The sequence below is a fragment of the Trichosurus vulpecula genome, chromosome 4 (genome assembly GCF_011100635.1).
Source record: "Trichosurus vulpecula isolate mTriVul1 chromosome 4, mTriVul1.pri, whole genome shotgun sequence".
Classification (NCBI taxonomy): Eukaryota; Metazoa; Chordata; class Mammalia; order Diprotodontia; family Phalangeridae; genus Trichosurus; species Trichosurus vulpecula.
The window spans coordinates 157,294,398-157,366,486 of NC_050576.1; the positions used below are offsets into that span (position 1 = coordinate 157,294,398).

The 72,089-nt window shown below is 38.0% G+C and overlaps 1 protein-coding gene and 1 pseudogene across 1 annotated transcript; both read left to right on the top strand.

Annotated features, from left to right (window-relative positions):
* Positions 1–7,373: 7,373 nt before the first annotated feature.
* Positions 7,374–25,287, top strand: LOC118848007 (olfactory receptor 10J4-like). The gene is made up of 2 exons (XM_036756718.1): positions 7,374–7,875; positions 24,344–25,287. Exons 1-2 carry the CDS (start codon positions 7,374–7,376, stop codon positions 25,285–25,287), a joined length of 1,446 nt encoding a protein of 481 aa, XP_036612613.1.
* Positions 25,288–43,397: 18,110 nt separating this feature from the next.
* LOC118846871 lies at positions 43,398–50,323 on the top strand (annotated as a pseudogene).
* Positions 50,324–72,089: the final 21,766 nt, after the last annotated feature.

Consider the following 72,089-nt stretch of genomic DNA (forward strand, 5'->3'; position numbering starts at 1 on the left):
TACGGATCGATGCTCTGCCACTTGCGCAATTGGCCTGAAAATGAACACCATGAAAATAAAGTTCCTCAGCAGCTAGCACCACACTATTCATATGTGGAACAAATAAATGCAAATAAATCACATCCCCTCAGTTCAGGAAACAAATACCATTTAAGAAGTCTAAAGAAAAAGAATATCAAAACTCTGGACCTCTTGTCCATATATATTTTTAAAAACGATAAATAGTCACAAAATGTATTGCAGGCAAATCACCAGTTACTTCTGTCTATAAACAAGGACAACTCTGAAGAAATGAAGATAGATAGGAGAGTTTCCATTCCATGTCTTATAAACTGTTAAATGTCTAAAGGGTGAAGTCATTGAATTAGAAGTAAGGGTAATGGGGGGAAAGCAATATGATCACGGAAGACTTCATGGAGGAAATGGCATAAGAAGGATAGCTGATCTTTACATAATCTCATTAGATCCCCATAATATTCCTGTGAGGCAGGTGATAAAAGTATTATCACCCCTATTTTACAAATGAGTAAACTGAGGCTCAAAGGGTTGAATGATTTGCCATGGTATGTGAATGCCCTTCACCAACACAGATCACGAACCATCCATGACTTTGTCCATTAGTCTTAGGGAATATCCTAAGGCACATGGATATTTTATTTATAATATTAATTTTCTAAAAAAAGATTGAGTTCTAAATTTTTACTACCCCCTCTGTTCCTCCTCACCCATTTGAGAATGCAAGCAATATGACATCAATTATACATAAGGCACATAGATATTAAGTGACTTTCCCAGAATACCTCAGCTAGTAAGTACCCAAGACAGAATTTAAGCTTAAAGTCTTCCCGATCCTAAATCTAGAATAGTATCCCTTATGGCAAGTATCTACAATTTGTCTGGTAGCTACAACTACATCATGCTAATATGCGAGTATTACTAGGGAGGTACCATTATGGGTAATGTTTTTAGTCAAACATCTTTAGTCAAAAATCTTATCAGTTTCTTTTTAGAGAAGGTGTTTTTAAGGAAAGAAGAAGGAACAATGAAAGAGCACAACTGGGCATTAGAATATGGGAACTGGGATTGCTATAGTCTAGGAGTGTGGGGAAAACGGATGAAGGAAAATCTAAGAATAACAGAGTGAAAAAATGCTCATTTCACAGTTTTGCTGAGGCCCTGTACTATCTGGATGACATGAACAATGAGTTTAGTCTTGAGTTGCAATTCTTATGTTTTTCATAAAATCAAATTAGGTTGCCAATCTCTGTGTTAATAGAAACTTACATTTCCTTATAGAGCAGGTATGTAAAGTAAGTATTACTAGCCCTATAAAATTATCTCTATCTACCCCGCAATAAAGGGCACATGCATGGCTCTGTGGCTCTATGGACAGAGTGCTAGGCCTGGAGTCAAGAAGACTTGAGTTCAGATTTAACCTTAGACACTTACTAGCTGTGGGACCCTGGGTAAATCACTTAACCTCTGTTTGCCTTAATACATAGGAGAAAGAAATGGTGAACCACTCCAGTATCTTTGCCAATAAAACCACAAGGACACTATGGACCATGGATCACAAAGAGTCAGACATGACTAAACAACATTTTCATTAAGTATTGTTAGTAGAAAAGCAGGCAGCACCACGGCTAGGGTTTACAACTGGTTTAGTCATTCCAAATGTTGGCGAAATCAGCAGAGGCCAGGCAACTGGACTGCTTTGGCAGCACACAGGGGCGTTAAGCCAGAGATTTAAGGAGAAATGTGAGGGTGCTTTTAATAAGTAATTAGAACATTTAACTTGTCTGACTGACTTGTGCCTTCAGATGGTTTGGGTTGTTCCGAACAACCCAGGATCCAGTGAGGCTTTAGGGCTTAGGAATAAGCCCAGCTGCATTATCTGTCTTTTTCAAGGAGGAATTTCCCTGGTGTATTCTTTATATCTCTTCTTTAGGGTGCTAACTGGTAGATAAGCAGCAAGGAAAGAAATTGTCTCTCTCTGGTCTGTTCCCTACTTGAGTGCCTGGTGTCTTGTGACAGCACTTGCTATTTTCCCTGTGAGACAAAAGTTCAATGTCCTGCTAAGAGCAGAGTCTGTGAAGTAAAGGCCTTTAAGAGGTTCCTGAATAGATTTCTAAGACTGCTCATCCTGAGACTCCTTTCTGTCACGCTAAAGGGATGTTTCAAGAGTCAGGATGCAACACTTTGCCTCATTAGATGTCAGTCTCCCTTTTTTGTCAGACATGTATATGAATATCATTTTTCACTTGGAAAATGGACATGACTTAAGGTTGTAAACAGACTGGACTGTCAAATGGAGGAAAAGATCATGTGGCTTTTTCCATAAACATCTGGGAACAAAAGGTGACAATGGTTTTGAAAACAACAAACAAGAAACAGCATCAACCACAACACAGAATCCCTCAAAATAAGGTGTATCAGCCCCATCCCAGAGCAGAAACATCATATTGAACTTTTAAATAGCTTTGTTAATGAATCCCTACTACACACTTTCCCAGGATGATTCATACTGCCTAGGCTCAAGAAAGGGAAGATATAGGCAATTTATATCTCTGCGTGTAAAAGAGGGGACAATTCCATATTCCTAGAACACTCACTGGGGCATAGAGACAAAATATGATAGCAAATGCCTGACCATTATGGAATTGAATGAACCTAATGCCCCCCTTCTCATTGGGTAAGGCACATTGTTTTCACATGGGGTAGGGAGGAGAAAGACATTCCTTATTCTCACTTCAGGAGAGGAGAGACAATTAATTGAATAGGTCAAGACATGTTCCCTTCACTAGAGTTTCCTGAGTGTAGAAAATAGGTCACTCAGAAGCTTATAGCAGGGTTGAGCACCTTGAAAAGATTTCTCAAGTAGCATATCCTTTAAGCTGCTCTCTGGATCCCACCCCATTTGAGATGTGTGAGTAGAGCAGCCATCCAGAGAACTATCTCACCTAGTCAACAATCCTTCCTTACTGTCTATTCTTTCACCAGTCACAGCTGGGGATGTTTGTACCCAAAGGAAGAACCACAAACCAGGCACTTAGGGCAAATGACATTAACAGATGTCTGAATTGGATAGAGAGAAAACCCCAAACCACGGGGAGAGAGAAACCCTAGAATATAACAAGGTTGGGGAGGTTAAGTAGCCTTCTATATTCAAAGTGACTTTGGACCTTGTTTTCAAAAGAATTAGTTGTTTCTTTACACTTGGCATCTGAGTAGCCTGAGTAATGGGAATTATGGGGAGACTGTCAGTCTGTCAGTCAACAAGCATAAATAAACACTTGTCAGGCACTGTGCTAAGTGCTGGGTATATAGAGAAAGAAAAAACAGACTAGTAAATTTTATAGCAAACAAATAGATGTTTTGGGAATAAGGCTGAAGGAAAGCTTGAAGCCAAACCCTGCGTAAACCCTCAGAGTGTCACATTAGAGATGGAAGGCACCTGTGTGATCATTTAGTCCAACTCCTTGGTTTTATAGAGGGAGAGTCTGAGGCCCCAGAGAGGGAAATGACTATGGCAAGGTGACTGGGACACAATTGGTTTATCATAAATGTATGAAAATTGTATGACATAAGAAGTATTTGAGTCTATGTAGAAACAGAAGGGCTTGATATATTGACAGAATCCCCTTCCCCTTTTCTTCTGTGCAGTCCCCCAAAAAGGAGGAGAGGGGACCATTCAAAGGAAAGGGAAAGAGTACAGAGGGCACTGGATTCTTCTGTGATGGTCCTGCACTTCTATAGTATTTCAGAAGGATCTAAGGACTTGCACATCTGTACTATTTCAGAAAGTAGGTGTGAGAACTGTGTGAAGCCCAAGAAGCAGCATATTGCCTCACATTGTGGGAATTGAACTAGTTTGCTTGGTGAAGGGAAATTCTTATTGAAATACAGGCTAATCTGAGGTAGAGTCAAATAGAGTTCAAATCTTATGCACTCAAAATGTCATCACTGGAAGGAACCTTAGAGACAAATCCCTCCACTTTTGAGAGAAGAAAATGGAAGCAGAGCAGAGCAGGAGTTCAAAGTTAGTTCTCCTATCAGCCAAGTTATTAAAATAGAATATAGAAAATGGAATTAGTTATGCCAACTCTTAACAGAATGCTCTGGGCTCTTAAAATCCACTTTTAACAGGCCATGGAAGGAGAGAGGAGTCACCAACATCTTTTCAGGTGCACTCTGGGTCCAAACATTCCTCTTTCCCAATAATCCTGGGGAAATATGATCACTTTGAGAAGGAAAAAAAAACCCCAAAACTGCAAGGGAATGAAAAAACCTGGAGATAGGGACGACAGAGACATTTGGGGAGGCTATGGTTCCCTCTCCTGTCTTGCCCTGCCTGAGTTACTCCCTAAACCACCTTTTCCAGAGTAGGTGCTAAGAGAAGCAGAGAACACCTTCAGCTGGGAAAGCATTTCCAAGCTGCCTGAAGTGTCTATCTTGTGAGAGAAAATGTCCCTACATTCTTCTACTAGGCTCTTTTCCCCTAAAGTGAAGTAACTAAGTCCCAGAGCATTTAAACATTCAAGACAAAATAGTAAAGGGTAGAGCTAGAATACAAACCTTGGTCCACTGAATCAAAATCGAACTTGCTTTCCAAAGAATCATGACATATCCCTATTTGCCATTTCATTACAGCCAAACACTATTGAAAAAATCAATTTCGATTTGATGTATCTAAAAGTGTCACCCAATCCCACCATCTGATTTTAGGAAGTAGTTATCTCTGGGTACCTTGAGGCTCTTACCTAATCTGCTGGCACTCTGTAAAGTTGAGAAGATAGAACAGAAAAAAACTTGAGCAGAAAATATTCCCTAGATTTGGAGGCAAACATTCTAAGAAGTCACAGTTTAGGTACTGCTCCACTCCCCCTCCTCAAGAAAACTCCCTCTATTCCTTAGCAGTGGCCAGGGGATATAAGGTAGATCTCGGCCTGCTTTGGACCCCTGGACTTTACCCTCTCCCTCTGGAAAGCTGCTCCTACAGAGCCACCTGATGTCTAAAGCGACGAACATTTTGGGCCAAGTTTGGACCTCTCTCTCTCATCTAAGGCCTGAGAGACAGCTCAGATCTTACCAACTTTGGACTTCCTGAGGAACCCAAGGAGACAATCGAGGTGCTTTCCCAAATAATCTAGCTGTTCTGCCACAGCCTCATCCTTCCCCTCCACCCCGGGCACCTGGACCAAGGCTCTGCCCCTTCCTTATTCTTGATAATAACTTGTATAATAACAACCCTTTGAATTTAGTAATTTCCTCTCCCTGGTGCAAAACACTGATCACTGGGCAGCTCTTAGAGTTCTAATTTTCATACCCTCCCCAATTCAATTTTAATAATTGCTTGGACTTTCATTTCATGGTCTTTTGCTAATTTCAGTACTACTGACATAGTCACGTACACTTCGTAGAGGCCACTGGCCTTGTCTTGACAACAGGAGGGAGTATTTCTTTGTTACTGAGGCACATGATTCAGACACCTAACTTTGGTGGGGATGAGAAATCTTGCTACCAAAGGGACAGCCAGAAGCCTTAGTCACATGCTTGGCAGCATTCACAGGTCTAAAGGGGAAAGGGGAGTTCCTTAATTCTGAGGAACAAGACTAAGGACCTCCTCCAATTTTATTTTCAAATCTTGTGTCATACTCATTAGGATATCGATGCTGTTACCTGGCTGAATCACCCCTGTTCTGAACAATAGTGCATGAGCCAGTGAGAGGAGGTACAGGAGTCTCTATGTCTGGAGCACATGGTTCAGTGGCCTGACTCTGGCTCTATCCAGGAAGGATGGAAGGTAGCAGTGAGGTTGCCTGTCCTTCTCTGTCTCAGGTGCAGTGGTCAGGGCATTTAGTCACAGCTCTTGTTAACATCTAATGGACTAATGGACCTCTGGCCTTGGCTTGACCTGTTGTTCATCCCTCTGGTTCATTTGTATTCTGTCAAGAAGGGATGACTCCATCACTTACTACAGGAGACTTTATTAGTGGTGCATTGACACTTTCCAGCACCACCAGTAGTTCCAGAGGCAGTCAGTGCAGCAGCAGGAGGAGGAAGAAAACTTGATTGGGGAAAAGGGAGAGTAAGAAAGGGCAGAGCCCAGGGGAATTCTATACAGCAGTTTAAGTGATCCTTGAGGCATCAGGAGGAGATCTCCAGGCATCAGCCAAGAGTGGAAAACAATCAAGAAGCCCAGGGACTGTCAGTGGTTGCTCTGCTGGCTAGGGTTTTCTGGGGAGTGTCCTCTCCTTTGTCTTGAGAGAAATTATTATTTTGTTATTGTATTAATAATCAATTATGAAACTAGGATCCAGGATTTTTTCCCTATTTCTTCATTTAGGGCTCAGCCCTTGTAGGTCAGTCAGTCAGTCAATTTCTGAAGGACATGACTAATTGATGAGATTCCCTGTTTTGGGAAACACATGCCTCAATCTTGGACCATACTCTACCCAACCAGAATGGGGGAAATGTAAACAGAATCCAGCCTGGACAAGTTCTTGCCCCAAGGAGAACAGCCATGTCCTTGAAACTCTCCATTAGAATTTAGGGTGACCCAGTTCACAAAGGAGAAAACCAACTGGAGTGGTCTGGGTGGAGATGGATTCTTCTGTCCAGATTGCTGGAGATGGCTGAATCTTATGAACAAATAATGTTCTCAGCAGGGGGAGCTGAAGACTCCTAGCCCACCTCCTCATTAAATGTCCACCAATCAGAACTGATTTTTCCTGCCAGGGGCATTCCCTTTCAAAGAAAATATTTAAGGCATTCAGAGTTTCCATTAGGGGTCTTTGGTTACTGAAAGTACTGACCATCAATTTATTGATATTAGCTAGCCTAATTAATAAAAAGATTATTAATTACCCAAATATTCTGTCTCTGGGGTTTTTCATTAATCATAGGCCACCTGCATGAAAGTGCGGTGTTCCTCTTTGCCTCAAAGTGAGGAGGTAGATGTTTCTCCTTGTCCCCAAAGAGAGGACATTTCCCCCCTGAACATCTGAGCCACTATAGGTCTTATCTCTAGATACAGGGTGATGAAGGGCCATCCAATGTCCCAGAATCGGGGCCACCTTTGCAGTTCTGTCTCTAGACTGAGGTTGGTAGCCTATCAGAAAATATAATCCAGTGAGGCTAAAGGAAGGGGAGGGACAGCCAGTAAATTTCCACAGAAAATGAAAGCTGTGTCACGAAGCAAAGTCACAAGTTAGGCTCCAAATGGTGAGATAAGGTTTGGGTGACATTAGAAAATAATTCATTTTAAGAAATATAAGAGAATCATACAGAGAAACATATTTTCACTGCACATATCTTCACCCTTACTAACTTTACCTCTTCATGTCTCTTTCAGTTTGTCAGGATTTTCCTCAATGCCAAGACCAAATTTCACAACTATAAGTGAATTCACCTTTGAAGGGTTTTCCAGCTTCAAGTGGCAGCACCGGCTCATTCTTTTTGTGGTCTTTCTGGGCCTGTATTTGTTGACTCTGGCTGGCAATGGCATAATTGTGACCATCATCCGCCTTAACCATCACCTTCACATACCTATGTATTTCTTCCTGAGCGTGTTGTCAATCTCTGAGACATGTTATACCTTGGCCATAATTCCTCGTACGTTGTTAGGCCTACTTAGACCACATCAGCCCATTGCCATCCCAGAGTGTGCTACACAACTCTTCTTTTACCTCACCTTTGGCATCAACAACTGCTTCTTGCTTACGGTCATGGGTTATGATCGCTATGTGGCTATCTGTAAGCCTTTGAGGTATACAGTCATCATGGGAAAAAATGCATGTATTCAGTTGGCATGTGGGTCATGGGGAATTGGCCTTGGAATGGCCATTATTCAGGTAACATCTGTGTTTGGTCTCCCCTTCTGTGATGCCAGTGTGATCTCCCACTTCTTCTGTGATGTCCGGCCCCTTCTGAATCTTGCCTGTGCTGACACTGCTATCAATGAGATCATTAATTTTATTGTTAGTGTGTGTGTCCTTGTATTGCCCATGGGCTTGATCTTCATTTCCTATGTCCTCAACATCTCTACTATCCTCAAGATCACCTCATCTGAGGGCAGGTGGAAGGCCTTTGCCACATGTGGCTCTCACCTTACTGTGGTCATCATCCATTATGGCTGTGCTTCCATCATCTACCTCAAACCCAAGTCCCACAGCTCTCTTGAACAAGACAGACTTATTTCGGCAGCTTACACTGTCCTTACTCCGTTGCTGAACCCTGTTGTGTACACCCTAAGGAACAAGGAAGTTAAGGATGCCCTGCGCCGAGCTCTGGGCAAGAAACCCCTCTCCTCTTAGTGATCCAGAAAAGACCACATAAGGAGAGTCTCATTCTCCCAATATCTGACAATCAGAAATATTTCATTTGATTCTCCACCCCACAGGTTGCTAAGTAATTTGATTTAACCAGTGAGGGGAACGTTGCCGGAGGTAAGGATAGGGGTAGTACTCAGTTGGTGTTACTTTCCAGGGCAGAACCCAATGCACCCTAGATGAGTATGTAGATACCAGACATATCATATGTCCAGTAGCTATTAAGGGTCAATAATTTTTCCCAGAGCCTGGACAGGCTCAAATTCTAGGGACACCTGGAGGTGAAAGAGGAGGCATTTTGGTTGTGACTGGAAACAGGGGAGATATATGAACAATGAAAAAAAGATGTAGGGAATAAGGAGACAGGTCAACCAAAAATCAAACCAAACCACTAGAATAGACTTATAAGGAAGAGGCCAGCTGGGTAAGTGAAGGGAAGGGAAAGGCTTATTTAAATGGGAAATAATTCAGAACTGAGCAAATTTCTAAGGCACACTTGTCTCCCAAGGACAAAGCTGTACTCTGAAACAACATTGATTACCTACAATATGAAAACTTGTATGTAGTGTGTAATGGAAACATCCTCATACTATCTAATAAAGTAGTTTCTTTTGCTTAAAGCAGCTTTCTCAGTGTAATATTGTTGTATGATGCCCTTTGAAAAAATATTGCTGGAGTTACATTAAGGACAAGATTATGCCCTCAAAGCTATAGATTAAAAATGAGATTCTCCCCCTCCCTCCCACCCCACTTTACACATGAGTGGCAACAGCAGATTGGGGTTCTATTGCATTTTGTCACATATCTTTCAACAAGCAGAACAGAAAAAATCCCATGATGCCAAGCAGTGACTTCAGGTAATCCTCAGTCCCATACTTTCTGGTAAAAAAAAATTTAAGTGTCCTCTATGAGTCCCTGTGGGAAAAATACATTGCCCTCTGGGGACCCTTCTTTTCTTTAAATGATCCTGTCTTCTGAATGCTCTAGGGATGTGCAGAGGAAAGAAGAAAACTCTTTAGTTCAAACCAGTCTTTATTCATTCTCCAGTCTGCTAGTCAATAAACATTTATTAAGAGTTTATCATGTGTCAACCTCCCTGCTAAGGTCTGGGGATGCAAAGAAAGGCAAAACCAGTGGCTGTGTGTAAGGAGCTCATGTTCTAATGAGGGGAGAAAACAAATAACAACCATATATACAAGATATCTGAAGACATCTTGTGGAAGGCAATCTCAGAGGGGAAGGCACTAGCATCCGTAGGGACTGGGAAACGAATGTATGGCCCTCATTTATGATTTTCAACCTGGGAAATCAGGGACAATCCATGGTTAATCAGGCAACACTAATGTAATGTAGAGCTCAGAGGCATGACTAAGCTGAGACTCAACGGGATAGTGACCCATATCACTCTCTGTCTATATCAAGCTGTTGAGGTTTGCCTAGGTTTAGCTCTAGGGATGCCTGACTTCTGAGTAGGAGAAATTGGCTCCTCATTCTCCTAAATTACTGGCTCATTAAAACCCCACCTTGGGTAGTCCAGGGACATTTCTACTTGAGATTCTAGTCGTGGGTTTCATTTACCCAAAAGAAGTTCGTGAAAGAGGTATGCAATGTACAACATGAATTAACTGTCACAGAGGCATTTATTTCCATACCAAAGCAATGAGGAACATAAAAGAATCCTTGTGTCTATTGACAGGTTTCAGTATTTTAAGTTATTACTACTTCTACAGTCAGCTATGAGGCTAATATTCAAGCTTTTGTGGAGGGGGGAGTAGACAACAGTTTTTGTATGGCTGATTAATACCCATGTTATACTTCATCTCCACTGGTGCTATTTAATCAAATAGTTGCTTGCATATACAAGTACAAATTTAATTCACTTGAAATAGCCAAACGTTTATTAAACTTCTACTGTGGGTAAGGTGTCCTGGGTTCTGGAAATTCTTAGACAAAAGCAAAACAGTTTCTGCCTATAAACAGCTCACTTTCTAAAGGTAGAATGAGGAAGACAGAGGGAAACGTGGTGAATATGTTTCCTTCACATCATTCCTCAGCCATAGAGGCAGCTAGTTGGCACAGTGGATAGAGTAATGGACCTGGAGTCAGGAAGACCTGAGTTCAAATTTGGCCTTAAGACTTTGTAGCTATGTGACCCTGGGCAAGTCTGGGCAACCCTCTGTCTGCCTCAGTTGCTGCACCTGTAAAATGGGGATAATAATATCAATATCTACCTCATGGTGTTGTTCTGAGGATCAAATGTGATAGTATTGTAAAGGATTTAGCACAGTCTGGCATATAGTAGGCACTTATAAATGATTATTTCCTTCCTTTACCTCCTTCTGGTAGCCCCTCTCCAATACCAACACTTCCCTTGGAGCAGGTCACTTCTGCTGTTTTTCAAGGACTTTTCCCCAGGTCTTGTTCTATTGTCTGAGAAAGGAAAGATGCCAACTTCTGTCTTTGCTATTTCTCTACACCTTTTAAAGATTATAAGTTTCATGCTAAAGCAGGAAGCAAACAGTGAGTGGAATTGTAGCCAGGGAACCTGATACAAGTCTGTGTAGTTGAGTCTAATCCCCTCATAGGGAATGGAAGTTCTTCCCACTATTATAAAGAGTTGGGAAATGCTGTCCTCTTTGATCTCTCGTGAACAGGAGTTCTAGTGATCTGGATGACTTTATCCTAGTGGGCCACAATCTGAAAACCACCTTTTCATGTATCAGGTGACAGAGAAAATATTTCTAGGTGCAGTGTCAGACACTCCCATAAGGTAACACCTCATACATGTGTTATAGGTGGGGTCTGGTCACAACCCACACTGAGTGTGTATTCATACCTCTCACCCAGGCTTCTCAACAGTACCCTGTTTTTATTCTGGGTTTAGTTTGATCACTCCAACCTGCTCTCATTCTGGCAGATCTAAGTTCTTAGAGACAGGCCACCAGTTCACAGTTATATTTAAACTTCTGCAAGGTCCCAGTTAAGAAGAAATACTCATTGCTCTTGCTCTTGAGCCCCAATCCAATGAGTTTTCTATCTACATAATCAGTTAATCACCTAATAACACTTTTATATCTTATATATAAATATTTATTTAACAATAAGGCAATTGAAATATTATAGATACTAATAAATTAAAGCAAATTCATAAATAATAAAACATAATAATTCACATAGAAACCTGGATTCCACTCTTACCAATGCACTCAATAGCTCTGGTGAAGAATGGGCACACACTAATAAAGAAATAGCACATAATACATGAGGGAGGAAGACTAATGTGCTTAGAACCACTCACAACTCTGGACTGCAGACTTAGTGGGTATTGGTTCTTTCAGGATCATCTGTTCCGTATGAAACTGCTTCTCTGCTCACTGTTGGACTTTTGTTCCTTTCTTCTCTTCAACTCTGATAATGTTCCTCTCTTCTCTGCTCAAACATAGCTATTATACACTCTATCAATTATCCTTAAAACCGTTTAGAAGTGTTAGCTCTTAATGTTAATCATAGGTTTCTTTAAGCTAGCCAATAGCAAAGCTCATCAAACTGGCTATCCCTGAGCTCACCAAGGGAACAAGCGAACGAGCACTTATTAAGTGCCTACTATATACCATGTGCTGTATGCAAAGAGCTTTAAAAATATTATCAGATTTAAGAATCACAACAATCCTATAAGGTAGGTAATATTACAGTCCCCATTTTATGCTTAAGGAAAGTAAGGTAGAGATTGAGAAACTTACAGTTAGTAAGTATTTGTTGATGGACCTGAACTCATGTCTTACTTATTCTAGCACCAGGGCCCTGTCCACTGTACTGACTTGCTGCCTCTCAATTATTGATTCACCAGAATGCTATGATTTCCAATGAGAATTCAACTCCCGTCAACACAGCTCCAGCTCACCAATATCCCAAAGCAATAGCAAAAGTCCTCTTGCTTTCCCACTTCAAACCAGAGGTGGCAGCAGAGAGCAACAAGCACTTATGAGAAGCTTCATCTCTGTCCACCTCTAGACGGTGATGAAGGGCAAAGGTGAGTCTTAAATGAGATAACAGCTTTCATCTGAGCTCTTGATGAATGAAGTCAATGCACTTTTGTACCAATCTCTCAAATAAAGCCTTCTAACAGCTGACTGAGTCTAACTACCGCGACTCTGGCTTTTCACTGCCACTTCACCATGTCTTCAATTTTTCTCCTTAAATTCTTCTTTCTCAACTGCTGCTCCTGCATTCAGTGGCTCAAAGGAGAGACTCTTGATTCTCAGAGACTCATCTTTTACTTTAAAAAGTTCCATCTGGGGGTATAGAAATGTATCTTGCCATATAGGAAAATAGAAGGGAAGAGGATAAGAGCAGAGGGAGATGATGGCAGGGAGGGCACATTGGGGGAAGGAGTAATCAGAATGCACCTTGTCTTGCAGTGGGGGCAGGGGAGAGGTGGAGAGAAAATTTGGAACTCAAAATCTTGTGGAAGTGAATGTTGAAAACTAAAAATAATTAATATGAAAAAAGTTCCATCTCAAATTTCCCCTATCAAATTGATAGGCCTCTGACCCAGCATACAACACACCAGCATAATCTTTGTGAGGCTGAGCATTTTCCCAGATGATGATTTTTTTCACTGTTTGTCTTTCCTAGTGAGGAGATTATATGCTTATTCCTATTGGCTACTTACAGTGGAGAATCTGGGTTCCTAACTGAATACAAATACTAATTTTTTATTTGTTTGGGGCAGGAAGCTGTGCTGCTACTTATTCTGAGAAGGGTCAGGGAAAATGAAAACAGGAATGGTTGAAGGGAAGGTATGATAATTTCACCCGGAGGAAAGGACTTTGAGGAAAGAATTGAATACTGATCTTAAGGTCCTTATGGATGACATGTAGTAGTCAAATACTTGTTAATTGATTGATGGAAGATTATACTTCTATGTGATATTTATAGGTCAAAAGATCTTAGTGCCTGGCCCATCTTTGGGTGCTAAAACTCTCTGTGCTCTCAGGTTTTGAGACCAACAGAGCAGACAGCCATGAAATCATGACCTCGATAAGATTCCAGGGTTCCCTCCCCATGGTTCCAGCCTGGGATAAGAACTAACCCCAAGGTTACAGAGCATTAACTGAGAATTGAGTAAATGAGGCTCACCTGTAACAAGGTCCCTCAGTGCACTGTTTTTTGCATCTTGATGTATACTCCTCAGGGACAGGTAATGAGGCTTCAGGGAGAGGGACTCTAGAGTCCTGCACCAGAGGAAATGAATCTACTTCCAAGTATCAAACCTTAAACATTTGTCTTCTTCACAGGATGATGGGGGCTATGAGGGACTTCATGTGACTTCCCTGTCAACCCTAGCTAGTTAGAAAGGGCACAGAATGGGTCAGGTTTCTGGTGGATTCTCATGTTCCTTCCTCACTAATGTCACATTCTGGAATTGTATTTGCAATGATAGCCTAAGACAAAAAAAATTCTTTAATCTCCATCCTTTCCAGTCAGCTTCTTTCTCTTCTGCAACCTGGATGAGCAACATTCCTGCTCAAAGTGGTAAGTGAAGTTGAGGAAGGGAAATTGTCAGACAATTAGGTCAAAGGAGCAGTTACAGAAAGAGTATAGGATTATGATGGACGAGATCTGGTTTTGAGTCCTTGCTTTGTCATTTTCCAGGGGCATTTTCCTTCACCTTCCTGATTCTAAGTTTCTTCATATGGTGGATGAAGTTAACAATATTTAATTATCTACCTTATTAAGCTATTGTGATAGTTAAATTTTGTTTAGAAAATATTAATTCCATTCATTTCAGTAAATATTTATTATGCATCTTCTGTTATAGGGAATCTATAGAAACTGTGCCTAGGTTAATAACGACAAAGATAAAATGGCCCTTGATGTCAAGAAGGACTACTGGGAGGGATACAAAACATATATTAATAAGCATACTATAAGCAATGCTGAGGAGGAGAGAGAAAACACAAACAACTGAGTGGATCATATATAGCTTCACAAAGGAGATGTCCCTTGAATTAATTCTTTAAGACAATTGGAATGGGGAGGTTATTTCAAGTGAGGGAGCAGTGTGGACATAGTCATAAATACAGGAATCTGTGAGACTTTTTCAGAAATACCTTCTAGCTTTCTGACCAGACCCCAAAGCACATGAAGTTCTCCAGGAACAAGGAAGCATCCATTCTAAGGTGGTATTTACTGCCAAAGTATACTTAGACTATTTGGAATTGGGAAAATGGAATTTAAATCTTGCCCCCAAGGAAAGGCAATGGAGCTGGAGAAGGTTTATAAGGGCTCTGAGAGGCAGAGATGAAGGATACCTGGAAGTAGAAGAGAGAATATGGAATTCAGAGAATAGTTTGTATTCCAGTTTGGCTGGGATTTCAAGTTCATGAAGGGAGGTAATACGAAATAAAATTAGAAAGGTAAATGGTGCCAGAGTATAGAAGACCTTCAATCACGGAAAGGAGTTTATAGTTCATCCTACAAGGAATGGGGAGCTATTGAAAACTTTTGAACAGATGAGTGGCATGGTCAGAATGTTATGATGATGACAGTATTGATAATGATGATGATGTTTTAGAACTGACAGCCAAAATATTAATAAACCACGGGGACTAAGTCCTACACATTCAATTACAAAGTCCATTCAAAGGTTCTGAAGAAACTTAAAGGTTAAAATGGTAGAAATGCCTCCAAATATTTTATTTTGTATTATAAATATCCATACTATAGAGTTCAAGCAAATGGCCAATGTGACTTCTGTCTATAAGAACGGAGACCCTTCACTTCCATGGCTGGCAAACGGTGGAATCCTTAAAAAGTAGAATTATTGAATTAAAAATGGCAGTTGATTGGGAGTAAATGCAACATGCTCAAAAAAGGCTTCTTGAAAGAGTTAACTTGAATAATAGCTGGGGTTTATATTGTACTTTATATATTATATCTCATTGAATTCTCACAATAGTCCTATGAGGTGGGTACTACAGTCATCGTTATTACTATCAAGATTACTATGTTGTTATCATCCCTAATTTTACTGAAGAAACTGAGGCTCAGAGGTGCTAAGTGCCTTCCCTAGTTTGAAATGCCAGTGGAGGAAGGATTTCAAACCCAAGTCTCTCCTCATCCCAAGTTCAACACTTATCATGATGTCATGCTGCTTCTATATACATTTGAGCTGAACCTTAAAGGAACATTAGAAATGAGAGCTCAGGATTTGGGGGTTGAGGGGTTGGTGTGGTCATGGTATTTCATGTGAGGAAGCAGTGTGAACATAGTAATTAAGGGGAGAAATCACGGGGAGTGTTGAGAAAAGATCTCTGCAGTCTGTGAATAGATCTAAAAGTAAACGAGGCTCTCAATGAACAAATAAATGTAAAGCAAAAATTGCTCAAACTTCATCTATGAATTTATAAGCTCAAAGCTGTCATTTAAGACACAGGAAAGGGATCTAGGAGGTATCGGAGCTATTTCCTAAAGAAATAAGACATACATACTATTGTGACCAAGAATACCTGTGAAGTAAATATTTGGCATCATAAGGAAGGGCACTGGAAACAAAATTGAAAATGTTACCCATACCTTGTACACAAACCTGGTTAAACTGCACCCAGGACACAGGGTGTAGTGCTGGCTACCCCTCCACCCCTGAAAGACAATGGAGCTGGAGCAGATTCAGAGAAAGACAGTGAGATGATCTTGGAATGAAAGGGCTTCCACATTAGGATTCTTCAGTAGACTGAAAATCCATATTACCATCAGTATAGATGCTTTCTCTGTTGATCGGATTACAAATCCTTCATGTCTTAATAAAAAGTTTAAAAAGTTGTTCTAGCCAATTAAAAACAAAGAAACAAATAATTTTCACCTGGTGTCCTACTCTCTAATACTGAGCCTCTTAGATAGCTATTCCACAGGTCATAGGTATACAATTCCACATTGAGGCCAGACTTGAAGTCTTTCTAGCTTGGTAGGAATTTCCAGAGTTTACACTTGTTCTCCTGTGGCATATTCTTCAAGGTCTTTGGGTCACTTCCACATCATGAAGAGGCTTCAGGGCATCATAGCCCAGGAGATCTGAATGACAAAGTAGGATACTTCTGTCTCAAATGTCAAAAGGACATAAGGTGAATTCTAACAAATCATAAAGGGTGTGTTGAGGGTGAATGGGGCTTATAGTTTAAATATGTTATGACAGAACTAAGCCCTCTCTCTCTCCCTCTCCTTCTCCTCCTTCTTCTCCTTCTCCTCCACATCTTCCTCCTCCTCCTCTCCCCTGCCTCCCTCTCTCTTTTTCTTATACAGTCACATACACACAACCATATCCATTTGTCTTAGGGTTTAAAAGAGGTTTAGTGATGAACATATCTGCTTTATAAGTAGAAAAATAAAGTTTTTAAGAAGGTAAAAGAGAAATTTAGATAAATTCATGAATGACAAATCTATCCCCAGTTATTAAGGGGAGCTAGAATTTTTTTGGTCATATCCCAACTTCTGGAGATTGATGTCATTAAGGACATCATATTACCTGTCACACCTTGTGGGCTCTATGATCAAAGAGAAACTCCTGGGTTTCTGGTGTAGGTAATTGCTTCACTGGTGTGATTTCAAGAGCAATAGAGATAGTGTTCTATCTCTTTTCATTCCCCAATGGAGAAATATTTTTTCTTTGGTATTCTTAAATTATGAGCTCATGGTCTTAAGATTATAGTTCGAGTTATCTTTCCTTTATACTTACTTGTTCACCTTGAGCTTCATCTACTTTAAAGTCTATTCGTAGACCTGGCATATTTGTCCTGAAAATTCTATTTCATTTTTAAAGCTTGTTTACACTTATGTAGTAAGTGAATAAATGGAAGAGTTGTGATTTCATTGCATGGAGAGAACTTTGGTATGTGAATTTCTTTCACTAACATAGATTAGAACTCATTTATGACTTAGTCCATAGTCCTTAGGAATTACCTGAGGCACATAGATGTTAAGTGACTTCTCTAACTCTTTAAGTAGCAGACACAGAACTAAAAATTTGGGTCTTCCTAACTCTAAGCCTAGAACTGTATCCATTGTGCCAAGCTTCCTCTACATTTGCACAATATTGATATGTGAATATTATCTGGAGGGAAAACATTCTTCATAATAGATTTGTACTGATATCTTTCATTTTTGATTGACCAGATTTACCTATTTCTACCTTTCTCCCATTATTTCAGAACGTAATCCATCCTAACATTTTTAAGAGAGGAAAGAAAAAAAAAACAATTAGCAAAACTAACACAGGGAAAATTTGTGTATGACACTCCACACCTGTGGACATTCATCTTTTGAAAGGATGGGGGGAGGAGGAGATACTTCTCAAAACTCTACTTTAGGGTCAGGCTTGATCTTTATAGTTGTGCAACATTTAGTTGTGAATGTATTCTGGTGATTCATCTTTTCATTTACATTACTAAAGTCTATATATGTATACATATACATACATACACATGCACACACATATGCATATATGTATATATATACAATATACACGTATATCACATTTACTTTTCTCTTTGAAACTCACAACAACCTTGTGATATATTATTTCCCTTATTTACACATGAGGAACTGAGGCTGAGAGGGGGTAAGTGACTTGTTCAGGATCTCGCAGCTAGTAAGTATCTGAAGCAGTAGTTGAACTCAAGTCTTCCTGACTCTAACTTCAGCTCTCTATCCCCTATACTGGGCATTGAGTGGTATTAATTAGTCAGTCACCCAACTGCCTCAGATCTTTGCTATCACACACACACACAAATTCTGCTATAAACATTTTTGCAAATATGAAGCCTTTCTTTTTTGTCAATAGCCTCTTTGGGATAGGATTTCTAGGCTGAAGAGATTTTTATTCACTTTATTTATATAATTCCAAGTTGGATTAATTTATAGCTCCACCAACAATGTTTGGGTACACTTATCTTTCTAACATTGAAAATTCTCGTTGCTGTCTTCACTAATTTGGTTCATAAGTGGTGAAATCTCAGGGCTATTTCAATTTGCATTTCTGTTATATTCATTTAAAGCATTCTATCATATTGTTGCTAATAATTTGTAATTTTTTAGACAACTGTTATTCATATCTTTTGACCACTTATTTACTGAGGAATAGTTTTTCCTTATACACTGTACTTCTGTTAGTTGTCTATATATCTTGTATGTGAAACCTTTACAAGAGATATTTGATGCAAAGAAGATTTTTCCAGTTGATCTCTTCTCTTTTTATTCTACATGTGGAATAACACTGTAAGTAATATTTAGTCACTGAAACCTTAGTGAAAAAGAATATCAGATTCTTTTCTGAGAAGAGGCTTTCATAGGGAGAGAAAGGGAGAGTACAAGAAGATTATTTGACATTGGGATTTAATAGGAGTTCCTATATTTGAAAGTAGGGAGAGGTAGACTTACAAGGAGGATCTAAGAATATTTAGAAATATTTTTTTCATTTCAGTTGTTCTTTGGGTTTGTCATAGATAGATTGCATGCACCATAAGTTTAACCCAAGGCAGCATTCCTTATTTTTTCTTTTTAGTATAATATTTTATTTTTCCCCAATTATATGCAAATACAATTTATAACATTTAAAAATTTTTTGAGTTCCAAATTATCTTCCTTCCTCCCTCCACCCCCCATTATTAAGAAGATAAACAATTTGACAAAGGTTATACATGTGCAGTCATGCAAAATATATGCCCATGTTGGTCATATTTCGAAAGGAAACACAGACAAAAAACCCCAAGAAAGATAAAATAAAGGAAAAATAAAATATGCTTCGATCTGCATTCAGATTCCATCAGTTCTTTCTCTAGAGATGAGTAGCATTTTCCATCGTAAGTCCTTCAGAATTGTCTTGGATCATTGTATTGCTGAGAATAGCTAAGTCATTCAAAGTTGATCATCATATAATATTGCTGTTACTGTGTACAATGTTCTTCTGGTTCTACTCACTTCACTTTGCATCAGTTCATATAAATCTTTCTATTTTTTTCTGAGAGCATCCTGTTTGTAGTTTCTTATAGAGTGATAGTATTTTATCACATTTTATACAGCAACTTGTTCAGTCATTCCCAATTAATTGACATCCCCTTAGTTTCTAACTCTTGCTGCCACAAAAGTGCTGTTATAAATATTTTTGTACACATAGGCCCTTTCCCTTTTTCCTTCTTTGGGATATAAACTTATTAGTGGTATTGCTTGGTCAAAGGGTATGCATGATTTTATAGCCCTTTGGGCATAGTTCCAAATTTCTCTCCAGAATGGTTGAATCAGTTTATGACTTCACAAACAGTATCTTAGTGTCTCAATTTTCCTATATCCTCTCCAACATTTGTCATTGTCGTTTTCATATTCTGTCATATTAGCCAATCTTATAGGTGTGGGGTGGTAGTTCAGATTGTTTTGATTTGCATTTTTCTGATCAACAGTGATTTAGAGCATTTTTTTTCATAAGACTATAGATAGCTTTGATTACTTCATCTGAAATCTGCCTATTTATATCCTTTGACCATTTATCAATGAAGGAATGTCTCTTATTTCTGTAAAATTGACTCAGTTCTCTCTATATTTGAGAAATAAGGTCTTTATCAGAAAAACTTGTTGTAAACATTTTTGCCACAGTTATTATTACTATGAATTTTCCTCCATCCTATTCTCCCCTGTTTATCCTACTCTCTCCTCTTTCACACTGTCCATTCTCAAAAGTGCTTTGCTTTTGGCTCTTACCCCCCCCCCCATCTGCCATTCCTTCTATCAGCACCCCACCATTTCCTTCCCCTCCTACTTTCCCACATGGTAAAACAGATTTCTATACCCAGCTGAGTGTTTATGTTGTTCCCTCTTTGTGCCAATTCTGATAAGAGTAAGGTTCATGGCTGCTCCCACCTCCCCCATCTTTTTCTCCATTATAAAAATTCTTTTGTGTCTCTTTCATGTCATTTAATTGACTCAATTCTACCTCTCCCTTTCCCCTTCTCCCAGGGCAATCCACTTTCTCATCCCATAATTTATTTTAGATAATCATCCTATCACATTTAACTCATACCTATGCCCTTTGTCTATGTATAATTTTTCTAAATACCCTAATAATGAGAAAGTTTTAGGAGTTACAAATGTAGGAATGTAAACAGTTTATTGAATCCCCTCGTAAGAATGTAAAGAGTTTATTGAATCCCTTATGATTTCTCTTTTCTATTTACCTTTTTATGCTTCTCTTGAGTCTTGTATTTGAAAGTCAAATTTTCTGTTCAGCTCTGGTCTTTTCATTAGGAATGATTGAAAGTGCTCTCTCTCACTGAATTTCCATTTTCCCCCTGAAGGGTTATACTCAGTTTTTCTAGTAAGTGACTCTTGGTTGTAAACCTAGCTCTTTTGACCTCTGGAATATTATATTACAAGCTGGATAGCATTTCTTAAGTTCTTATAGAATAAAATAAGGATTCAAATGTCAATTAATAACAACTTAAATTTCTTCATACAGGAGGAACATAATGTAAGAATTATTTGTCCAACATACAAGGAGATTAAAGCTCACATTCTCAATCTAGTAAATATAAAAGTCAGACTCAAACCCCGACCTTCTGACTCTAAATATGATGCATTTTCCATTTTCCCATCTTTACTGTGTTGCATACCCTCTATGACTTAATTGGATTTCACCACACTTCTTTTAATATTGTTACTAGAAGAGCAATCAGCACCATGGCCAAGGTTAATTTTTGGTTCAGTCATCACTTGCTGAGGAGTTCGTTGGAGCCTAAATAGCTGGGCTTCTTTGGCAACATATAAAGCTATTAACCAAGGATTTAAGAACAAGGAAGGATTGATAACAAGTCACTTTTTAAAAAACAAGCCTGGCTCCCTTGGATTGTCAGGCTATTTGCTTCTAGGAATTAGCATTGGCATTAGTGAATTATCTATGTTTCTCAAGGAGGAATTTCCCTAGTGTGTGTGTCTTTATGACTCTTCTCTAGGGTGCTAATTGGTAGAAAAAAGCAAGGAAAGAAATTGTCTCTCTCTCTCACTCTGTGTCCTGTTTCTTGCTTGAGTGAATGGCATCTTGTGACAGCAATTGCCATTTTCTCTGTGGGGTAAAGGGTCAGTGTTCTGATGAGGCAGGAGTTTGTGATGAAAAGGCTTTTCAGAGGTTTTAGCTGGATTTCTGAGACTGGTACTTATTCTGAGACTTTTTTCTATCACTCTAAAGACATGTTTTGAGAGTCAAAACATGCCTCATTAGATGTCAGTCTCCCTTTTTTCTCAGTGATTTGCATTAAAATTATTTTTTTTTGTTTTGGAGTAGAGATGACTTAAGACTAAAAATAGTGACTAGATGGACAGAGGAAATGATTACAAAGCTCTTTCCAGAAAAATTTGTAAACAAGAGGTGACAGTGATTTTGAAAACAATAAATAAACAGGGAACATTAACCACAGCATGAATCCCTCAAAAGGGATATGACTTAACCCCATCCCAAAGCAGATACAGGTAAACATTTTAAATAGTTTTGTTGATGAACCAGCCCCAATACACATTTTCCTAAGCTTAATTTAAATTGACCAAATCTGAAAAAAAGAACATCTAGGCAATTTACATCTCTAAGTTAGAGGGGACAATTCTAGGTTCCAAAAATATCCATTGGGTTAGAAGGACTCCAAATATGGTGCAAAATGAAATGCCTGACTATTGTGGGACAGAATGAACCTAACTATACCTCTTCTCATTAGGGAAGACACATTGTTTTCACCTGGTGAGGGGAGGAAAAGAAGACACTGCTTACTCTTCTTTTCCTTTCCGCTTGGCCTAGGTTCTATTTCAGGAAAGGAAGAAGGACAATTAATCTGAGGTCATACATGTGTTCCCTTCACCCAAGTTTCTAGGCAGAAAGAACATTCAGGAATTCAGAGAAGGTTGCACACCATGCAGAGAATTATCACAGAATGTGTGCTCTAACTGCTCTCTGGATCCTACTTCTTTTGAGGTCTGCACAAGGGACAATCTGTATGAGCAGATGAACCACTCAGAGAAATGTCTTGCCTAAGGAATGGATAACTTTTCTTTACTGTTTGTACTCACTAGAATCATAACTGGGAATATTTTCACCAGGGATAAGCACTAAAAACCAGGCACTGAGGGTAAATAGCCTGAAAAGTAGCCTTGAGCAGATAGGAAGAAAACTCTATCCTGTAGACCTGTATCCTGGGACCTAAGGGGCAGCTACATAGTAGAGTAGATAGATAGCTGGGCTCAACCTTTTGAAGATCAGAGTTCATCCATGCTTGTTAGCTATATGACCGTGGGCAAGTCATTTGCTTTCCTGGGTAAATTTCTGCCTCTAAATCCCCAAACCTTTTTCTCTATCAATATTTTGCCCTGGTCAGTTTCTCAAACTTTGTCCAGTCCCACTGCCCAGAAGAACCCAATAAGAGGATCAGGAGTCATAGAGAGGAGGAGATATTTCCCAAGATAACTCCTCCCTAAATTCAGATGATAAAGGTGAGGGACACTTTTAGGCACCTCAGTTCCAAACTAATCATTCCAAAGGAGTTTGTAATGAAATGATAAATAGAAGAACTACATGAAGAGATGTTAATTACTCTGGATTTGGATTCAGATGTTCTGGGCTGGAATCCTGGCTCTGCTGCTTATTAACTGTGACTTTGGTCAAGTCATTTAACTTCTTGAGGCCTCAGTGTCTTTACTTTAAAGATGCAATACAATTCTACTCTAGTAAAACAACTCATTGTTTCAGGAGACCAACACTCTAAGCCAAGGCTGGACCTCACACTGTTCCCTCCCCCCACCTATAGTTACAAATAGAGCTTAAGTCCTATAAGTATTGATATTTGCCCAAAGAGACAATCAAGATGCCACTCCTTCAGGCAGAACCTGCTTAAGCCTATCCTCTTACTTTCTTCACCTCATGTCTCTCAGCTTCCTCCTCTACTCCCCAATTCTTCCTGAGAAGAACACAATAGCTACTCACCTATCTTTTGAATTTCTTTCCCAAGAAAAAATTTCTCCTCCCTTAAGCAAAGCACTTATGACTGGCTTGATTTCCAGCTCTAATTCTCATATCCTCCTCAGTATAACATGCATTTATTAAAACTTTGTTACTAGAATGATCTCATTTTAAGCCTATGAGAAATATAATAGCCCCAATGTACATGTAATTCCCTCTTTTGTGGTTTTAAGTAGTTTATTTTATATGAAAAATTATGAGTTCAATCACAATTTTTATGAGACCCTAGTTAAGTTAATTTCTAACACTTTGGCAGACATTGAGCTTTCTGCCTTGATTTACATTTATATCTATCTCTACTAATCCCTAGGCCCCTTTGTGGTTGAGGGAAAATTCAGGTTACTAAAAATATTTCTGCAACAGAAAACAGACTATGTTATAGAAAATATCTGTGGGTGGAGAGACAACATGAAGGAAAGGTGGGGAAAGAGAAATAATTTTCTCTGGCCTTCACTCAGTCTTTGACTTGGTTGGTACACTAGTGACATCATCAACATCTTCTGTTCTGGGATGCTTTAAGACAATTGGACCTTTTCAATTTGTCTCTTCTCTGATGAAGATCAATTCTACCTTTTCTTTTTCCATTCATTTGTTGCCCCTGAGTTGCTAGTTAATTTTGATTGAGCTTGGTATAACTCTACTTTTTCATTTTCGATTTCTGACTTTCAGAGTCTTCATATGGCTCTGACATAACTCTTTCATTCTATACTTGTGACCAACTTTTTCACATGATGGCTTTGATTGATTCATAAAAGTGTGCAAGCCACGTATGCATTCAGTTCTAGTAGATTGGTTCAATCAAGAAGTGTTCTTCAAAAAAATAAAAAAATTAATTTCAAGACAGGTAGGATCATCAATAGAGACTTACCATTACACATCAATTCCCTGGCACTTTCTGCTTCATGATTAGATGCTAACCCTATGTGATATTTACCTCTCCTTGTCTCTTTCAGATTGACAAGATTTTCCTCAATGCCAAGGCCAAATTCCACAGCTGTAAGTGAGTTCATCTTTGAGGGGTTCTCCAGCTTCACGTGGCAGCACCGGCTCATTCTCTTTGTGGTCTTTCTAGGTCTGTACTTTATGACATTGACTGGCAATGGCATCATTGTGACCATCATCTGCTTTGACCATCATCTTCACATACCAATGTATTTATTCCTGAGTGCACTGTCCATTTCTGAGACATGCTATACATTAGCCATCATTCCTCGTATGCTGGCTGGCCTTCTAAGTCCATGCCAACCCATTTCCATCCCAGAATGCGCCACACAGCTCTTCTTCTACCTTATGTTTGGCATCAATAGTTGTTTCTTGCTCACAGCAATGGGTTATGATCGTTATGTGGCTATCTGCAATCCTTTACGGTATTCAGTCATCATGGGGAAGAGTGCTTGTGCTCAGCTGACATGTGGATCATGGGCAATCGGCCTTGGCATGGCCATTATTCAAGTGACATCTGTGTTTGGCCTCTTTTTCTGTGATGCCAGTGTCATCTCCCACTTTTTCTGTGATGTCCGGCCTCTCCTAAAGCTTGCCTGTGTTGACACAACTGTCAATGAGATCATTACTTTTGTTGTCAGTGTGTGTGTCCTTGTATTGCCCATGGGCTTAGTTTTCATCTCCTATGTCCTCATTATCTCCACTATCCTCAAGATTGCCTCAGCCGAAGGCAGGAAGAAGGCCTTTGCCACATGTGCCTCCCACCTTACTGTAGTCATCATTCACTATGGCTGTGCTTCCATCATTTACCTCAAACCAAAATCCCACAGCTCTCTTGAGCAAGACAGACTTATTTCAGTGACCTATACTGTCATCACTCCACTTCTGAACCCTGTTGTGTATAGTCTAAGAAACAAGGAAGTCAAGGATGCTCTGCGAAGAGCTCTGGGCAAGAAACCCCTGTCCTCTTAAAAGACCATTTAGCTATAGTCCCATCCTCCCAACATCCAACAAACGAATATTTCTTCTTGTCCTCTACTCATAGTTTGCAAAGTAGATAATCGTAACAGGTTGTGGCTGGGATAGCCAGTTAATGTTCTCTTCCAGGACAGAACGTTATGCCCCTAGATGTGTGAGGAGCTGCTGGGTACGTGATCTCTCAAGTCAGGGGCAATGATTTTCCCTATTTCTTGCCACAAATTCAAATCCGGAGGAGACATGAAGGTGATAGAAAAGGCTTTTGGTGTGTTCCTGAAGACAGATTGCTTGGGGTGATATTTCAACCCTGATAGAAAAATGTGAGAATTAAAGGGAGAGGTAGAACAAAGAAAAGTTCTAAAATGGGGCAGGTTGGAAGTAAAGGGGGAGATTTCTATGGCAAAACAAGACTGAAACAATTAAGAACTAAATAAATTTCTGTGGCGCAACTCCTAAGCTGAATGAAATTATGTAACTATACTAGTTACTTGTAAATTGACAAGTAATATGCAATTTGAACATGAAGTTTCCTCAAATAGTGTAGATATAAAATGTATATACACATATACTCATATGCATACATACACATGAAAACATATATATGTCTATATATCTATATTTACATATATCTATATCTAGATAAATGCACAGCTATACACACACATACACACACACACACACACACACACATATATATATATATACATATATATATATAAATATATATATATATATATGTATATATATATAATTATAATGCTTTCTATGACCCATTCACTGGAGTAACCTGGGCATACAAAGACAAGCAACTGAGACAGTCCCTACCCTCTCATGTAGCTGACATCTAATAGCGAAGGAAAACATATGAATGAAAACTGGACCAGGGAGAGGTACTTGTGGCAGAGTCACGTGGAGGCCAGGTTCTGACCAATAAATGGTGAAAACTCACCTGTCAGACGCTAGCACCCCTAGCAGTTAGTCCAAGGTTATGCTCTTGGTGAGATGGTTATATTGGTCACTGAACTCAAAGCAGTTGACTGTGATGTTGCATATGATGCTTTATGAATGAAGACTGCTGGAGTAATTCTGTCAGCTGTACTATAGTTCTAATACTATAGCTTAAAAAAATGAAGCTCGCTTCATGTCCCTTTAAACACTTAAGTGGTCACGGTAGAAATAAAAATTAGTAACTAAGGTGAAGCTCTCATTTAGGCTTCTCCATTGTATCAGAGACATTCTTAATCAAACTGATTAGACAAATTCTCATGATGCCAGGCAAAGCGTTCATATTTCTTGGGCTTCAGGCTATTCCCACTCCCATCCTTTCTGAAAATAACAAAAGTTCAGGTCCTCCCACAAGTGCCTGAGGAAAAGAAAAATGCATTGCACTATGGAGACCCTTCTCTTTTTCTTTAAATGTCATTAACTCCGAAATGCTCTAGGGACGTGCACAGGAGAGAGGGGGATTCAGATCAAGTAGGGTATTATTTTGATCTCATTATGTCAACCAGTAAGCATTTACTAAGTAATTACTACGTGTCAAACTCTAAGCTAAAGGCTAGAGATACAAAGAAAGGCAAAAACAGTCCTTGTACACAAGGAGCCCACATTCTAATGTGGGAAGATAACATGTAAATAACCAAGTATGTATAGGATATATACAGAACAGAAGGAAGATAATCTCAGAGGGGAAAGTAAATTATATGGATGAAAAATTACATCCTGTAAAAGGTGAGATTTTTCTCCTCTTGTTATGCAGTTTTCAAATAAATTGGAAAGGCCACTTAATATCATAGTTACTGGGAAGCCCATTAGCTTTGATTAGAAACAGAATTTATGCCCCTTATTTATTGCCCTAAATCCATGGAATCAGGGACAGGCCACGGTCAATCAATTAACACTGACTAATGTCAATATGGCTAGGTTGAGACCACAGGGTTGGTAACCCATACTATTCCCTACGTTTACCAAGCCAAGGAGGTTTGCTTCAGTTTAGCTCCAGAGAAGCCTGACTTCTTAGTAAGGCGGATAGGCTTCTCATTCTCCTAAATTATTGGTTTATTAAAACTCCCTGCCTAGGCTAGTCCAGGAACAATTCTACTTCAATCTCTAGCCTTGGCTATCCCACAAAGGGGTTAATAAAAGAGGTGCCCAATGTCCAACATGGATCAGGTACTGATAAGGTCTATTATTCCCTCACTGAAAGCAACAGTGAAAATGAAAGAATCCCTGTGTACATGGACAGAAAAAGTTAAAAAGATTTCAGTGTCTTAAGCTGTTACTATGAGTATAGTCAATTACAAAGCTATTCAAGTCTAGTTGGAATAAGAAATAATTTTGAGAGACTGCTAAATAGCCATTTCACCTCAACTGGCACTATACAATCGACCAACAAAGCTTGATTTTTGCAGTGGTTTCTCTTAGATGCCAACTTTTCCCTTGGTTTGTTTGCTTATGCAGTCTCTCTGTCATGATGCTCAGGTGCCTAAGAAGGGAAAGATGCTAACTTCTCTCTTTGTCATCTCTCCATACCTTTCGATGCTCACAAAGTCAATGCTTAAAACAAAAGAAGAAACAAGAGAGGCCACAGGACCCAGTTCAAGTCCGGCTAGTTGAATCTAATTTCTAAATAAGGAGTGGCAGCCCATGCCACCATATTGCTGGGGTAGAAAATGACTATATTCAGTTGGGCCAGAAACTGTAAGCCACTACTTCTTTTACCAGGTAGGGTTGCCTGTATTATCAGTTTAGCAACCCATTAGGGGACTTCTCAGCAATGAATTGTGAACATGACCAGAAGTTGAACCCCCAGAGCATCTTCTTTATGGAGAAGACTATATTGATAAATAACCTCTTATATTTTATAAGAATTCAAGATTTCTTAAACTGCTTGCATACACATGAGCATATTTGGTCCTAAAAATAACTATGTGACATAGTTAGGACAAGTATCATCTCCCTTTTAAAGATAAAACCATTAAAGTTCAGAGGTTAAATGATTTGACATTGGAAATAAATCCTTTCTTCCACATATAGAGTGTTACATACAGACACTGGGTCTGTTGGCTTCTTCCCAAGCATTCTAAATTCTTGTGCAGGGAAAGGAAGGATAAGGACTGTGTCAATTAGATGCTACACCTGTCAGGGCTTTCTCCCCATCAGTTTCCAATTGCTGACATTATTTCATGAGAGAGCACCAGAACTCAAACCTGCTTAAAGTGTCAGGGCTCAAAGGACCCCTAGAGTATGCCAGATTCTAACAGCCCTAGCACTCATTCATTCATTCCAAACTCTCACAAATCCTTATACAGGCCTCTTATTTTAGAGACTCCTCAAACCCTAGACATACCTCACCTAAATTTCTATACATTGAGAGAATTGTGTCAACCAAACTGATTCCACCTTTTAAAACTGACTCCATTTTGAGAGTTAAGTTTCATTTTTCTGTAAATTCCACCTGCTTCCTAATCATTGGAATTGAGTGACCTCCTATTTCAAGTCTTGGAAAATCCACCTGCTCACTCTACTCTCTCCTAACTCTTGAAACTTGCTCTTTCCCCCTCCCAACTCAAAAAGTCCCTAATTGTTCTTCCAATTAAAAATCATATTACCTAGTCTTGTATCATGGTTTATACCCTATTGTTTGCTTTTAATGCATAAAAGTCAGTCTCCCTCTGTATTCAACGTTCAATGACAGGCTGAGGAGACCTTGCCCTGATTTGTTATGCAATTGGCATTTGTTGCTTAATAAATCAATATGGCTGGAAGCTCGAACCTTTGCTTCCTCAGTTATTCTAGATTTTACTCATCACATCTTTTGGCAGAGCCAGCCAGGTAAAGTCAGGACTCTGAATCCTGAGATGACAGCCTTTCAGAAAAAAAAAAAAAAACTTCCTTGCTCCATGGGACTTCTTCACTGAGGATTTCTCTAGGAGGTAGGACTCCTCTCTTGATTTCAATTCTTTTGAGCTAAGGTTGAGGTTGATGGGGCAGTAAGCCCCCACATCATTGGGGCAGGTGTTTCCTGGCAAGTCTCTTTCAGGGAATAGATGAATTTCTACTTAAGTTGGGAAAGAGTACACTATGTGTCACAAATAACTGCACTAGTGATTGCGTGGTTGGCAGATACAAATAACCATGGTTGGGGAGTGATTGACAAACTGGTAGTAGCATCTATCAAATTATGTGAAATTTGGTTTAAAACTGCAAGAGATTCAGCTGATAGCCTATTTTGGCCTCAGTTTGGAACTTTTGATTACTAATGAAATTAACATTGCTCTATAATATATAAAAATCCAAATGGGGCCCAAATTTGGCCCAAAGAAGGGACTTTCAGATACTGCAAGTTTTAGAAAATTATGCACACTAAGCTTTTTTATCTTATTGTATTGTTTTATGTCTTTATAAAATGCTTAGAAAAAAACTTTGTCTTGTATTGTGTTTAGTGTTGTTTGTTGATTCTGCTACCTTGGAAGATTTCTAAGTGGATAATGCAGCCAGCCAGAAAAACGGCCATAAAAATTGCAGTCAAAGAGTTTAGTATGCTGGGAAAGATTAATGAAGTTTCATAGTTTAAGCAGTTGTCTCAGTTTTCTGTAATCTGATGCTAAACTCTCTGTCCCAGTAAGTAGGACTAACTTTCACTTTAGGTTTTCAGTGGAGATTAGGTTAAAAAGTAAAAAAAAACCCTGCAAGATACTTTTTCTCTGTCATTTCATCTGAGGTAGATTAGGGTTACAGAGATAAAGTCAGATAATCAAAGAAAGTAAAACTTTTTCCTGGTTTATAGAAATTGGTGCTATTGTAAATGAATTAGAGAATGAATTTGTATCTACTAAAACATTGTAGTAGATTTTGGAGGTTTGGAAGTTAAGGAGATTAGAGATTAATCATTGAAGAGTTCGGGGATTAATCATTTTAAGATTGTAGGGAAGAGCTCCTGGGACTTCAGGTAACTCCAGGAACCCATCCCTTTGTCCTTAGCAGAAGTTTAACAAATGTGAAACATCTTGGTGAGTTTTGGGGTACTACTCTGTAGAATTTGTTTTAAGGATAAAGAAGACTTTGAGACTGAAAATTACAGGGACTTATCACTCTTTCTCTGATGACTGATAGAGCTATTGTTTTCTTGCAAAGAGGAAAGTAGTTTTCCTGATTAGGAAAAAAAAAATTCTGGTTCTTAAGAATTGTCTCTTGTTACCCCTTTCTTAATCAAGAAAAGATAAAAACTTGTTTAAATTAGGGGGCAATTTAAAATGAATAAAATCTAATTAAGGACTAGAAAGTTTGATTTCTATCAAAGAGGAATCCATTAGGAAGTACCACTTATCCTACTCCTACCATCACTAGAACCTAGACCTTTTTCTGGATAATGAGAATAGATATTCACAAGAACAAGAGGGAGGGAGGTGATCAGGAAGTAGGAAAGACTTTTGGGAAGGAGTAAGTAAAATTTTCAAAGTCTTATATAATAGAATTAATTGTTTAGGTAAATTAGAAGCAAAGTTACAAAAGAAAATTAGAAAAAAAAATAACTTGCATTTGTAAGCTCTCAGGAAATCAAAAGAATAGCTGTATTACAAATGATCAAAGTAGTATAAAATTTTGTGCTAAATTGCAAAGGAGAGACTCTATGAAAAAAGATTAGTTTTTTAGATAGCTTGGCATATGATTAGGAAATATGGTACTCTTCCCCTGAAACATGATTCTAGGGGAATATTCCCCAGCCTCTGGAGTCTCATGAACTCCAAGCAAGGGGATAGGAATTTGAGGCTGCCACTATCTTTCATCCAGGGTTAAAACTAAAAAAACCTTAGTGAAAGAGAGAGTGGGTCTAGATTCTGAATATGAAAGGAACTGATTTGTCTTTTTGGGAAATAAAGAAATAGTTATAGGGAGCTGGAAGTACTACTGAGAATCTTTGAAAATGAGCTAATTACAATGTTTACAACGGGCTCTGAAATTTGGAACTAATGGCCCTTGGGTAATTTTTTTTGAGATTTTGCCATTTGTGATTAAAAATCCAGATTTTGTTTGGACAAAATTTTGTTCAGAAACCAAATTGAATAATTGTGGTAATTCAGAACTTAACTGTATTTGCTATGTGGCATTAAGAAATTTATTAACTCTGTGACCTTAAGCAAGTAACTTTACCTCTTTTTTCCTGTTTTTACTTGCAAAGTAGACAGGATTAGCACCCAACTCCCAGGGTTGTTGTGAACACAAAACAATATAATAATTGTGAAGTGCTTGACACAGTTCCTGGCATAGCACTATGTAAATGCTCACCATTGTTAGCATTTCTTTAATTGAATTTAATTGCTCCATATCGAATAACTCTTTACCACGTTTTACATGTAATTAGTATAAAATGTCAAAGGTGTTAAAATGAATGATTATCTCTGTAAACAATTTGGAAATGCATGCAACTGAATTGATGTCATCTGGTTGTTAATAAGTTTTGTTTAATGTTTCAAATATATGAGATTGTGTATGTTATTATTGTGCTAATTTTTTTTTTCTTCTAATGCTGCTAGACAAATAATTTCTCTTTTTATCTGGATGCTGTAATTGAGCTGTTAAAAGAATGTGATTAAAATAGATATTTGAAAACTACTATGTATTTAGTAGGATATATTTTGTTTTAAGAATAACAATAACAGTAATGATAATAATAATAATTTGTTCTTTGAGAGGGAAGTTGCACTTCAAGATATTCTTTTTTGTGCATTTTTTTGGAGGGGGGAAGGCAGGGCAATTGGGGTTAAGTGACTTGCCCAAGGTCACACAGCCAGTAAGTGTGTCAAGTGTCTGAGGCTGGATTTGAACTCAGGTATTCCTGACTCCAGGGCTGGTGCTCTACTCACTGTACCACCTCGCTGCCCCAAGATATTCTTCTCTGTGAGATCTCAAGACATTGTATTCAGGTTAGAGCATAACATCTTATCAGCTCTGTTGACCACATGTTGTGAAATTTTAAAGTACTAATGTTTGAGAACTTAGAACTAAGAAAATAGGATTCCCTTTTCTACTCCTTGTCAAAAGAGTGAATTCACAAGTTTACTATAATAGCGAGATTTCATCTAAAATTATTTGGCTATCACTTGTAAAAATTATGAGAATGTATAAGGTGGTCTGAGAAGGTAACTTCAATAAATTATTATGAGCCAACTCTCATATATTCACTGTATATGCAATTTGAAGAACTCCAGAATGTGGTTATTTTTAATTTGTAAGTAAAGGATAAATGAAATGTACCTGTTAGGGAAACATGAGAAAATTAATAATTTTCAAATTCTAGTGAAATTTTGCTATTTGTGGAAAAGTTTCTTGGGACTCTAACTTAATATTGGTTTGAGTTTTGATCACAGGGATGGCTGTCTAGATTTTCATATAGCCGATAGTCCACTATTCAAAGAGAAAATGACATGTGCTGCAGTCTGAGAACTGTTACAGGTAGACGTCTATCCCTGAGAAAGGTTGAGGGGGTGACTCTGTGTGGCCTAAGGCAGGAGTTCCTTGGCTCAGTTTCCCGATGGTATTATTTCCTTCTGAATAGGAAATTTTCTTAGATGGGCAATTCTGAGCCTAGTTCTGGTATCCTGTGAATAATGTGGAACTTTGTTATATGATTATTTATTAAATATGACTCATTCCTTAAATCAAACAGAGGTAAGGAAGTCTTGCCCCTGTTATGGTACGTGTCAGGCCAGTCTTTGCCCTTGAGCAAACAGTCTTGGCGTTGTTATTGTTGTTTCTCTCTTTTTCCTTTCATGGCAAATTTCTATAAACAGCTATGAATTGTAGAAGTTTTGTTGTTGAAATACTAAGCTATTAATTACTAGGTTAATATGGAAACATTTTAGTTATTTGTGGTCAAATTATAATGTAGGGATGATATCCTCCTAGGCAGTGAATTAGACAAAGTAATAAGACAAAGATGTAATATAAAAGTTTTCTAATTAAATGGAATATTGAACTTTGAGATAGCAACAGGATTAGACTGTTTTCTCTAGAATTAGGATATATACATATTTATATGATTGGTTTCCAAAGGCTTCTAGTGGGAAATTCAGGCTTTGAGTATGTTAAGTTATCAAAATTGGGTTAAGGATTTTATATACAAAATCGTCTTAGTATTTGCAAAGAAAGTGAAATTATTTTCCTATTTTGAAGCATCTGTTTAAAGAGACAGAAGGATTCATTTTACAAGTCAGAACCTTATAATTTTTTTAAAGTTGCTTCCTTCAGTCTGTTGTCCATATCAGATAGAGGGACTGTCTAGGACAGGTCAAGATAGAAACAGCAAAGGGTGTATGAAAGCTGAATTCTTTGAAATTTCAGGTTTAAAAAATCAAACTTAAGAAATTGTGCTAAATTGTATTAAGTCTTGTTACTGGCAGATTTTAGCAGAATTACCTAGGAATTTCTGCAAGTGACTTGGAACATAGAAACAGAGTCCTTTTCAGAACTGTCCTGAGAATGAAGCCTATTCTAGAATGTCCAAGAGAAGATATTTCCAGGGACCAGATGACTACATGGGACATCTAGGACTCAAGCCAAAATATGCTGATTAAATCAATATTGGGAATGAATTACTAGGATCTAGGGGACTTGATGTTATTCAGTATTGATGATCATCATTATATGGCCCTTTGGCCTTTTGTTTCATGGAGTTTATATTTTCTTAGCTTTCTTGGTTACCTTGGCAAATCTCCTTTCTCCAAAGCAGTCCATCATGAACTCTCCAAGTAGTTTTATCTGAATCCTGCTTTAATTTACCTTTAGAGTCTCGTTAACAAATTTTGGATATCATCATTACTGTTCTTGGATTTGTATTTCTTGTTGTGCTAAGTTATGCAAGCGGATGCGTCCCAGTGGTATTTTCTTGGTATGTAATGTTGATCATGAGCATGGGCTGGCTCCCTCCCCCATGGATCAAAGTAGGGAATTGAGAGAATTTTGGGAATTGTGTGAACAAACTGGCTTCATCTTATAAAACTGACTAAATTTTGAAACTTAAATGTTCCATTTTCCTGTATATTCCACCTGTTTGCTAATCATAGGAATTGAGTGACATCTTATTTCACATCTGGGAAAATCCACTTGCTTACTCTGCTCCCTCTCCCAAACTTGTTTATCACTCTTTCAACTCAGAAAGTCCCTAATATTTCCTCCAACTAGAAATCACATCACCTAATCTTGTGTCCTGGTTTGTAGCTTGTTCTCTGCCTTTAATGCATAAAAATCTGTCTTCCCCTTTATTCAGGGTCCAGTGCTAAGCTGAGAAGATCTGGTCCTGATTTGGTATGCAATTGTCATGCCCTGCTTAATAAATCAGTATGCTCAGAAGCTTGAAACTTTGTTTACTCAGTTATTTCTGATTTCACCCATCAAAACACACTCAAACTGATTCCCACACTCTTCTTTCTTCTTCTTCTTCTTCTTCTTCTTCTTCTTCTTCTGCTTCTTCTTCTTCTTCTTGTTCTTCTTCTTCTTCTTCTTCTTCTTCTTCTTCTTTCTTTCTTTCTTTCTTTCTTTCTTTCTTTCTTTCTTTCTCTCTCTCTTCCCATCTTGCCATTTCCTTCTTGCTCTTTCTTTTTTTTTCTATTCTATCTTTCTCTCCTTCCCCTATCTCTCTCCCTCCCTCCTATTATTCCACTCTTTCTCTCCTTTCCCCTCTGTTCTCTCCATTTCTATCACTTCTCTCCATTTCTCTTCTCTTTCTCTTCTTATTTGTGTAATATCCTTTTCTCTTCTATAATAATCACCTCTTCCTCTTCCATGCCTTCTCTCTTCTCTCCCCATCAAGTAGAGAGCTACCTAAATTTATAATAATTGCAGCCAGTAAGAAAGCCAGCAAAAGCCAACCATTACCCTCAGGCCAATATTAAGTCTATTTTTTTACCCAATTCTGCTCTAGGCCCCAGCTAACTGTCCGAATCTGACTTGGGAATTATAACACTCTTTTTAACTCCTGAGAAATCTATGAATGTCAGTCTATATCCCCTCAATCCATTTTGGGGAGATAAAAATTATCTTGGAGTTATGTGGTTCTCCCCTAAATTTTAACCTCAGTGCTCATTCAAATAAACCTGAAGCAAGGAACAAAAGTGCTAGCTGAAGTCAAGCTATTATTGACTACCACCAGAGATTCTTTGTTCGCAATTCCTACCTTTTTTATGTCTGTCTGTCAGCATCTAAATCATTTGTCTTTGTTTAATTTTGTTAATAGTGAAAAAAAAAAGCCTTCCAGGTCAACTCCCACATAATGCGTCTTTCTAGTTTCAGAGGATAACTATCAGTTTTGGGTAGAAGATAAGCCATTTTTACCTTCTAATTCCCCTACTGTCCTCCCCCTACCAAATGGTATAGATATGACTCCACTGGGTAGGAGAGTTATGGAGACCATTATCATAACCTTACACTCTCCATTAGTAAATAACAAACTTTTCTAATAAGGCTTCTATCTGGATAAAAGCTTTTTTGTACTTCCCATTCACTTCATTACCACTTATTGCATGGCAAGCTCTACTTGCCCTCCCAATTCTACTCTTGCTTCCAATTTTCCTATATTTATTAGCCTTCTATCACCTATATACCCTTAATGCTTCTCTCTTAAAAAAGTTAATTTTCTTCAATTAACAAATGTAGCATTATGCTCTGGCCCAACTCTCTCAAGACTAGGCTTATTACATCTCTCACCTCAGGGTGATAGAGTACCATGAAAGGTTGGACTATTTCTTGTCTTTAGTGCCATAACCTTAAGCTCTACTGGCTGTTTCCACACATCCCACCCCCACTTGTTAGGGACCAGGATTAGCACTCTAGTTATAATTAAACCATTTAGCCTCATTTGGCTTTCACAAGATGATATTTGCTTCTCAGATATATTAGGAATACATATACAATATCTTTCCCAATACATTCAGGACATAGTCTCCTCTCTATCACTTCAGTCTCTGAGGAGATAGGTTCACAAGTTAACTATTTCTCCATAGGATTGATCTAATTAAGCTCATGTCCAAACATGGCACAACTTCCAGATAAATCCTTCTACTAAGGTAGAGTTTCAAAGGTCACTCCGGAAGATCAGTCCATGCTCCTTGGGTCATTGATTCTAGACTGACCCTGGACCTAGACTCTGGAATTCCAAAAAAAAACTTCATTATGACCTTTTGAATTCAGTCAAAGATCCACAGTTTAGGCTGCAGGTTCCTCACCCCCGGCCTTGGCAATATAATTGCGTACATGTTCAAGTTCCAGTAGACAGTTGCTGGATCCAGCCACTGTTATCTCACTGGAGGCTCTGCAGGTTCAGAGCCACAATATTTTAGGCTCACTGGCCAGTCAACTCTTTCTGTCCTAATCACTTACCTATAGACCCAGTTCTTGATCCTTCTTCAAGATTAGAGTGATATAGCTATGAGTCCTCCATGTAATCAATTGTCTTTGGGATGTTTTGGTGACCTTGGGCTGAAAATGACCCACTGTGACTTCTCCTTGGATCTTCTCATCACTATATGGGCTAAAGCTTTTCTTTAATCCTTGTTGGAATAATTGGGTGAGAGATCTATGCTGTAGTGCATCCTCTTACTTCATGTTCCATGCTTTCCTTAGGGAAGGTAGATGGTGCTGTGGATAGAGTAATAGGACTTGTAATCAGTAAGAGCTGAGTTCAAATCCCAACTCAGGCACTTATTAGCTGTGTGACCATACTGGCACTCAACCTCAGTTTCCTCATCTTTAAAATGGAAATAATAATATGAACTCCCTCAGAAGGTCTTTACCTATTCCTTTTTATTTCAGGTTAAGAGATACTATGGTATATGGTAACATAGAGCTGTACTCATGGAGTCTGAAGGCTTTGGATAAAGTCCAAAATAAGAGATTTACAAGTTCTGGGATAGAGGACAAAGCATTTCACACTTCTGCTGTTCACTTTCCTCATCTGAAAAAAATGTAATGATTCAATGATCCCTAAATTCTTTTCACCTAAATTCATTAACAATTTATTAAGTGTGTCCTGTTTGCAAATTACTTTGCTAGGCACATTCTGTTCTATGACCTGGGCTCAAGTACTGACATAGTCACCTGCTAGTTATATAAAGCTGAGTACAATGTTACTCTCTTTGAGCCTCAGTTTCCTAAACTGTAAAGTATATGAATAATGTTTGCAATGCCTACACTGCAGGATTATTGTGGTTAAGTACCTTGTAAAGGTTAAAATATAGTAAAATGTGTTAGCCAGGCACTGCAGTGCTTTACAAATATAATCTCATTTGATCCTCACAACCCTGGGAGGTAGGGGCTCTTATTATCACCACTTTCTATACTTAAGGAAAGTGGGGCAATTAGAGCTTAAGTTTCCCAGGATCAAACAGCTAGTGTCTGACGATAGATTTGAACTCAGGTCTTCCCGACTCCGTACCCAGTGCTCTATACTCTCTGCTACTTTGGTGCTATTATTATTATTATTACTAGGTGGTACTGTGGATAGTGTTTTGAGCTTAAAGTCTAGAAATCCTGAGTTCAAATCCTTCCTCAGACACTAGCCATGTGACCCTGCGCAAACTTAAACTCAGTTTGCCTCAGTAAAATAAGCACCTTCATCCCAAGGTTATTATGAGAATCAAATTAGATAATGTATATAAAGTACTTTAAAAATATTAAAATACCACATAAATATTAACTATTATTGGCATTTTAAAATCAATTCCATAAGAATTTACTTTAAAAAAGGTCAAAATAGATACATGATTTAGATGTAACGAGAGATATCACAAGAAATTTTGAAGAACATGGAACATATTATTTGTCAGGCTTATACATAGGCAAACCATTTATTAATAAACAAGAGAGAGCAGAATGAGGTGTAAAATGCATAATTTCAGTTACATTTAATTAAAAAATTTTGTCCAAATAAAACAAATATAGCCAAGATCAGAAGGAAAGCAGAAAATTAAGTAAAGAATTTTTATAGACAGTTTCTCAGATAAAGGTCTCATATCTCATATACATAAAGGATGTTTTTACGTCTATAAGAATACAAGTCATTCCGCAATTGCTAAGTGGTCGAAGGATATGAACAAACAGTTGTCAGAAGAAGAAACCAAAATAATTTATAGTCATATGAAAATGCTGTAAATCATCATTGATTAGAGAAATGCAAATTAAAACAACCTTAACATATCAGATTGACTTAAATGATAGAAGGGGAAAGTGACAAATGTTGGAGGGGATATGGAAAAATTGGGACACTAATTCACTGTTGGTGGAATTGTGAACTGATCTGACCATTTTGGAAAGCCATCTGGAATTATGCCCAAAGAGTTATTTAACTGCCTCTACTCTTTGACCCAGCAATACCACTACAAAGTCCATTTCTGAATATGATTAGGCAAAAAGGAAAAAAAAACCCTGTATTTTCTAAAATATTTATAGCTGCAAAGAACTAGGAATTGTGGGGATGTTTGTCAGTTGGGGAATGGCTGAACAAGTTGTGGTATGTGATTGTGGTGGAATATTACTGTGCTATAAGAAATCATAAGCTTGCTGATTTTAGGGAAAAAAAAACATGCATTGACTTCCACGAAATAATGAAGAACAAACTCAGCAGAAACAAGGGAATGTTGTATACAGTAACAGCAATATTGTTTTAAGAACAATTTTGAGCAACTAAGTAATTTTGACTGTTATAAACACCCATGTTAAATACAAAGGATATATGAAGGAAGATGCTATCTGTATCCAGAGAAAGAACTGATAAATAGAAGTATGTATAGAATAATTTTGCACATTTTGCACTATTTGTGTCTAATGGTAGCCATCTCTAGAGGGGAAGGGAAGAAAAAATAAAATAAATAAATTTACACAATAACTTTATTAAATATTTAAAAGGAATAACAAGTTGTACATAAAAGATTTGCATCTTCATGTGCAATCATATTTTTCTACCATGTTATGGACATGCTTGGTTTGTTTTATAAATTAAAAGTTAAATAAAAAAAGAATTTATTAAGCCCAGGTACTGTGTTAAACTCTGGGGATATAAAGAAAAGTTTAAAAAAAACAGTCCCTTCTTTCAAGGAGCTCACATATAACAGAAGAGACAACATATAAAGAACCTTGTACAAACAAGACAGGTACCAGATAAATTGGAGATACTCCATAGAGGTAAGACACTAATATTAATGGGGATTGGAAAAGGCTTCTTCTAGAAGGTAAGATTTTAGGTGAGTCTTGAAGGAAGCCCAAGAATGTAGGAGACAAAACATGGAAGGAGAACATTCTTTTTAAAAAAAATATTTATTTTATTATTTTATTTTAATTAAATAATTAATAGCTTTGTTTTATTATTTATTTTATTATCAGCATAATGACATACATAAGTATTGATTGAATTTTTAAACTTTTTAAAATTTCATCATTTTTATTTAATATTTTAGTTTTCAACACTGATTTCCACAAGATTTGGAGTTACAGATTTTCTCACCATTTATACCTTCCCCCCCATTCCAAGATGGCATATATTCTGATTGCCTCATTCCCAGTCAGCCCTCCCTTCTGTCACCCCACTCCCCACCCCCATCCTCTTTCCCCTTACTTTCTTGTAGGGCAGGATAGATTTCTATGCCCCATTCCCTATATATCTTGTTTCCCAGCTGCATGCGAAAACAACTTTTTTTTTTGAGCATCTGCTTTTAAAACTTTGAGTTCCAAATTCTCTCCCCTTTTCCCTTCCCACCCACCCTCCCTAGAAGACAAGCAATTCAACATAGATCACACATGTATCATTATATAAAACACTTTAAAATACTCATGTTGTGAAAGGTTAACTATATTTCCTTCCATCCTATCCCATCTCCCTTTATTCAGTTTTCTCCCTTGACCCTGTCCCTTTTCAAAAGTGTTGCTTTTGATTACCTCCTCCCCCTATGTGCCCTCCCTTCTATCATCTCCCCACTTTTTTATCCCCTCCCATTACTTTCCTGTGGAGTAAGATACCCAATTGAGTGTATATGTTGTTCCCTCCTCAAGTTGAATCTGATGAGAGTAAGATTCACTCATTCCCTCTCACCTGCCCCCTCTTGCCTTCCAGCAGAACTCCTTTTTCTTGCCACTTTTATGTAAGACAATTTACCCCATTCTATCTCTCCCTTTCTCCTTCTCTCAATATATTCCTCACTCACCTCTTAAGTTTATTTAATTTTTTTATATATCATCCCTTCATATTCAACTCATCTTGTGCCCTCTGTCTATATTCCCTTCAACTCCCCTAATACTGAGAAGGGTCTCATGAGTTACACACATCATCTTTCCATGTAGGAATGTAAACATAACAGGTCAACTTTACTAAATCCCTTATGAATTCTCTTTCTTGTTTACCTTTTCATGCTTCTCTTGATTCTTGTGTTGGAAAGTCAAATTTTCTATTTAGCTCTGGTCTTTTCATTGAGAAAGCTTGAAAGTCCTCTATTTTATTGAAAATCCATATTTTGCCTTGGAGCATGATACTCAGTTTTGCTGGGTAGGTGATTCTTGGTTTTAATCCTAGCTCCTTTGATGTCCAGAATATCATATTCCAAGAGCTTCGATCCCTTAATGTAGAAGCTGCTAGATCTTATGTTATTCTGATTGTGTTTCCACAATATTCAAATTGTTTCTTTCTGGCTGATTGCAGTATTTTCTCCTTGACCTGGAAACTTTGGAATTTGGTGACAATATTCCTAGGAGTTTTTCTTTTTGGGATATTTTTCAAGAGGCAATTGGTGGATTCTTTCAATTTCTATTTTACCCTCTGGTTCTAGAATATCAGGGAAGTTTTCCTTGATAATTTCTTGAAAGATGATATCTAGGCTCTTTTTTTGATCATGGCTTTCAGGTAGTCCAATAATTTTAAAATTATCTGCCCTGGATCTATTCTCCAGGTCAGTGGTTTTTCCAATGAGATATTTCACATTGTCTTCCATTTTTTCATTCCTTTGGTTCTGTTTTATAATATGTTGATTTCTCATAAAGTCACTAGCTTCCACTTGCTGCAATATAATTTTTAAGGTGGTATTTTCTTCAGTGGTCTTTGGGCCTCCTTTACCATGTGGCTATTTCTGCCTTTCAAGGCATTCTTCTCCTCATTGGCTTTTTGCAGCTCTTTTGCCATTTGGGTTAGTCTATTCTTTAACGTGTTATTTTCTTCAGTATTTTTTGGGTCTCCTTTAACAAGTCATTGACTTGTTTCTTGTTTTCATGGTTTTCTTGCATCACTCTCATTTCTCATCCCAATTTTCCTCTACTTCTCTTACTTGCTTTTCCAAATCCTTTTTGAGCTCTTCCATGGCCTGAGACCAGTTCATATTTTTCTTGGAGGCTTTTGATGTAGGCTCTTTGACTTTGTTGACTTCTTCTGGCTGTATGTTTAGATCTTCTTTTTCACCAAAAAAGGAATCTAGAGTTTGAGTTTGGGTCTGAGTTTGAGTCTGAGTTCATTTTTGCTGCTTGTTTATGTTCCCAGCCAACTACTTAACCCTTGAGCTTTTTGTTGGGGTATGACTGCTTGTAGAGTAGAGAGTACTTTGTCCCAAGCTTTAGGGTCCAAGCACTGCTGTTTTCAGAGCTACTTCTTCTCCACTGTCATCCCAGGCTCTGTCACAGCAGCACTCCTCCTCCTCCAGGAACTGCCAACCAGGACCACAGTTCAGATCCAAGCACGGCACAGCAAGAGAACCTGCCTCTGTGCCCACAAAGTGCTCCTTGCACTCCCACTCTGATCTGCTGCTAGACTCCTCCCACCGTGTGAGCCAGGGACTTAGGAAGCAGCTGATGCTGTAGCTCTGGAAGCAGCTTCAGGAGCTTCCTACTGCTACCACCACTACCACTGCACCACCTCTGCCACCCCCAGGGATGGGGCCGGACTGCTCTAAACTCGATCCTGCAGTTGCCCACTAACCTGTTCTTTGGTGTTTGTTGATTGAGAAGTCTAGTAACTGCCACAGCTCAACGATTCATGGTCCTAAGGTCTGTTCTGGCCAGCTGACTCACGTGGTCTGTCCTGGCAAGGCACTCTGCTCCCAGCACCGTGTGATAGACTTTTCTGAGCCACTATCCAGGCTCTCCTGAGCTGGAGACCTGTTTCCCTCTGGTATTTGTGGGTTCCACAGCTCTAGAATTTGTTCAGAGACATTTTTTCCGGGTGTTTGGAGGGATTTGGGGGAGAGCTTAAGCAAGTCCCTGCTTTCCAGTTGCCATCTTGGCTCCCCCCCCCCCCCCCCCAAGGAGAAGTTTCTAAGCAAGGAGGACAACCAGTAAAAATGCTCAGGTTTGGGAGCTTTGTTTGAGGATTGGAAAGAAAGTCAGTATCATTAGTTTACAGAGTATATGTGGGGGCATTAAGATGTAAGAAGACTGGAAGACGGCAGGTTGTAAGACTTTAAAAACCAAATAGATGATTTTATATTTGATCCTGCAGGCAATAGCAAACAATGGAGTTTATTGAATAAGTAAAATGAAATGGTCACATCTAGGGGTTAGGAAGATCATTTTGAAAGCTAATTGGAGGATAGCCTAAAATGGGGAGAGATGTGAGGCAAAGAGAACAACCAGAAGGCAAATTCAATAGTCCAGGCATGAGATGATAAAGACCTCAAGCAGAGTGGTATCAGTGTCAGAGGAGAGAAGGGGAAGTATATGAGAGAGGTTATGGAGGTAGAATCTCTAGGACTTGGCAGCATATTAGGAGGGGAGGGAGCCAAGATAGTGGAGTAAGTAGGAAACTGCTGCAACCCTCCCATACTCACCTCTAAACAACCATAATATAGTACTCCAAAACAAATCCTGGAATGGCAGAACCAGCAAAAAGATGGTTTGAAATAGTTTTGTAGCCTAAGAAATTTGGAGGATTAGAAAGAAAGGTCCATCTTACTGGTGTAGAAGGGGAGCTCAGCTTGGGACAGGAAATGTCTCAGCAAGTGAACAGTAAGTCCCACCTCAGCAAACCGGGACAAGATCTTGAGCCCCTGTGTAGTGGAGTAGGCAAATGCCAGCACCAGGACCCCCACATGCTTTAGCATAGCCAAGAGAAGCAGCTGACTCTAGCTCTGAGAACCACCATGTGCTTTAGCATGGCACTGGGGAAACAGGCAGCCTCCAGTGGCCAGATCTCCACATGCTTCAGGACAGCCCTGGGCAAACAGGTATAGATGCCTATTCTATGGGTGTCTAAACAAACAGGCAGCTTCCAACCAAACCCAGCTCTGCCATACTTCAGTGTAGCCCAGTTAAGGCAATCAGACTTTTCCCAGTTCTTCCCTTTTGGGATGCTAAGATTATCAAGTCTCCCCTTTGTCTGAATGGGTGGGAAACCTTTTGATGTCTTTGTCTTGGAATATTTTTCAACTATTTCTCACCACTGAGGCTATTAGGAGTCATTGACTTATATATGACGTGATTCTGGGGATGGGGAACTTTCACACACTCAGCCTGGGTGAAGTCAGAGCCCTCAGGGCTCCAAACAGGATATAATTGAGGTGAGCTTGGGGTTTGACTTTTGGGGCACACTCATGGAAGCAGTGTTCAGACTCTGGGCAAGTCGTAACTGACCCCCGTCTTTGTAACCCAGATGGATAAGATGTTGGTGCTTCTCTGGTAACTACGAATTGTGATTTGAATCAGACAAGGTCTGTCTGTTGATATTTGTAATTTATGTTTGTATTTGCCTTGAAGTTCAGGGGACTGATCTTTTCCCCCTGAACTGAGTGATTGATATATGGATGCTTAATTAAACTGAGATTATTAATCCCCTTAAAGTTGTTTTCCCTAGTAAAGCATATCTAAGAATCTGTGCTGGCAATGTTCTTGTTGTTGGGCTTTTGTTGGTCTTTCACCCCTACAACAGCTGCTAGCCTTGCCCTGGGCAAATAGGCAGTCTCCAGAGGCTTGAACACAGGTGCTTCAGTGTAGCCCCTGGGAAACAAAGAAACACCTCACTGTGCGTCACATGTCAAACATCACCAGTAAGACTCCAGCTCAGTAACAGGTAAGCTGCCAGACGCCTACTGCCTCCAGCAATACAAGCCTACTCCCACCCCACCTCTGCAGCATAGCACCAGACATGAGGGTTCCCTTTGGGCCTCAGGGAAACATCAGTGCAGAAGCAGGTAAACAGTCAGAGACAGTGACCCTTCCATCCCAGGGGCAGAGGTTAAATTTAAAAGAATGAAAAAGGCAAAAAAAAAATGATAAGCAGAAAACAGCAAAAAAAAAAAAAAAAAAAAGAATCTGACCATAGAAAGCTATTATGGTGACAGGGAAGACTAAAACACAAACTCAGAAGAGGACAACAATATCAAAACACCTATGGGCAAAACACCAAAGAAAAATGCGAAGTGGTTTTATCCCCAGAAAGATCTCATAGAAGGGCTCAAAAAGGAGCTTAAAATCATATAAGTGAGACAGAAGAAAAATTGGGAAGAGAAATGAGAGTGATGCGATAGAATTATGAATAAAGAGTCAACAGCCTGGAAAACTGCCTAAAAAGTAGAACTGGCCAAATGGAAAGGAAGATACAAAGTTCCACTGAAGAAAAAAACTCCTTAAAGAATACAATTGGCCAAATGAAAAAGAAAGTGCAAAAGCTAATCAAGGAAAACAAATACCTTAAAAGTTAGAATTGAGCAAGTGAAAGCTAATGACTTTATGAGACATGAATCAATCAAACAAATCCAAAAGAAAGAAAAAATGGCAGAAAATATAAAATACCTTATGAGAAAAACAACTGACCGAGAAAATAGAATGAGGAGAGACAATATCAGAATCATTGGACTACCTGAAAGCCATAATCAAAAGGAGGACCTGGACAGCATTTTTCAAGAAATTATCAGGGAAGACTGCTCTGATATCCTGGAACCAGAGGGCAAGATAGGTATTGAAAGAATCCACCAATCACCTCAGGAAAAATATCCCAAAGTAAATGAAATGGAGGGTGAGAGAAGAGAGCACAGGACAGAATCTTGGGAGCAACCAATGGTAAAAGGGCATGATCTAGATGAAGATCTCACAAAAGAGACTGAGAAGGATCAGTCAGATAGTGAGGAGGAGATTCCAGAGGTTCCCAAACTTACTTGGCCTACAACCCCCTTTTCAAAAAAAATTCTCAGCACCCCCCCCACATACACAATCTACTTTCTTTGACCCTTTAGTTGTTTTATTGAAATTTGCATCATTTTGAAAATATATACAATTTTTTTTTTAAATGCTGCATCTTAAATTTAGTAATTTATTGTAAATTGGTGGGGTTTTTTCAGCATGGAAATTTTGACGATACAGTCTTATGTCATGTAACTGTATAGTATCATGTCATAAACAAGTCAATGCATGCTGGACTTCCTGACAATGCATGACATGTTTGCTTCAACACTTGCTTGTCAGCAGACTGAATGGTTATAATTTGCTTTTTGTGTGTTTTTTGGAAAATAATGTAATCACTATGACTTTAACTGTTATACAACAGATGAAACATGTATGAATAGTTTTTCAAAATTTTCTTCTCTTCTCTTCTTTCCTTATGCCTCCACTGCCCCCTATTTTTATTCAATGCCCCCCCCAATTATACCTGAGGCTACCACTGTCTGCTGGATAGTTCCAGCGCTCCCAAGGGGGTGGTATTGCCTACTTTGGGAACCTATGAATTCTAAACCCTGATTGTCCTTTATGTCTCTTTAGATTCTGGTGCTATGAATCATCTCTTCCTTCTAGATACTCTCTCTTCTCTAGGTTTTCATAACACCTCTCTCTTGTTCTCCTCCCATCTATCCAACCACTCCTCAGTCTCCTTTGCTGATTCTTCATTCATGTCATGTCCACCAACTGTAGCTGTTACCAAGCTTCTGTTTTGGGTCCCTTCTCTTTTTCTTGTATACTATCTGAACTAGTGATCTCATAAATTCCCATGTATTCATTTATCATCTCATTGCAGATAATTCCCAGATCTATTTATCCAGCCCTAGTCTCTCTGCTGAGCCATAGTCACAAGTCTCCTCTGTCAAATCTCAAATTGAATGTCCTATGACATCTTAAACTCAATGTATTCAAAACAGGGCTCATCATCTTTACTCTCACAGTCCTCTCTCTCTTCGAACTTCCCTAGTACTTTCAAGGGCACTACTGTCCTTCCACATCCCTAGGCTCACAACATCAGTGTTTTTCTTGACTCTTTACTCTGGATCACACCATATAATTCAATTTCTTGCTCTTATTGTTTCTGTCTTCAAATATATTTCAAATATTTTTCTCTCTTCCACACATATGGCCACAATTCTTCTTCAAGGCCCTCTTGACCTCTCATGTGAAATAGTGTAATAACTTTTTAAGTGGTCTTTATCTTTCAAGTCTTTCCTTCCTTCAATCCACCCTCCACTCAATTACTAAGATGATTTTTCTGAAACCTATGTCTTGCTATGTTACCTTCTTACCCAATGAGCTCCATTAGTTCATTTTTACCACCAGGATAAAATATCAAAACCTGTGTTTGGTATTTGAAACCCTTCACAACTTGGCCCCTTCATAACTGTCTGATATTTTTATGTTTTACTCTCCACCATTCACTCTACCATCTGGTGACGGTGGCTTACTTGCAGTTGCTCAAAAGCTATACACACCATTTCTGGTTTCTTTGCCTCAGTACTGGCTATCCTCCATGCCTATGTACGCTATGGAGAATGATCTACCCCCTCACCTCTGGCTCCTACTTTCTCTGGCTTCTTTCAGGATTCAGCTAAAATCTTTTGCAGGAAGCGTTTCCCAGTCTTCATCAATTGCCAATGCCTTACCCTTTCAGATTATCTTTACTTGTTCTGTATATAACTTGTATTTATCTAGGGACAGTGAGGTGGTGCAGTGGATAAAGAGTGCAGGGCCTGGAGCCAGGAAGAGCTGCCTTTGTGAATTCAAATCTGACAAATCCTGTAATGGTAATCCTCTTCACACAGCCTATAATCCAACTATGACTAAATCCCTATGTCCTTAGGAATTGTCTAGGGGACATAAATATTAAGTGACTTCCCCAGAGTTCCATGGCTAGCAACTAACAGAGAAAGAATTTGAACTTAGATCTTCCAAATTCTAGGCCAGTAACTATATCCACTGTGTGAGGCTGCTTCAACATTGACGTTAATGCTATTAGGAGAAATAATCAGAAGTAACTTTTTAGTCACCTTAGTAAGAAAAAGTATCATATTATTTTCCTGAATGAGAATTTTGATTGGAAAGGAATGAAGAGCACAAGGAAACAGCTGGGCATTAGAGTAGTGCTTGCTATCACTTGGGAATATGAAAGAAAGGACACATGAAGGAGAATCTCCAAAAGCCAAAAATCAATATTTTACAATTTCACTATTTTGCTAAGGGCCTAACCTATCTGACTTGCATGGACCATGAGCCTATCCTAGAGTTATATTTCTTATTTTCTTATAAAATCACATGAGGATTCAAATTACTATGCTAATGGAAGCTTACATTTCTACTTTTAATCCTGTGAACTAAATATTAGGTAATGCAAATATTATTATTTAAATTTTACAGATAGCCTGAAGCATACAGAGCTTAAGTTCGTAGTTACACATCCAATCCATGTTACAGTAAAGACTCTAATCCAGATCTTCTGAGGCTAAGTACAATCACTATACCATGTTGTCTCCCTTCAGGGAGGGGATAGAAGCACTTGTCCGTGAAGAGCAATATCTCTTCATAGCGTAGGACAAGCATTTGAGGAGAGAGGAGGCTCATTGGCATTGCCAGTTCCACATTGGCACCCAAATCAACTCCCTTCCTCTTGGGTGTGGGAACCCACATGTCCAAGATACCCCACACCCCCAATGCAGACACATTGCCTGTAGTTGTGGGAATTTGTCTTGGTGAAGGAAAATGCTCATTCAACTCTTATTGAAATTGAGGTTGAGCTAGGGTGGAGTCAAATGGAGCCCAAATCGTACAGGCTTACAAAATGTCAGAACTGGAAGGAAACTTAGAGATTTCAATCTAGAAAGAAGAAAAAGTAACCAAGACTTGTTTTCAGAGCAGGGATTAGATATTAGATCTGAAGAAAAGAAATTCATTCCTATTGTCATGCCAGTAGTATCCTCCCTCTGGGAAGGCACAGGAACACTAACCCTTCTGGAGCAAGAGGCCCATCTTTGGTCACATAACTCAGGACAAGGAGAGAAGCAACCTTAAGGCCTTCTAGATACATTTTGGGCCCAAACTCAAAACCATAACCCTGTGTGTCTAAAACCGTCCCCAAAGTCCATCACCTGAATATAGGGAGTCATTGTTTCAATCTGTTTCTCTTCCTGCCTGGGATGCATGATCCTCCTGCCCAAACCTCTGGACTTCAGGGCTAGAGAAAATTTGCAAAGTCAGGAAAGACAACTTCAGGGGAAAGAAAAATCCCAGGGTTTGGGAGGCAAAGATGATTCAGAAATCCATGATTTAAATGCTGCATCCTTTCTCTCTCCTTCCTTACCAGGCAAATCCCTTCTTTTCCCAGCCAAGAGTAGGCAGAGGATACAGTTTAAGCCTGTCTCTGTATCCTGGGCTACCCTATATCCCCTGGCTATTTTACATATTGCAAAGAATTTCCTGTAAAGATGTTCCCCATCTAAAAGGGTTAACTTTCTGTTTCACAACTGTACTTCCCTCCCTATCTACAGACTGAGAGAGGATAGATTTTATCAGCTTTGCTCTTCACCTGAGGAGTCCTAGAAGACACTCAAGCTGCTCCCTCAGATAATATACTGCTTTGTAACAAACAAGCTGCTGCCCTGGATGGGATGTATTTATATCTCCCCTTTCACCAGCTTGTCACAGACTCATCCTTCACCCCAAATACACCATCCTCAGAGTATCCCTTCCTTATTTCTGATAAAATAAAAGCTTGTCAATAGCCTTTTGAATTTTCCACCCAGAAGAAAATATCCTCTCCTTAGGTCAAAGCCCCTGTCATTAGGCCCTTGTTTCAGTTCTAATTCTTATACCTTCCCATTCCAACATGCATTAATTCTCTGACATTTACTCTTTTGTGGCTATGTCTTCACTCTTTCTGAATCCTTCCCCTTTCTTTTCTCTTTAAGAGTGACAGGGCCTTTATTAATGCCAAAGCTGAATTTCCTATCTGTAAGTGAGTTTACTTTGAGGGATTTTCGAGCTTCAGGTGGAAGCACCGCCTCCCTTTTTTCATAATTTTCCTACTTCCGTACTTGCTGACTCTGACTGGCAATTACATCATTGTGACCACCATCCACCTTGACCATCACCTTCACACACCTGTGCATTTCTTGTCTATATCTGAGACATGCTACAGCTTGGCCATCATTCCCCAGATGCTGGCTGGCCTCCTGAGCCCATTCCAACCTATTGCTGTCCCAGATGTAGCACACGGCTCTTTGTTTATCTTACCCTTGCTATCAACACTTGCTTCTTGCTTGTTGAAATGGACTATGATCTGTATGCAGCCATCTGCGACCCTCTATAGTACTCAGTCATCATGGGGAAGAGAGCATGCATTCAGATGGCATGTGCATCATTGCTAATTAGCTTTAGTATGATCACTCTCTTGTTGACATGCGTGTTTAACCTCCCTTTTGTGAGGCCAGCATTATCTTCCACTTTTTTGTGATGTCCGGCCCCTCTTAAATTTTGCCTGTGTTGACACCACTATCTATGAGATCATTACTTTTGTGATCAGTGTGTGTGTCATTGTGTTGCTCATGGGCCTGGTATTCATTTCTCATGTCTTTATCATCTCCACTATCCTCAAGATTGTCACTACTGAGGGCAGGAAGAAGTTCTTTGCTACATATGTCTCCCATCTTGCAGTAGTCATCATCCACTATGGCTGTGCTTCCATTATATACCTCATACCCAAGTCCCAGAACTCTCTTGAGCAAGACAGGCTTATTTCAGCGACCTATACTGTTATCCCTCCACTTCTGAATATTGTTGTAGCTTAAGGAACAAGGCTGTCAAGAATTACCTGTGCTGAGCTCTGGGCAAGAAGTCCGTCTCCTTTTAGTTAACTGAACCGGAAAAGATCATTTAATGACAGTCCAATTTTTCCAATATCTGTAAATCAGGAATATTTCATCTGATTATTTACCCCACTGATTGCTAAATGGACTATTGTATTTAGTAATTGGGTAGAGGCTTCTCAGGTATGTCCTTTTAGAGTAGAATAGTTATGCCCTCTGGAATAGTGAAGAGGTAAAGGATATGTCATCTGCCTACTTTGAGGCAATGATTTTTCCTACCTGGAAAAAGGCCATGTATGGGGGTCCAGAGACATGGAGGAGACAGGAGGAGGCTCCCAGAATGACTTGAAATAGAACACTGATGAGATGTATGATCAATACAGAAAAAAGGGAAAGGTGAATAAGACAAGTTTAAGAAAAACAGACACACACACACACACTAGATTTTAGTTATGTTAAAAAAGAGGACAGATGGGAAATGAAGGGTACTAGAGTGAAAAAGTTCAGAACTAAAGAAATTCCTATGTTACACTTATCACCTAAACTGGACAAAAATGGACTTGGTAATTACACCCACTATTTATACTTTGCAATCTTTTATACAATTTACACCTAGTACTTTCTTATACTAAAAGCAGCTGGGCTGAGTGTGATGTCACTAAAGATGTAGTATGAAGGATGATTGCTGGAGGACCTTTAGGGGCAGGGCTATGTTCATAGAATCAAAGAGTTTCTTATCTGGAAGGGACTAAGGCAACCAACCTTCTAACCCATGCACAAAAGGAAACCCTGTTATAACATTCTGGACAAACGGTTGTCCAGCTTCTCCATGGAGCCCTCCAAGGAAAGGAGATCCACACATCTCAGGGCCAATCATTCTATAGTCAGTCAGAATTATTAGGAAGTTTTTCCTTATGTCAATCCTAAATTTGCTTCTTTTTAACTTTCACTTATAGATCCTGGCTTTATACACTTAGGACAAATGGCACAAGCCTGGTTTCTTGATAGCCCCTCAAACACTTCAAAACCTTTCTTACACCCCTACTCCTCACCCTGAGTCTTCTCTTCATACTAAACGTTCCCATTCTTTGACCTATCCTCATCCCGTGGGCTCACGGCCCTTCAGCATCCTTATTACCTTCCTCCCAAAGTTTGTCAATTTCCTTCATAAATTCTGGGTCCCGTAATTGACAAAATAGTCCAGATGAGGTCTAGTGAAGGCAAAGCACAGTGTTACTTTCACAGGAGAGAGCTGAAGTCTGTTCTACCTGGCTCAGTTTTCACTGAGAGCATTTTCACCTCAGAATTTGGCAAATGCTCTAAATCTATGCTTAATTTATTGCTTTATTGATTTTTAGACTTTAAAAAGTATGGAGGAGTTCCAGGGAGCCAAGATGGCCGCATGAAGGCAGCGTCTTACTGGAGCTCTCTCACAAGGTCTGTCAGATTCCTATAAAAAAGTGAATTTGAGCAGATCTGAGAGAGTCAGAAACTGTGAGCAGTCTGCATGGGGCAAATTTCCGAGCCGGGAGAGTCTGAAAGGCCGGAGGCACGAACCTGTAGGCTCGGAGAGTGCTAGGTGCGGAGCTGCTCCAGACCAAGGCGGAAGCGGCTGGCCGGGAAATCCACATGGGAAACGGGCTGGGAGAAAGCTGGGCGCCCGAAACCGGCGGAGATCCCCAGGCCTCCCAACACAGGACGGCAGTCTGTGGAAGCGACGAGAGGCAGCGCAACGCCACCCATGAAACACCATCTCCAGAACTTTGCAGCCCAAACGTATTAAACACGGCTTCTTGAACTTCCGGGAGTTCTTAATGTCCAGGTAAACAGCTCTAATCCCTCCCCTCCCAACCCCGAGAATCCCTCGGAAAAAAAAAAGAACGCTGGAACTGAGCAGAAAGTAGTGGGGCTTCAGTGGTCAAATAGCAGAAGTTCACTAGTCCCATAGGGGCAGAGTCGGCAGGGGTCAATGCCAGGAGCCCAGACGTAACCTTGCTCCCCCAGGGGAAGTGCCAGACATCAGCTCAAACAACAAACAGCTGAGACCATTGCTGAAAAGCAAGTGCTGGAGAGCACCCACAGGGAGTGAGACGCCAGGGAGCCAGACCCCTCCCCCACACCTCAGGAAACTGAAGGTTATAATTCTAGACTCACAACCCACAGAATAAGAAAGCTGGGACAGAAAGCCCTGAGGCCCACAGACAGAAATTCGTTGTAAAGCCAGCAAAAGGCAAACCAACATGAAGAACACAAAAAATCCGAGGACAATAGATTCTTTTTATGGAGACAGGCAGAGGAAAGTAACGATACTGTAGATACAACAGATACCTCAAAAGGTAATATGAACTGGTCTCCAGCCCAAAAAGCCCTGCTGGAAGAGCTAAAGGAGGATTTTAAAAACCAAATTAGGGAGCTAAAAGAAAATATGGAAAAAATGGAAAAAAAAATTCACTGATGAAATCAAGTCCCTAAAGAATAATATTGGCGAAAAGGATACGGAGGTTCAGAATCTAGAGAGAGAAAAGGACAGCCTGAGAGGCAAAATCAACCAATTGGAAAAGGAGACTCAAAAGCAAAATGTAAACACTAACTCATTAAAAATTAGACTTGAGCAAGTGGAAGCTAATGAATCTATGAGGCATCAAGAAGTAATAACACAAAACGTAAAGAATGAAAAAATAGAAAAAAATGTGAAATATCTGATTGGCAAAACAACTGACCTGGAAAATAGATCCAGGAGAGACAATTTGAGAGTTATTGGTCTACCGGAAATCCACGATGAAAAAAAGAGCCTTGACAGTATCTTCGAAGAAATTATCAAGGACAACTGCCCAGAGGTCCTAGAACCAGAGGGCAAAATAGTCATTGAAAGAATTCACCGATCACCCCCTGAAAGAGATCCCAAACTGAAAACACCAAGAAATATTATAGCCAAATTTCAGAGCTATAAACTCAAGGAGAAAATACTGCAAGCAGCCAAAAAGAAGCAATTCAAATATCGTGGAACTACAGTCAGAATCACGCAGGATCTCTCAGCTTCCACATTAAAAGACAGGAGAAATTGGAATATGATATTCCGAAGGGCAAAGGAGTTGGGACTACAACCAAGGATCAACTACCCAGCAAAACTAAGCATAATTTTCCAGGCAAGGCGATGGACATTCAATGAAATAAGGGAATTCCAGACCTTCCTGATGAAAAGGCCAGAACTCAATGGAAAATTTGATCTCTAAGTACAAAACTCAAGAGAGACATAAAAAGGTAACCAGGGGGAAAACCCCCACAAACCTTATTAACCAATAAGGGCAGGATGTTTACATCTTTATGTGGGATTATATCATCTTATGTATGATATATATATATATATATATATATATATATATATATATATATACATATATATATAACATACATATATAAGTCATTCTTGTGAATGGTACAGCTATTATGACAAATGAAAGGGATATACATAGGTTGTGAATGCCTGTATAAATTAACTGATGTAAAGATATAAAATATAAGTAAGAGATATAAAGGGAGGGCTATGAGGGAAGTGGTAAGGAGGTAGTAGAAAAGGGTAAATTACACCAAATGAAATGGCACAAAAACATATTATAGTAGAGGGAAAGAAGGGAGGGAGAAGAGCAGTATTTCAGCTTTACTGTCATCTGATCGAGTTCAAGAAGGGAATAACATACTCTGATAAGTTTAGAAATCTAACTCGTCCTACGGGAAGTGGGAGGGTAAGGGGGGAAAAAGGGAGGGGGGTGGTCAGAAGGGAGAGGAGAAGTAGCAAGTGGGTAACGGTAAGATAAGGGAGGGGAATAAAGAGGGAGGGTTAACTGAGGAAAGCGGCGGTCAAAAGCAAAACTTTGTTGAGGAGGAGAAGGGGAAAGGGAGAAATAAAAGCATAAACAGGGGGAATTAGGATGGAGAAAAAGACACAGATAGAAATCATAACCCTGAACGTGCAGGGGATGAACATTCTCACAAAACAGAAGCAGATAGCAGAATGGATTAAAAACCATAATCCTACAGTATGCTGTTTACAAGAAACACATTTGAAACAGGGGGATACACATAGGGTAAAGGTAAAAGGCTGGAGTAAAATATATTGTGCCTCAGCTAAAGTAAAAAAAGCAGGTGTGGCAATCCTAATCTCAGACAAAGCAAAAGTAAAGATAGATTTAATTAAAAGAGATAAGGAAGGACATTATATCCTGCTAAAAGGCACCTTAAACAATGAAGAAATTTCATTGCTTAACATATATGCACCAAGTGGTAAGGCACACAAATTCTTAGAGGAGAGGTTAAGGGAGTTACAGGAAGAAATAGACAGCAAAACTATAATATTGGGAGACCTCAACCTCCCCCTTTCTGAACTTGATAAATCTAACCTCAAAATAAATAAGAAAAAAGTTAAGGAGGTAAACAGAATTTTAGAAAAGGCACATATGATAGACCTCTGAAGAAAACTGAATGGGGATAAAAAGGAATATACTTTCTTCTCAAAAGTACATGGCACATACTCAAAAATTGACCATGTACTAGGGCATAAAAACCTCACAATCCAGTGCAGAAAAGCAGAAGTAGTCAATGCATCCTTTTCAGATCATGATGCAATAAGAATCATTTTCAATAAAGTACCATGGAAAAATAAGCTAAAAACTAATTGGAAACTAAATAATTTAATTCTAAAGAATGAGTGGGCCAAAAAACAAATCAGAGAAACAATTAACAATTTCATGCAAGAGAATGACAATAATGAAACAACATACCAAAACTTATGGGATGCAGCAAAAGCAGTTCTTAGGGGAAGTTTTATATCTCTCAATGCCTACATGAATAAAATAGGGAAAGAGGAGATCAATGATCTGGGCATACAGCTGAAAAAGCTAGAAAAAGAGCAAATTGAAAACCCCCAATTAAATACCAAATTAGAAATAATGAAAATCAAAGGAGAGATTAATAAAATTGAAACCAAGAAAACTATTGAATTAATAAATAAAACAAAGAGCTGGTTTTATGAAAAAAAACCAATAAAATTGATAAACCTATGGCCAATTTGATTAAAAAAAAGAAAGAAGAAAATCAAATTACCAGTATCAAAAATGAAAAGGGTGAGGTCACCTCTAATGAAGAGGAAATCAAAACAATAATTAGGAATTATTTTGCCCAACTGTATGCCCATAAATTTGACAGCCTTAGAGATATGGATGAATATCTACAAAAACATAAACAGCCCAGGCTAACAGAGAAGGAAGTGAAATTTCTTAATAACCCCATCTCAGAAAAAGAAATTGAGCATGCCATCAATGAACTCCCTAGGAAAAAATCTCCAGGTCCAGATGGTTTTACATGTGAATTCTATCAAACATTTAAAGAACAACTAATTCCAATACTTTGTAGACTATTTGGGAAAATAGGTGAAGAAGGAGTCCTACCAAATTCTTTTTATGACACAAATATGGTACTAATAGCCAAACCAGGTAGAGTTAAAACAGAGAAAGAAAATTATAGACCAATTTCTCTAATGAATATTGATGCAAAAATTTTAAATAAAATAGTAGCAGAAAGATTGCAGCAACTCATTACCAGAATAATACACTATGACCAGGTAGGATTTATTCCAGGAATGCAAGGCTGATTCAATATTAGGAAAACTATTAACATAATTGACCATATCAACAACAAAACTAGCAGAAACCATATGATCATCTCAATAGATGCAGAAAAAGCCTTTGACAAAGTACAACACCCATTCCTATTAAAAACACTAGAAAGCATAGGAATAAGTGGAACCTTCCTCAAAATTATAAATAGCATCTACCTAAAACCATCGACAAGCATTATTTGCAATGGGGATAAACTAGATGCATTCCCAATAAGATCAGGCGTGAAACAAGGATGTCCATTATCACCCCTATTATTCAATTTGGTACTAGAAACGTTAGCTGTAGCAATAAGAGAAGAAAAAGAAATTGAAGGAATTAGAATAGGAAAAGAAGAAACTAAATTATCACTTTTTGCAGATGATATGATGATTTATCTAGAGAATCCTAGAGAATCAAGTAAAAAACTACTTGAAATAATAAACAACATTAGCAAAGTTGCAGGATATAAAATAAACCCACATAAATCCTCAGCATTCCTATACATTACTGACAAAGCCCAACAGCAAGAGATAGAAAGAGAAATTCCATTCAAAGTTACTGAAGGCACTATAAAATATTTGGGAGTCTATTTGCCAAGACAAACCCAGGGCCTATATGAACATAACTATGAAACACTTTTCACGCAAATAAAATCAGATCTAAATAAATGGAAAAATATCAGTTGCTCATGGTTAGGCCGAGCGAATATAATAAAAATGACAGTTTTACCTAAATTTATCTATTTAGTACCATACCAATCGAATTACCAAAATTTTTTTTACTGAGCTGGACAAAATAATAACAAAATTCATTTGGAAAAACAAGAGGTCTAGAGTATCTAGGATATTAATGAAAAGACATGCTAGAGAAGGTGGCTTAGCCACACCAGATATTAAACTGTACTACACAGCAGCAGTCATCAAAACTGCCTGGTACTGGTTAAGAAACAGGGGTGTGGATCAGTGGAATAGGATAGGTACACAAGTAGGAGAAATCAACAAGTTTAGCAATCTACTCTTTGATAAACCCAAAGAGACCAGCTTCTGGGCTAATAACTCACTATTTCACAAAAACTGTTGGGAAAATTGGAAAATGGTAGGGCAAAAACTGGGCATAGACCAATATCTTACACCATATACCAAAAAAAAGTCAAAATGGGTTCCTGATTTAAGAGTAAAAGCTGATACTATAAGTAATTTGGGAAAGCAAGGAATAGTTTACTTATCAGATTTATGGAAAAGTAAAGAATTCATGACCCAACAAGAGATAGAGAGCATTACAAAATGCAAAATGGATAATTTTGATTATGTCAAATTGAAATGTTTTTGTACAAAAAAAGCCAATGCAACAAGAATTAGGAGGGAAGCAGAAAATTGGGAGAAAATCTTTGCAACTAGTATCTCTGATAAAGGCCTCATTTCTAAAATATACAGGGAACTGGGCCAAATATATAGGAATACAAGCCATTCCCCAATTGAGAAATGGTCAAAGGATATGAACAGGCAGTTTTCAGAGGAAGAAATTAAAGCTATCTATAGGCATATGAAAAAATGCTCTGGATCACTACTGATTAGAGAAATGCAAATCAAAACAACTCTTAGATACCACATCTCTCCGGTCAGATTGGCTAAAATAACAAAACAGGAAAATGATAAATGCTGGAAAGGATATGGGGAAATTGGAACATTGTTGCATTGCTGGTGGAGTTGTGAGCTGATCCAGCCATTTTGGAGGGCAGTTTGGAACTATGCCCAAAGGGCTATAGATATGTTCATACCCTTTGACCCAGCAATACCACTTCTAGGGTTGTATCCCAAAGAAATCACACAAGCGGGAAAAGGACCCATATGTACAAGGATATTTATAGCAGCTCTTTTTGTGGTAGCCAAGAATTGGAAATCAAAGGGATGCCCATCAATTGGGGAATGGCTGAACAAGCTGTGGTATATGAAGGTAATGGAATACTATTGTGCCATAAGAAATGGGGATGATGAAGACTTCGTAACAACCTGGAAAAACCTACACGACATAATGCTGAGTGAGCGGAGCAGAGCCAGGAGAACGTTGTGCACAGCCACAGATATATGGATCCCGTGAGGACCAACCCTGACATACTGCGCTCTTCTCAGCAACCTAAGGGGCAAGGACAACTCCAGGGGACTCACAATGGAGAATGCTATCTTCATCCAGAGAAAGAACTGTGAAGTTTGAACACAGATCGAGGCGCACTACATGCTCGCCTTTTTTGCTTCTCTTTTGTTTTTGTTTTTGGGTTGTTGTTTTTTTTTTTTTTGGTTCTGTTTCTTCTTTCTCATGATTCATTCCATTGGTCAAAATTCTTCTCCACAACTTGACTAGTGCATAAATTAATTCAATGCGAAGTTATACATGACAGTTATATGAGATTCCATGCCGTCTTGGGGAGGGAGGGGGGAGGGAGGGGAGAAAATGTGAAACTCAAAACTATGTAGAACCGTGTGTAGTAAACTAAAAATAAATAAAGAAATTGAAAAAAAAAGTATGGAGGAAATGTTAATGATGCAGATTAAACTTAAAATTGTGTCAGATGTGCAGTTTTTGAGAATGGTGGCTACATATTTGGATTCTCACCTCCCTATTCCTGAAAGATCATCATATTGATTTTGGCAGTTTACTAAAACCTCCAGATCTTTTCTCAGAACAACCACTTTTTATCCACACCTCCCCCTTATTTTACTTGTGAAGTAGATATTTTTGTATCCAAGTGCAAGACTTTGCATTTATCCCTACAGAATTTTATCTTATTGTATTCATCTCAAGGCTTCATCTTGTTAGGATGGTTTTGGATCCTAATTCCATCTTCCACTGTGTTAGTTATCCCTTCTAGCTAAGTGCCATTTGAAGATTTCCTACCTTTTCCAAAGTCATTAACAAAAATGCTAAATAGCAGCTTTGGGCCAAACACAAATACCTGGAACACTCCATCCACTAGATACTCCCTGCCATCTCAACATTGCATTGTTAACAATTATTTTTTTCATTCCAATCTTCTAGCCCATTTGGAATTCATCTGATTATATTATTGTCCAACACAGGTCTCTCCATCTTCTCCACAAGAATGGTATGAAATTCTTCATCACAAGCTTAGCAGTAGTCTAGGTAAACTGTATCCACAGCATACCCATCGTCTATGAGTTTGATGATCCCATCAAAATAAGATTAAGCTGCTATGTCATTTCAATTGTGTTGGACCCTTTGTGATCCCATTTGGGGTCTTCTTGGCAAAAATATTGGAGTGGTTCACCATTTCCTTCTCCAGCTCATTTTGCAGATGAGGAATTAAGACAGACACAGTCAGGTGACTTGCCCAAAATCACAAAACTAGTAAGTATCCAAGGCCAAATTTGACCTCAGGTCTTCCTGGTTCCAGACCTGACGTTGTGCCATCTAGCTGTCCTCAAGCTGCCATGACTTGTTTGTGAAGAATCCATGCTGGTTTCTTGCAATCACCTCTTTATGACTTGTTCTAGAATTTTCCCAGGTATCAACAGCAAGCTCACTGGCCTATCACTTATAGACTTTGTCCTTTTCCTTTTTTTTAAGTTGGAACAGTCATCCTTCTCCAATCTTGTGATATCTCCCATGTTTTCCACAATCTTTCAAATATCCCAGACAATTACATACACCAATTCTCCCAGGACCAAACTATATGCTTCATCCCATGCTTAGCACAGTTCCTCTCACATTACTAGGTACTTAATAAATGTTTTTTGACTGATCTATCTGTAAGATAAGAGGTGACTTGAATTCATCAATGACATTTAGGTACTCTTTCCCTGTTTCCTTACTTTTCCTGTGCATCAACTATCTCCTACTCATTTTTGTTCTATTTATAGTCCAAAACTTTAAATAAAAATAATACCCCCAATCTATAGCTCAAAATTGAGATTACTCCCCCAATTTTAAGCATTTGTTGTATGATGACAGCATAAGTTGCATCAGCAACTGCAAGGAACCTGTGTCTTTTGATTCTGCTGAATGGTTTAGTAGGTCCTTCACCAAGCAGGCCGGAAGCAGTCCCATGTTGTCAGGCAATATTTCCACATTTCTTAGGGATCTGGCCATTCCCATTTTATAAAAGTTTTTTAAAATGTGGGTGCACTATGACTCCCTGGAGGAACTCCCTTTACCTTCTGGGGGACTCTTTTCTTTCATTTTAAGTGATCCCCTCTACTCAGTCCTCTGAGAATGTGGACAGAAGAGAAGAGCATTCTTCAGATCAAGCAGATCCTTTTACATTTTCTACATGTGCCCATTTCCTTCTCATGTTATATGTTGTTGTTGAGTTGTGTCTGACTCTTTGTGACCCCGTTTAGGGTTTTCTTGGCAAAAATACTGGAGTGGTTTGCCATGTCCTTCTCTAGCTCATTTTACAGATGAAGAACCAAGGCAAATAGGGTTAAGTTAATTGCCCAGGGTCACAGAGCTATATGTATCTGGGTCCAGATTTGAACTCACAAAGATGTCTTCCTAACTCCAGGCCCACTGTGCCACCAAACTGCCCTCTCATGTCATATAGTTTTCACTAAGTTTCACATGCCAACTGGTGGCACTGTCACTTAGTAAGCCCATCAGTTATCCTTGGAGATGGGATTTTTGACACCTTATTTATTGATCTCAGTGTATAAAGTCATGGTCACTTCATATTGAGTCAACAATGACTAAACACGCTCTGTGTGCAGACACCTGGATTAATAATAATAATCCTTTAAATTTTATGAGAATTGAAGAGTTTATGAAGTTAATTCACATATTATTATTCACATCTTTCCTGGCTCTGTACCTGATTTTTCTCTTTCTACCCTAACATCCTTCTCACCCTGTGGATGCCTCTGCCCCTGTGACCCCTTCCTCTGATTGGTGAATTCCTGCTCAGGACTAACATCCATGCTTATTTCTTTTCTGGTTCTGCTCTTGACTTTATGCATTTTTCCCTCTGCAATCAATCAATTAATATTTATTGATCTCTTACTATGGGCCATGTTTTATTAACATGTTTTATTTATTATGCTAAGTTCCTGGGATACAAAAAGAGGCAAAAGACAGTCCCTTCCCTCAAAAAGTTTGCAACTGGCTAGAGGAGACAAAATGCAAATATATACAAAGCAAGCTATATTTAGGAAAAATAAAAAAAAACAGAAGGAAAGTTGAGAGTGGTTGAGAAAATTTTTCTAAGTTGGGACTTAAAGGGAGCTAGGGAAGTCAGTAGATCAAGTTAAGGAGGGAGAGCATTCCATGTATGGGGGACAGACAGAGAAAATGTTAAGAGTCAAGAGACAAAGTATTTTTTCATGGGACAGCTGAAAGTCAGTGTCACTGGATCAAAGAGTATGTACTGGGAAGTATAAGGTGGGAGCAAATGAAAAGATAAAAGAGGACTGGTTTATGAAGGACTTTGAAAGCCAAACAGATCATTTTATATTTGGAGGCAATAGGAAATACTGGAATTTACTGAGTAGGGGAGTAAAACGATCGGACTTGCACTTTAAGAAATCACTTTAGTGGCTGAATAAAGGAAGGATTGACTTGGGGAGAGACTTGAGGCAGACAGACCCACCTGCAGGTTATTGCAATTGTTCAGGAGTCAGGTGATGAAGCCCTGCACCAGAGAGGTGACAGTGTCAGAGGAGAGAAGGGGGCTTATTGAAGAGATGTTGCAAAGGTGAAATGGACAGGCTTTGGGAACAAATTGGGTATAGGAGGAAAGAAATTTTTTTTGCTGCTGAGAATAACTTCTAGGTGGAGGGCTTCACAGATTGAGAGGATAGTGTTGCTCTCTATAATAATAGAAAAGGCAGGAAATGGGGAGAGATTAGGGAAAAAGATATTAAGTTCTGTTTTGGACATGTTTTATTTAAGATGTCTACTGGACATCCAGTTTGAGATGTCTGAAAGGCAGTTGGAGATGTGATGTTGGAACTCAGCAGAGAGGTTAGGGCAGAACAGGTAGATTTGAGAATCATCAAAATAAAGATGGTAATTAAATCCATAGGAACTGATTAGATCACTAAATTAGACCACCAAGTAGTACAGAGGGAGAAGAGAGGAGGACCCAGGATAGATAGAGCTCTGAGGGACACCTATAAGATAGAGGTTATGATCTGGAAGAAGATCCACTCAAATGTTTGAAGGCAATAATCACACTCCTCTTAAGCCTTCTCTTCTCTAAACTAAACCTCCCCAGTTCCTTCACCCAGTTTTCCTCTCAAGAGCCTGATATCCAGTTTCTTCACTATCCATAGTGATGCTGTTCTAGTATGTTCCAGCTTGTCAATATCCTTCCCAACATATGCTATGCAGAATGGAAAACAACACTAGGTGTGGTTTCATTCTGGCAAAATAAGGTAACCTCCTTCCTTGTGGACAAGGTGCCTTCTTAACCATGATCCCATTTGCCTTTCTACTGTGGCTGGCTAATACTGAACTTTAAATTCATTAACATTCCCAGATCTTTCCCAAAAAAACTTGTCTAGTGAAATCTCCCCATACTATTAGAGTGGATCTTTTTTAACCTAAGTGAAGGATTCTCCATTTATTCATATTAAATTTCATCTTATATTCACCTTACCATTCTAACCTCTGAGAACTTTTTATATCCCTACTCTTTCATCCGGTGTGTTGGCCATCTCTCTCAAGGTCATTCCATCTGCATATGTAAAATGTGACTTTTGGTATATGTAAATCTTTGATCCACAGGGACTTTGTTGTGGCATATGTACGAGAGACAGATCTAATTCCATTTTTTTCAGTACACTGGTAGCCAATTTTTCTAACAGTTTTCAATTACTGAATAATCATCTCCCTGCCTCTTTTTTATGATCTTGAATTTATCAAATACCAGATTTTGGTTTTAATTATGAATTATCAACTGTGTTTTATTCCTCTACATGTTGTTTCATAACATAACTTGAAATCTGTCAATTCAATTCCCCCTTTCTTTGTCTTATTCTTCTTGATAGCACTGTCTGTTTATTCCCTCCATATAAATTCCATTAGGACTTTTATCAAATTCCATGAAGCATTTATTAGTATTATAACCATTGGGTTCCATTGCCAACTTTATTGACTCACCTTAGTCATGAACACTGGATAGCTCTCAAATTATTTAATATTTTGTTTATTTCTATTTAAATTTTAATGTTTATCTTTTCACAGGACTTTTAAGGTTTATAATAAAATATTTTATACTTTTATTCTTGTCATATTTTTTCAGAGTTATAAAATGCTAATTATTTTTGTGGGTTTATCTTATGGCCTACCATCTTGCTAAAGGTATTTATCATTTTTGTTATTATTGGTTAGCTCCCTTGGCTTTTTTAAGTGAGCCAACATAACATCAGAAAGTAAATTCATTAACTTCCACTTTGCTTATGCTTACTCCCTGAATTTATTTTCCTTGTTATTATCCTAGCTGGTATATCTAAAATTTGAAAGTTAAATTATAATAGTGATAATGACCAATAGTACTTTATCATTCTTGTTGGTGAGACAGGCCTCTAATGCCTCTCCATTACATGTTAATTGGCACTTTATTTTAAACATATAATATATTCATGTGAAAGAAAAATTCTTCCATTTCTATGCCTTTTAGTGTTTTTTAAAATAAATAAAAAATAGTTCAAAATTTCTTGAAAGTTTTTTATGTATAAGTTAATATAATCATGATGTTATGATAACTCTCATTGTTAATGTTTATTCTACCATTTCTCCTAATAACTAATTATCCTCAGTGGTATAAATCCTACTTGGAATTTTTTTTGTTAGTGTTTATCTAATATTTTAAATTAATAATCAATAGTGATATTACCTTATCCTTGCCATATTTCAGAGATAAGTACCATATTCCTTTCAGAAAGAATTAGGGCAAATACTACATTTCCAAAAAATAAATAATTTCTGTAGAATAGAAATTATTTATTATTTGAATGTTTGATGGTAAATACATCTGGTCTTAGTAACTTTTCATATTTGATTTTTAAATGACCTATTTAAGATCTCTTTCTGAGAGTGATGCACTTAGATTTTCTATTTTTCTTTAGCTGAGGTGATATTCAATTTTTTGTAGATAATCATTAGCAAATTTAATGTTTAAAAGATTTGCCTCTCTATCTTTATATTCCTACTTTTTCTATTCCATTCCTTCCTCAAAGCCATAAAATCCAGGTTTTAAGCATTGTTTTCAATTCTATAATTTTAAATGTATCTTTTTGTTTGATTGTCCTATTCTATTAGAGAAATGTTGATATTAACTATAATCTCTATTTTTAAAATAAGTTTAATTGATATCTCTTATTTTATTGATATATTTTGTTTTTACTTCATTTTCATTTACCAATGTAACATTTTCATCTTCTCCCAGAGTATCATCTCCTCTAACAAAGATTAAATAAGAAAAAAAATTCCAACATGTGCATTTTTCCCACCTTAGCCCAACATAAATCACTTACTCCTATACCTGCTTTTTTATATAGAATCCTTCTAACTGCCCTAATAATGATAAAGTTCTGAGAAGTTATATGTATCATTTTCCTATATAGAAGCTAAACAGTTTAAAATTATTGACTCCCTTATGATTTTTCTTTCATATTTGGCTTTTCATGCTTCTCTTGAGTCTTATATTTGAAAGTCAGATTTTCCTATTCAGTTCTTTTCATCAAGAATGCTTTAAAGTCCTCATTTTTGTCCATTTTGTCCATTTTTTTTCTCTTGAAGGATTATACTCAGTTTTGCTGGGTAGGTAATTCTTGGTTGTAATCCCAGCCCTTTTGCTTTCTGGACTAACATATTTTAAGCCTTCTGCTCCTTTAACGGGGTAGCTGCTAAATCCTGTGTGATCATGACTGCAGCTCCATAGTGTTTGAATGGTTTCTTTCTGGCTGTTTGAAGCATTTTCTCTTTGACTTCAGAGCTCTGGAATTTGGGTATAATATTCCTGAGAATTTTTATTTGTTAATCTTTCAAACAGCGATTGGTGGAATCTTTCGATTTCTTTTTACCTTCTAATTCTATGATATTGTGACAGATTTACCTGATAATTTCTTGCAATATACTGTCTAGGATTTTTCTTTGATCAGGGTTTTCAGATTGTCCAATAAATCTTAAATTTTTCCTCCTCAATCTATTTTCAGGTAAGATGTTTTTCTGATGAGATATTTCACATTTTCTTCTGTTTTTCATTCTTTTAATTTTGTTTTATTGTTTCTTTATGTCTCATGGAGTTATTAGCTTTAAGTTGCCTAATTAAGGAATCACTTTCTTCAGTGAGCTTGTGTACCTCTTTTTCCATTTGACCAATTCTGCTTTTTAAGAAGTTATTTTCATCAGTATATTTTGTTTCTCTTTTTCCATCTGGCCAAGTGTTTTTTTTAAGGTGTTATTTTATTAGGTATTACTGTCTCTTTTACCAAACTGTTTATTGTCTTTTCATAATTTTCTTCCTTAAGTCTCATTTCTTTACCTAATTTTTCATTTATAATTCTTATTGATTTTTAAAAGCATTCTTTACCTCTTCCACGAATTCTTGTTGGGCTTATGTGCAATTCACATGCTTTCCTTTGAGATTTTGCTTGTAGCTGTTTTAACTTTATTGTCTTCTTCTGAATTTGTGTCTTAATCTTCACTGTCACCATAGTAACTTTTTATTATCAGGTTCTTTTTGGGTTTGCTTGCTCTTTTTTTTACCTTAACTGCCTGATTTTGAGCTTTATGTTAAATTTGGGCTTTGTTGTTAGGATGGCAAGAGGAGGGGTACTGTCTCAAGCTTCAAATTTTTTTACACTGCTGTTCCCTGAGCTATCTCTGGGAATTTGGAAATTTTCAGTGCTTCCAACATGATGTGATTTGGGGGAAAGTGTGGTCACTGTTCTCCTGATCTTTGTTCCCTACCCAGAAAGGGCCTCTGATCCCTTGGGACTGCAATCAGTACTGCTTTGCAGGGGTCCTGTTACCTCAAACCAGAAACAATCCTATTCCTCAGGGTCCCTAATCCCTTGTGAGCAAAAGGGCCCCTGCTCTCCTCTCTGCCCTCGAACTATGACCCAAAAGTGGTTATAGGTCATTAATTTGCCAAACACCATCTGGTCCTGCGTCCAGAGCTAGCATAAAGGTTCTCCGTAACCTTTTTCTGAGCAGTTGCCAGGTCCTCTTATTATCTCTGGCTCAAGAGCTCCCCAAACTCCTGATGCTTCTGTTGCTACCACCTAGTTCCACTCCATCATTTTGGCTCTGCTCCCAGAAAACCAGACAGTGCATTAGTTGTAAAATCTTTCTACAACCTCTTCAACATGGTCTATTTCCATATTTTATTATTTTTGCCAATTTACTCTGTGTGAAGTAAAACTTCAGAGTTATTTTAATTTAAATTTCTCATTATTACTTGGAGCATTTTAATATGGTTGTTAATAGTTTGCAATTCCTTTGAGAACTCTTTTCAACTATCCTTTGAGCACTTTTCCCAAAAATTCTTATCAAGTTGGAAGTTCTTCCTCAAGTAATTTATGTTTTCAAGTTTATTGAATACTGGGTAATAGACTTCAAATGTTTCTAATCCTACCTTATTTATTCTGTTACAGCAATCTACTTTTATATTTTTAAATAGTATCAAATGGTTTTCATGGTATTGCTTTATTTTGAGGACTGGATGTGATATTGCCATCCATTCCTACTTCTTTTTCGTTGTTTCTCATGATCTTCTAGATCTTCTTTTTCTTCAAAGAAATTTTGGTATTCTTTTACGTAGTTGAGTAAAGTACATTGTAATGACATCATTTATATTAATTTGATTAAATACATAACTTAATCATGGTCCAGCCCTGAGCTTAAAAATATGTTAAATTTTACAATTAAAATTAAGTTAAACAATCCTATTTCTCAGGGTCCCCCTAGTTATTTAAGTTAGTCTTTATGTCTTTAAGGAGCATTTTGTTATTATATCTATTATACCCTAAGAATGCTTTGGTAATGTAACTTGATAGATAGGTAGATAGATAGATAGATAGATAGATAGATAGATAGAGATACACTTTTGGATAGGATTTCTCTTTCATTTATTCCCTCCTGGATTTTGTGATTAATATATAGGAATGCTGCTGATTGGTATGTTTATTTTGTATCTTGCTATGTTACTGAAGCTATTGTCTCCATGAGTTTGATTACTTATTCTCTAAGTATACCATTATGTCTTATGCAAATAAAGATCATTTTCTCTCCTTTTTCTCTATCTGTATGCTTTTGATTTCTTTCTCTTGTCTTCTCCCCATTTCTAACATTTCTAGAACTATGTCAAATAATGGGAAAAGGTGAATCCTTACTTTATTTATGAATTTACTGAGAAAGTTTCTAGTGTTTCCCCATTATGTACAATGATAATTTTTACATTTACTTCCATATCTTTTTAATTATAATCATAGCGTACTTTAAGATTGACAAAACTTTTAATATATATTATCTGATTTGATCCTTACAATCCTGGGAGATAGGTACTTTTATTATCAATGTTTTGCAGATATGTTAAGTGACTTGCCAAGAGTCAGAGATTGAACTCCTTTTGAGGGGATAGAATATATTATTCTATTCTTTTTTGTGATTTCTTGTGGATGTGGAATAATTTTGTAATATTTGAATTTACTTTCCTTTTAGATAAAAACCTTTTATCATATAAATAATAATAAGCACTTTAAGGTTTGCAGAGATTTCAAATGTTATCTCATTTGATCCTCAGAACCCTGGGAGGTAGGTGCTATTATTATCAACATTTTACAGAGCTGTTAAGTGACTTGCCTAGGGCTGATTGTATTTTGAGATCCTTTGTTTTTTGGGATAAAAAATTCTCATGGTTGTGGAAGAATTTCTTGTTATTTGAATTTCCTTTCTTTTATATTTGAAATTGTTCAATTTAACTGCTACAAGCCTTGAAACTGAAGTGTGACTTTTGATTTTTTTCCTGGAGGCAATCTATAGAATCTCTTTACTGATGTTTTGTTATATGTATTAAGAAATTCTGAGGAATTTTCTTGTATTATTTTCAGAATTGTGGTATTCAGGTTGTTTTTTGTTATATTCTCCTGGGAAACTTATGATCTTTATGTTATGCATGAAAACCCTTTTTCAAAATGAGTTACTATGAGCTCTATAGAATTCATGTTTTCTTTTAATGTTGCCTTTTGATTTTTCTGGCAGGTTTTCTTCTAATTCAGTATTTTTGTTCCATTCCTTTTGTTCTCTCTTTCACTTCTTTAGGAATATTTTTAATTCTGGATTAATTGAGTTTCAAAATTCTGCACTGAAGGCTCTAATCAATGACTTACATAAATTTCCTTATTACTTCCTTTATGAATTTAATTTCATTTTAGAAATCATTTTTGTATTTTCTCTTCTATGTTCTCTTGGGAGTCCTTTGGAATTTTGTATTTCTCTAGGCATTAATTCATTTCCCTTTTTATTATATTTGTTAAGAAAAGTTTGTATTATCTTAGATAATTTGGAACTCATCCTCACTTCCTGTTTTAGCATCCTCTCTGCTGATTTAATTTCTTGTCTTCTGGGACTTTATTGAGGTCTTGTCTCCTGAAATATTTGGTATTTCAATTTCTTTTGTATCCTCTAATCACTAACTTTTTTTTATCACTGCCCTTTGCTGATGGGAGTACACCCCCAAAGCTGGGTTGAAAGGTTACCTTGTTTCCTGCTCTGAGTACTCTCTCAGGGGCTAAAAAAGACCTCTGGTGATCTTCAGTTCCCTCTCTTTCAGGCTTGACACAGCTGATTATGCTCTCTGATTCCTACCTTGCCTATCTCTTGTTTCTCATAGCTAGTCTGACCCAGCACCTGCCATGTTCTGTGGGACAAAGTGTAAAGAGGAATGGTGTTCCAGGCAAATCCTTCATAGTCTTTGGATTTCCTAGTCCATATTTTGCCTTAGTCAAAAGGCAGTATTCTTTCATTGTATGAAAATTAGAAGGCTTTTGTTAGATATAAAGTCATCAAGTAATTCACTCTGGAGGGAAACTCATGAATGTAATGAGTGTGGGAAGGATTTCCATCTAAGTACATTTTTTGCTATCTATCAGAAAAATCCATAGTGGAGAGTAAACTTATTAATATACTAAATAAGAAATGGTCTTCAACTGGAAAAGTGATTTTATTCAATATCATATTGAGAGTGCATGTAATTAACTACGTGAATGTAATGAATCTGGGAAGTATTTCAGCAAGAGATAGAATCTTTGATGGAAAGTTAGCAACACAAACTAAAAGAAAATCTTGTAGTTGAAGGAACTTTCTAATTTCTTACTGTGGTTTTTCTAAACCTGTTTCTGTATCCTCAAGTCCCTGGCCATTTCACTCCCTTATAAGCCATATTTGGAATTGCTGATTTTGCCATAGTATTCTCAGGAAATTAAGGGTCTCTGTGACAGGTCCTTAATTCCACCTCTCACAAATTCTCAGAATCATTAACTATTTTGCCCTTCTTTTATTCATAGAAGAAAAGATATGCCTGCTTCTTGCTAAGTCTATTTTTTTCTGCTCCCTAGATCCCATTCTCCCTTCCTTACTCTAGAAATTGTTCCTTTTACCTGCTGACTCATCTCTGTAGGGTTTTCCCTACCATGCCATAGAAAACTATTTACCCTGGATGCTCATTCCACCCTTGGGCTATTTCTCACACTGGAAGTACTCTCTGGCCCTGAGACCTCATCTTTTGGTTGACTGAGCCCTCTCCATATCTCCAAATGGAGAAGAAAGACTTGGGCAAAAATTCCATCATGCCTCTCAAGGTTGCAATGCTGAATCATCTCCATAGGACTTTCTCTATCATGTCTCCTTGCGTGGTACCTACTTGCCACCCCCCTTTTCAGCTCTCTTTTATTTATTGTCTCCCCTCATTAGATGGAAGCTCCTTGAGGGCAAGGGCTGACTTTCTGCCTTTTTTTTTTACTCCCAGTGCTTAGTAAAATGCCTGGCACATAATCATTGCATAATAAATTATTGTGAAATGATCGACTAAATTAAATTCTTTTAATTCTTCACTTCAGTCACATATGACTGGCAGAATCTATTTCTGTTATTCTTTGGAGAGGGGATGGCTTTTACCAGAGTATCAGCAATGGAGGGGAGGGGGGCACAGCTAGATAGCATAGTGGATGGAGTACAGGCCTAGAGTCAAGAAAACTCATCTTCTTGAGTTCAAATCTGGCCTCAGATATTTATTAGATATGTGACCTTGGGCAAATAACTTAATTGTTTACCTCAATTTCTTCATCTGTAAAATGAGTTGGAGAAGGAAATGGCCAACCACCCCAGTATCTTTGCCAAGAAAATCCCAAATGGCATCAGAAAGAATCAGACACAACTGAAAAATGATTAAATGACAACAATAGCAGTGGGGCTGGGGTGAGGAGGGTTGGACAAGGGATACTAGAATGTGTATCAGTCAAAAACTCATTAGTTAGTTAGCTTATTCTCTTCTCTTAGGGTATGTGGAGACTAGGATGGTAGTGCTGATTAAGCTCTCATGAAGGTGCAGAATTATTTGTTTTAGAGGATTGAAAAATTAAGGTACTTTAGAGAAAGTGACTAATTAGTCATCTTACTGGTCATGTGACTCTATCTTATCTCATTCTTTTCTAAATTCAATTAACTTTTCCTTTATTAATTTAATCTCTATGCCATTAGATGCACAGATGTTTAATATTCATTCTTTCAGTGTCACTGATATCCTTACATTTTTTATTTCTTTGTTTAATCATTTATGATGTTTCTTCATTTGTTAAATGCTCCAACTCTAAGATCCATATAGCTAACAAGTAGCAGAGTTTCAGTTTAAATTTACTTTTTCTGACCATCAAATCCAGTGTTATTTTCATTAGGCCATGTTTATCCAACATATAATTTTCTGCATATTGTAATGCACCTGTCGCTATCATTTTTATAGAAAAATCTCATGCAATTCATACTGACTTTTAAAAATATGATGACTTTCTCTTAGTTGCTTGGAAATAATTTTCTAGCCATTGTGGTCTTAAAGCTCTAAAATAGGCGAAGGGTCTCAGAGTTGGAAGGAATATTAGAGACCACCAAGTCCAACCTATACTAAAATAAGAATCTCCTTTATAGCATACCAAGCTCCTGTTTGAAGACCTTCATTGAAGAGGGTCCCAAGGTATCTAGTTCTGCTTTTGGATAGCTCTAATTCTTAGGAATAATTACTGGAATTTACTGAGTAGGGGAGTAAAACGATCGGACTTGCACTTTAGGAAAGTGCTCCTTCCACATGAAAACCAGTCAAATAACCTGTCCTCTCTAATCTTCTCCAAGGTAGATAATCTTTCAATTAATCCTTATATAGTATGAATTAGAAACCTTTTATCATTCAGATTGCCTTCTTTGCATCAGGTTCATGTTCTCAGTGTCCCTACTAAAATGTTGTGCTAAGGATTACAGATCTGATCTGACTAGGATGCAAGAGAATGAGACTATTGTTTCCTTGTCCTGCACTCCATGTTTCCCTTTAATGTAATCTGAAAGATATTTTTTTTCTGTCAGGAATCTTTTAAACCAGTGTTATAGACTCTATAACACAACCCTTTGAAATAGTTATTTTTTGAATGATTGTCTAGAAGAACTGGGGCAACTAGGTGGTAAATGAGATACAGCACAAGGCCTGGAGTCAGGAAGACTTAGGTTCAAATCTGCCCTCATACTCTTACTAGCTGTGCAACCCTTGGCAAGTAACTTAATTGTTTGCCTCAATTTCCTCATCTGTAAAATGAACTGGAGAAGGAAATGGCAAACCATTCCAGTATCTTTGCCAAGAAAACCACAAATGGAGTTATGATCAGTCAGACATGATTGAAATGACTGAACAACAACATCTAGAAGAGTTAGTGCCAATGACAGATAAATAGCAGGACAGTGGAAGGTGAAAGTTTCATTGTAAGGTACCAAAGAAACCTCATCTCCCTTCGGGGGTAAGGATGAGAAGTGATGGCACAGAAGGACAAGTGCTAACATATTGATACTAGAAAAAGGTTCTTGTAATTTTTTTTAGTTCTACCCTCTTATTTTACAGGCAAAGAAAATGAGGCCC

Bases quoted from the DNA above. Each gene is read 5' to 3' on its own strand.
- LOC118848007 (XM_036756718.1), top strand. From the start codon at position 7,374: ATGCCAAGACCAAATTTCACAACTATAAGTGAATTCACCTTTGAAGGG. The intron at 7,876-24,343 runs CCTTCTGTGATG...CAAGATTTTCCT, and splicing joins AACATCTGTGTTTGGTCTCC to CAATGCCAAGGCCAAATTCC.